The 72,089-nt window shown below is 43.6% G+C and overlaps 1 protein-coding gene across 2 annotated transcripts; it reads left to right on the top strand.

The window, feature by feature from the left end:
• The first annotated feature begins 42,556 nt into the window (after window positions 1-42,556).
• SHH (sonic hedgehog signaling molecule) lies at window positions 42,557-56,045 on the top strand. Of its 2 annotated transcripts, none has more exons than XM_061349255.1 (3): window positions 42,557-43,330; window positions 48,078-48,339; window positions 51,737-56,045. In XM_061349255.1, exons 1-3 carry the CDS (start codon window positions 43,022-43,024, stop codon window positions 52,441-52,443), a joined length of 1,278 nt encoding a protein of 425 aa, XP_061205239.1. In that variant the 5' UTR covers window positions 42,557-43,021; the 3' UTR covers window positions 52,444-56,045. The 2 variants fall into 2 exon arrangements, with proteins under 2 accessions (XP_061205239.1, XP_061205246.1); XM_061349262.1 differs by lacking the exon at window positions 42,557-43,330 and adding an exon at window positions 46,284-46,513.
• Window positions 56,046-72,089: the final 16,044 nt, after the last annotated feature.

Below are 72,089 nucleotides of genomic sequence, written 5' to 3'. Positions count from 1 at the left end.
ATTTTTTTACCCCTCTTTGACCCCTCATCACCTCTTTATTCAGCCTCCCCCAAGCAGAGCACGATGTCTGAGTCAAGCTTTTGAACTCTCTATGTTTAAGTAGGTTTCAAAGTAAGCAAACAAGCTCATACATCCCTTGTCTGTGTAGGTGTGTTCACATATTTGTATTTATTAAAAACAAAAACATAATCTGATACAATTAAAGATGTATTTCAGAGAGTGGTCTGTGCTGAGAAATGTTTGCACCTGGTATCATAATTTATAATGTTTAAGAAACAAGCTGGCATTTAAAAGAATCAAATGACAATTCAGAGAATAGGATCCGAAAGTCCCTCCCAAATTACCAAACAGTAGAGAATTGGATCAGATCACTCTGGCTGTTTCTAATATTTTAGAGTAATGGTTGTCTGCTATGCTCAAGCCTTTGATCTCATAACTTTGCCAGCTGACAATGAGATAATAAGTGTTAAGGACAATACGGCAAGAATAAAAATCAGAACATTTTCTAGTGAGCCACTGTGATGTGACATGATCAGAGAAGCAAAGTGCATATGAAGGTCAAATTTTGCTCTCGATTGTCTAATGTCCATGCAGAGTTCTGAATATGGCCTGTTGCAGGAGGATCAGTTCAAAATGTTAATTCAGCAAATAAAGGAAAAAGCAGTATTCAACCTTGTTTTAATTCCCTGAGCTGATGGGACATTTATTATGCACAGCTCTTGCTGCATCTGTTTGTTAATCACATAATATAGTTAACACTGCCAAAGGAGGACGGCAATTATATAACAAAGCGACTGAAAAACTATCCTCACCCAGAAGGAAAAGAAGGAAAACCAAACTCGTATTTTATATCTGTTTTCTGGATTGAGTGAAACATATCAGGTGTGTAAGATACCATCTCAGAGTTTGGGAATGACCATGAGACTTGGGGGTCCTGAGAACTCCAGACCCTTGTGAGACAGTCACAGTTGTGCCCAAAGTGACCAGAGGTCAAAGGTGTATGTGCAGCCATTTCAGCATCCTTTTCAGAAATACTAAGCACCCACAGATGAAGCAAATGGAAGATGGTTTGTAGGAGGTCACAGAGAACAGCTGGATGTTTCATACAAGGGAGTCCTTTGTGGCTGCTGGTGGAACAGGGGCGGTCCCAGAAGCAGGGTAAGAAAGCTCCTGGGTGGTTGCACAGGCAGCACATGCTGTCCCTGCCTGCATCTGCCCTCAGTGCTTATGTATAATGAAGGGGAGAATTTGGATCACAACCTGCAGATATGTCAGAGTGGTGCAGACATGCCACTGGTGAGCTTCCCCCACTGCCTCTGCCTGGCTGTGCCTCTGCATTAAATGCTGTGATGCAGATGTGATTGTGGCTTGGCCAAGATGGGCTCCTGCTTTTTCCCCTTTCAGCTCTAGGTAGTTCATCTGCTGTTCTTTCCCTGGGGCTGTAAGCCTGCCCAGGTATTCTCAAATCCACCAGATTTTTGTAGCAAAAAGGGAGACAGGAATCTGCAAGAGAACAGCTGGTGAAACCACCCCTGCTCTCCTACTTCACTAACTGGTATACTAACTGCAGGCAAGTGGCTAAAATAAAAGGATATTACTGGCTCCTTGACTTGGCCAGTAGAGGAATACATTCTTCTTCTGGCTGACCTGCTCAAACACAGACTCTTCTGTAGGTAGTACTGTAGGCATTAAGGTGAATTAGAATAGGCTGAAAGGAATACACACATACATTTTTAGCAGTATTACAGGAAAACAAACTTTCCTTTTTTGCACACCAATTAAATGCCAGTGACACTCAAAGGCAATATTCAACAGAGTGTGCTCCAAAGACCTAAAACCTCATTTTGTCACCAATATGGGATTTCCCAATGGCATGTGACCAAAGTTCAGCCTAGAACTTGGCTCAGGACCAAAACCAAGGCCAGCAGAGCCTGAGTTTGTTATTTTTTAAGAGATCCAATCCTGCCATATGTTTACCAGCAATATCATAATTGTCTGTGCCATACTTAGTCTGCTATGGATTTTGCAGCAGCTGTCAATAGCACTCATTCATCACGGGCCCAAGATAATTGAAGCGCTCCATCTGCCGCAGGGCCACTATTATCAACAGTGATACTTGTGTCAGTAACTTACTGAAGAAGGGCATCAACTTGCTCCTAGTGACAAATCAATGGGAGAATTCCTGTTGGCAGAAGCAGAGGCAGCCCTAACCCTTTCAGTACTGAAACCTTGAACGGCTGCTCAGCATCTGACTGCACACACCCATTACTCTTCTGTCCCTGGATTGCTGGGAGGAAGCAAACCCAGGCAAACCTCTGCTGTGATCACACAGCCTTTGCAACCCAGCCCCACAAAGTGCTCTGAAGCACAAATCCCAGCTGTAGAAAAGGGCAGGTAGTGAAGAAAAATCGGAAATGGGCTGAAGAAACAGGTGATGTCAGCTCACACGGACAAGAGAGGTAGAATTCAAGCTATGCATTCAATTTCAGGACCCTGACTGTATAAACAGTCAGGCATGTTTACAGGAAAATGCTAAAGGAATTAATCTGTTACTCAGCAACACTAATCAAGACTCCTACCCCATGCAGTTCATAAAGTCCTACATCCATGCATACCTTTATATCCATGTTCACAGTCAGCCTCACTCCATCTTCTGTCAACTGTGCAAAAGAAGTGAAAAAACAAGGTCTGTGCAATAAAACTAGTTATTGTAGTAAAGCATTATTTTTTTCTCAGATAAACCAGTTATTTTCTATCATTTTCAGTTCTCTTTTCTCCTATTTTTACCTACTTGTAAAAACAACACAAAACCTCTTTTCCTTCTTAGATTTTCCTCCAAGAAAAGAACAAACTTTTGAAATCCAAGGCAAGTTATGACCTCTTTAACAAAGAGGGGAAAACAGAAGTTGTTGTCCTGCTGCTGTGAGTGCAGATGAGATCAAACTAGAACTTTAAATCAGAACACCCTTGAACTTTCAAGGTCAGGTTCACGTCTAAACTTTACCGCTAAGGCGAGTCAAAGCCTGTGCTCAGATGGATGTGGATAGCTCCCACTGAGTTCAGTCAGCATTCGTTGATTGTAATGGTAATATTTTTGTTGCATTTGTTTACTCCAGTGCAGATTCTCAAGGATCTGACTTAATTTTCATTCTTTCATGTTCATACCCTGTATAAGAAAGGCCACTTGCTTGAATACATTTAGGCGCTCTTTCTGCTCAGAATGATGTAGTACTAAGAAAATGAGAACTTTAGTGAGGACAGCCATCCCTGCAATGTCATTTTAACAGCAAAAAACAAAGTGCTGAAGGCTCAAAGAAGATATGGTTACAAGGGCTTAAAATACAAAGCAAAACCATGATTTCGCATTCCATCAAAGGAGCACAGAAAGCAAGGTACTCTTCTGATGGGCAATGATCTGAATGGTTTTTGAAATATTTTAGTGTTTGGTACATTCTATACCTATGTTTTAAGGAATAGGCAACATTTTTTATTGGAGGAATGGGAATAGATGGAAAGGGCAGTGTTTAAATTCCTTGCTCGTGAAGGCACTGAGTCCTCCAGATTATTTTACAGCACCACAAGATGGAGGAAGTTCATGTAAGATCTCTGTATGGAGGTGATTGGGAAAACTGAAAAGGAGCTTTCCCATGTTGTTGTCTTTGTCTTCTGTGGATGTCTCCTTACTTCCTCCAATCACAAGGAGTCAAGGTAGGGTTTTTTAAGCAAAATGGGCAGGGGGGAAAGAGGGAAGATTAAAAAAACCCAGTGAGGAATAGACTGATGAGTTTCTGAAGTTAAACTAGAGATGACCCCAAGAAACACATATGCATTCCTTTGCTAAAGAGATTCGTTGCATATCAGAAGGAAGAGATGAGATTTTTTTCATAAAATTTGATTTTTAGAAGAGATGTAAATATTCTGACTAAAAATATACCTTTCTTTTCAATATTTAATGAGCTCTTGTCCATCTACTTTCAGTACATAAAAACAAGCATCTAGCGCAGGAACCCACTCTCCAACTGCAGTGTAACAGATGTGCAAACCATTAGTATCTGCTACCCATTCCAAGTCATTAAATCTGAAACCCTGCAGGAGGAGTCAAAGGTACCATCAGGGGACCTGTGGCATTTATGGTGTTTCTACTTAGCAGATTTCACTGCAAGGGCCAGTGTTTTACCTTGAGGCATAAAGGGCAGTAGGGAACTTAGAGCTGGATCAACAGTGGACAAAATGACTATGAAAATGTACAGCTTGGGTCATCAGATTGATTTCCTGAGCCCTTTACCACAGTGAAAGGGAAATGAATGATGCCTCATTGACATGGGAAGGTATAAATAGGATCCACTGAACTTAAAATTTGGGTGAAAACAGAGAAGACCATAGGCTAAAATGCATTCAGTGTTTGAGGAAAAGGGCAGTGACTTTTGAGATTTTCCTCAAAATCTCAGAAGGCTTTTGATTTGTGAGAGATCAGCTCCAATACTGAAGTGAACAATCCAGGTTGGACACTCCTATGGGTAACAAGAGAAACCAATACAGAATGTGGTTAGTATCCAGGCACGGTCTTCATCAATAGGGTGGTGGGAGTGAAGGTTCAGGATTTGGGAACCAGCCTGTCTTTTGCATTGAGTGCTCTTGAAGAAATCACCTCATCACAAGCTAACCAGCACTGCAAAGGGATAGTCCAAGGACTGAATGAAAAGATGTACCTGCCCATGAAGGCAACAAAACTACAGGCTGGGGAGTTGAAGTGAAAATCCTCCTGGCCCCAGCCCACTGAGAACACAGAGAGCCCTGGTGAGCGCTGAAACTGGACCTTGGCAGAACCTGACTGCTTAAACTAGAGCAGAAACTTCCTGTATCTTCCAGAAACCCAGGCATCCAAATCCCCTCCCCAGTTCAGAAGATGTTGCTCCTCCTGGGGCAGAATTTTCCAGCTTTGGAACACCCCAAATTCACAGCATTTTTGTAGACTGCGTGGCATTCCAGCAGCTGGCTGACTTTCTGATGTTGCACGTGGGTGAGCTTTTGCTCACTCTCTTGCCTTCTCTCTTGCAAGCAGAGGGAGCCGGAGCGAGGCAAGTGTCACAGACAATATTCAGAAGCAATTCCGGAAACCTTATTGCTCAGAAGTGGCACTCAGCCAGCAGAGGAGAAAGAGAAGAGCTCATAGTTGTGTGCTTGCACACACTGACAAAACTGTTACTGATGAATCAGAGAGAGAAATCTGGAGAGGTGACCTTGGGAGGTCACAGAAGGCTCGTTTTTGCCAACAAACATGAACACTTGCAATCAGACTGTGGCCTTGTGCCAGTCACTGTTTTATGTGCTATCTCATCAAAACATATGAATTTTCAGTAGCTGGTTTAGAGGCCTACTTGCTGCAGTATTATATCTCTCCAACTCCTACAGGTTTTGAATTGTACAGATACAAAAGCAGGGTATTGAGGAAAGCTGGCACTCGGATTTACATTGTTCTTGATGAACATTTTCCTGCATTCTGAAAATCGCCAACTGGTCAAGTGCTGGAAGGTCGCTATGCAACGTGGCAAAACTGATGACAGAAGGGAGGCAAAATATCTCTGGAAAATGAAACTCTTGCATTGTCCAGCCTGGAAGGTCAAAAAATGCCATTTTAAGATTGCTTGTGCTAACGGAGGCTCACCCACCCTAGGTGTCAGCCCTTCAGAGAGAACTACTGCAAATATCGCCATCTGTGATGTTCCTGGTGAAGGACTCTGCTGATGTAAAGGTTATTACTCATTTATAAACATATGGCTGTTGTAATCATTCGGCCTTCTATTCATAGTGGGATTTGTGTTTTGATGGAGCTCAGTTTCAAAACAAAGATGTTTTTTCTCTCCTCAGCACTAAGGGGACATTATCAGTTTAATTTATATTAATAAAAACAACAGCAACCCAATGTGGCAGATTTTAAATCAGTAGATGAGATATTAAGAAAAAAAATCCCATCAAAAGCAGTCACTCTGAATGAGCACCACCCAGTGCAGTCTGAAATCAAATATACAGTGACTGTTAAAACAATTGTGAACAAATACACAAAGGATTCTGCTGTTCATCATTGTCCCAGCTAAACAAAATAATAAAAGCTAACAGAGAATATATGCCTTTTTGTCATTATTTCCATTTTGAAAATCTAGAGAGATAAAATACTGAGATTTACAGTAGTTGCACTGACAGCATCTTTTAGTGATACCATGGTAGCAAAAGCTCTGAAAGCATGTGTTCAAACTATGGATTTTATTGCCTGCTTGTGTGATGTGTGAATATTTGAGCATGTGTGTTTGTGCATATACATGCCTTTCAAATGAGCCCTTTAGATCTAAGATCCCATTTCCTCCATATAGTCAACAAAGACCATAAAGCAATTTCTGTAGGAGCAAGAGTTCACGTAGAAGACCTGAAAGCTAAAAATTCCCACCAAACCAGTTCAGACACAATGCATAACTTACCTGTTGTCTATCTGCTTCCAGAAGCAAAGCGACCGGTTCATCTGACTTACTGTAAATGTCTAGCTCAGGCTGAGATTAATTGCTTCCTAAACTCCATTGACTTCGTGGAGAGTTTTTATTAGGCCCTTGATTAAGAGTTTTGATGACAGTAGAGCCTGTGTTTGCATGGCTGTCCCTAATATTATGCATTATGGGAAAAAAGAAATTATTAATTGCTGCATTATCTTTAACCCCCATAGTAAACCCCCACCCCCATCCACAAATAGGCATGGCTGGATTCCACATACCAAGACATCTCTCTCCATACTTTTCACCAGCAGATCAAATAAAGTAAGAATTACCAGTAGATGATCCTGTCTCCTGAGACACATTTTTCCTGATGGGACACTCATCTGACATATTTCAGATAATGTCTAAAAAGCCTCATCACTGATGCTGCCTTGTATTACTCTAACATAAATACTTTAACGCCTAGCCCACAGTTCATCAGTAATAATATTTATGTAATGCAGCTGCAAGGCTAAGCAGCAAGCTACGTCATCTCAGCTGAATGAAAAGCAAGCTGCACTTTCTAGATCACTGCACTGTGATGTTTGCATTACATATGTTGGAATTCAATAATGAAAAAAAGTAAAAAAAAGACAAAAAAAAACACAACTATGCTGGCTTTGGGATGTTTAAAAATAAAATTGGGGAATGAAGATGAAAATGCAATTAAGCATAAGGGAATTTAATTTTTTTACATTTAAATCAACTTAAAAATAGCTTAATTTTTTTTTGAATGATGAGGTAGCTATTTTATATGCAGTTTTAGGTTAGGACTAATACTTGAGCCCCTGAGAGGCAGTGAAAATCCATTGGAATCAATTGGAGAATCTTCACGTACATGAAAAAGCTTAAAGTACAGAGAGCTGGGGTTCTTTTTTAAATGTGACAGTGCACGAATATCTCTGATTTATGGCATCTGAACACCAAACCGCCATGGCTATTCCTGGAGAGCTGTGGGACAGCATTTGCACTACAGCAGAAATCCCTGCACTTTCTTGCAACAGGACTAAACATATTAATGCAGTTAGAAATTTGTTTAGAAATTTGTTTCTAACGGAGTATGTAAAATTTCCAGGATTTGGAATTTTTTGAATGGTAACAGCTACTGTGTTGATAAACTTCACCTGTACATGTCTAAGACTTTCCTCTAATACATGTCATTTATCTCTGAGCAAATGTGATTTCACCCTTGCTACATGGCTTGCAGAGATATATTAATTATGGCTGTTTGAACGGTGAAGAATAGAAGCACAGAGAGGATAAATGACTTGGCAAAGTCAGAAATAGAATCAAGATTTCCTAAAACCCATTCCAGTGCCTCAACCATGAACCCATTCCTGGGAAAAGACCAAGAAGTTTACCGTACTTTTTTCTCCCCAGTTCAGTCCAGCAAATCACTGCAAAAGGTCTGTGGACATTCTTGCTAGTTTAAATAGTAGCTTCATTCAGTTTGTTTGAACCTGCTCCCAATAGGCTTGAGATAAACCAAAACACCTGTGCAATGAAGGTATAAGTTTCATTTTCAGACTTACTGTTCACCTATTGATGATTTCTCACATTTTCATGTCCCGAGACATGGGTGAGAAGTGAATGCTTCTGTGATCTGCTTCTCACACTTTGCAAAATTCAGGCATACTCAGATTTAGGGGCTTCTGTTCAATTAATAATTGCAAGCAGACCATTTATTGCTGTTCTGCTTCTCTGTGAATTTCAGCAACACCCGTGCTCCCCAAAGCTCAGAAAATTGTCCACTGTTTTAAGAAATATCACTCAAACTCATTGTTCAAGAGCTGGTACAAAACAGCTCCAGAGTTTCATCATTTAAAGGCACCGTGACTGGAGAAAATACCTGCAGTACTTCTTTTACTTTTCTCCCCCAAAATTCTATAATAAACAGTAGAAGTGAGTTTGCTGAGTCTGTACTTACAGGCGTAATCTCCTATTGACACATGCATAAATTACAAGGGGAGAAGCACTACCCAGTCACAGTGTAACGCTCTATCGGTGAGATTTCTGGGATTTTTGAGCAGTGTACTCTGCATATGGCAACTGCTGGCTAGTGTTTGCCTATTCTTCACTTGCTTAAAGCCTCTGGTTTTGTCTTGAGGGTCCACGTAAGGTCAACTTCCCACCCCCCAACAGCGGCATAGAAAACTGCACTGAAGGTGGAAGAAAATGCCTCTCCTTACTGAGCAGCCAGTGTTGATAAAACAGCTCTCTGTTAGAATAGCTTTAAGGGCAAACAGTGAGGAGGTTTACCCATTCAAACAAAGTTAAGAGTGAGCAAATTCTCTTAAAGATGTACCTATGTCCGAGATCTTTGTTTCGTTTTCAGTTACTTGATAGAAAATAAGATAAAGCCAAGAGCAGGCTGCATTCAAAAAGTCCTCTGTGCTCCTGAAAATATTTCCTTTGTGTTCAGGAGAGAAACATAAGAGAAGGCCACGTTAGCCAAACTGGTACTAATATTTTTTTCCTTTAAACAACTAACAAACTCTTACAGTGTTTTCCTTTTTGTTGGTGTTTCTTGGAGGCCTTGATTTTGTGTTATTTCTGGAAAAGAGCAAGCATGGGTAATGCACATGTTTTGCCATGTCTGATTTACTCACCTTTATGTGCTCAGGGCTTAAGAGAAAGCGATTAAAGGTGAGGTCTTGAGGTTTGTAAACACAAGAACTGGTTATATCGTAGAGATTTGCATATAATTCTGTCACCTGCTTCCATTTGCTTGTCCTTTCCCAGACCTTCAGGTGGCATCTCCACAAGGACTTCCCTAAAAAACTCATCCACTAATAAAGTAGGACTTTGGGGTTTTCTTTAGGGGTTGTCTGGCTTGGGGATGGGATTTGACTGGTTGGTCCAGTTTCAAATTTAGACAAGGGCCAAACTGGAAATTCGAGATGCTGTCAGGAGAGGACCACAAATGAGGAAGGAGTTGAGCCCGAAATGTGGGGGCAGCCCAGAACCGCCTTTGCCATGCTCAACAGGATCAAATAATGATTCAGAGCTCCCTGAAAGAGATGCAAGTCGGGAGCCTGCCCCACACAAAACACACCTCCTCCCACTTCCAGGGGTACGTCCTTTGAAGTAGATGTCCTGAAATTCATGCATACATTTCCAGAGATGTGGACAATGGGTTCACATGCAGCTCCTGTTTAAAGAAGAGGAAGAGAAATTCCCTGTGTCTCCTCCAGCCTCAGATTCAGCTGGTTTTACATTTTCTGCTCTTTGGAGGTGGGGGGTTTGTCTTTGCTGCCCATAAGCAAACTGCCCTTATGGCCTCTTCTCTAAGGCCAGTCTCAGATCAAGGCTTTGCTTTTCTCCCAGAACAGAATCTACTCTAAGCTAACTCAAGAGGCAAGTGGTGCTCAGCAAAACCATGCTGCAGACGACTCATCCTGAGCCAACCTTCAAATGCACAGAAAGGTTTTATTAAACAGGCTTGTGTGAATGGCTTTGGGGTGATCTCGGGACTGGCAGGACAGCACCCAGCTCCGCACTGTTTCCCAGTGGCTGACCAGCCACATGCAGGGAATGGTCTCTGTGCCTTCGCTCAAACACCAGCAAACCTGTGTTTATAGCCACAGACTAAAAGATGTGTTCTGTATTGTGTGTCTGGGCTCACGCTGACTCTGCAACCCCTCAAAACATTTCCATGGACAGGTCCTGCACCATATGCTGTTCCCCTTGTATGAATCAGTCTTCAATAAAGCCCTCCCATGGGACCAGCATTCCCATGGCAAAAAAGTACATTATTGCCCTTCCTGTGTACATTCATGATTTCACAGGTTGTTATGGGACATGCTTGGTTTTTTATCCCCTCCACCTGTGCTCCTCACCTTCCACGGTGAGAAGCTCAGACCTGTTCAGTGAGGGCATTACAGCAGAAAAGGGAGTTCAGACATAGAATTTCACCTTCTTGAGAGCTATGAGCTCACTCACAGAGATAGAGCACTTAAAATGAATTAGTGTATTCCAACACAGCAAAAGCTATAAATAGAGTGCTTATAAATAAACCAGTTTTGTCCCTCACTCAGGCACCAATTCAGCAGTCTCTCCCTCCTTGCCTAACGCAAGCACATACTTACTGGTTGTGATGGAGTAAGGCACTTGCTTCCAATTAGGCATGTTTTGTTTAGTGTAAGCCATAATGCTTAGTCTATCCAGGTACCAACACTTCTTGCTTGTTAAATCAATAGTGCTTAGGAGCCTAGGTTAGCCCCACCCCTCAAGCTCCCCTCCACCCCTCAAGCCCATGAATCCAGATCTTACATTTTAGGACAACTTCAATGTTTTATGAATGAGAGGTAGATATTTCCTCTTTCAAATGTTTCTGTTTGCTGTTCCTAAGTGACTACTTTTCCTTGCATAAGGGAGCTACTATTTGCATAGGACATCTTTCTTATTCCAACACATAAGCAGCCTCCTTATGTTGTGAAAGGCAAAACATCACAACTGTTACAAACCTTCTAAAACAAGGTTTATTTTGAAAGCAAACACATGCAGTTATTACATGTAAGCAACTCTAAACAGACAGTGCTATCATATCAATTACATTTTGAATGGCCAAGCAAAAAAAAGCCCTGAACCTTTCAGTAACGTACATTTCTGGATTGGCAAGAAGAGCTAGAATATATGGTTCAAACACATCTTGGTCAAACATCCTGAGGACAGTGGTGGCATGCTCCAGGAACTGGTCAAATGTTTGATATTATCACATGCAAACAGGGGTATAGGTTCATGCCACCACTTCACACCAAGTATGCATGGACTGAAAATAGCCACCAGCCGTGATTATGCAGAGATGTTAAGATGCCAAAGTCGATCTCTCTGAGCCTATAAGCAGTTTTTTTAGATAGCTGACAAGAAGACCTCAGTGACTTAAGCAGGGAGCCTTGTGTAACTGGACAGGGTATGCACCACATTTTCTGTTCTAACATACCAGTTCTGCTAGCACTACCTGATTTTGCAGTCCAAGCCTAGCTTGACAGCTCATACTGACACACAGAAATACCTTAGGTAATGAATTAGCTTAAATACAGCCGTTATTTACCTGCAAATTGCAAACATGGTTTTACCCTTGCCACGTTTGCTAACTCAAGAAATGTCATGTGGATATGTGAGATGCCTCTGAGCGCCTGTCGTCAGGTCACCAACCCCTCTGATGAGTCTCACTGCTTCTTTAGCCATTTTCTCCTTGGCTGCTCTTTACATCAGAGTGCAAAGATTTTCCTTGCAGAAGGGGTGTGTGTTCCTGCTTACTGCCCTGTGTGCATTTTAGTTCCTTTAAATTTAGCTGCCAGATCATTTTCTTTGCTTATTTTCACATGCTTTCTCTACATGTACCAAAAATACAGTCATCAGTGCTTTATTTTGTTTTTAAATACAGCAGCTAGTTTCAGAGTAATCTGGCACAAGCAAGTGAAAAATCTACCTCATTTACATCAGCTGAGCAGAAGGCCCAGAGGCTGAAAGCAGAGCAACGTCCAACACCAAGATAAGATACTGGCTTTTGAAATGGTCTTTTTAGCCAGCCTTAAAAGGTAGATGTTCTAATTGAACCACAGCACTAGAAAGAATTTTGTTGCTTCAAAGAATTCTGACATAATTAATGCCATATATTAGCCTTAATGGTGGGGCTGACTTTATATACTATAAAGTCATGCATTTAAAAAAAATTCACTTCCCCTATTGAGATGCCAAAATATGTTGATCTTCAGGCTGCAGAGCAAGACCTTTGCCAGGTCAAGTGAAGCATATTCTTCATTATCTCAGTCTTTTTAAACAGCGGAGTTCCTTGTATTTGTACACAGGGTAGGAATGATTGCAGTATCACATGGGCTGCCAAATGACCACTGTTGGACCCTTCAAACCTGTCTCAGAAACTTCCTGAGCTTGCCACCGAAGCTTTAAGCACAACAATTTTGATCAAACTCTTAGGACTTCTGTAGGGTTTGAAGGAGCCATTAGGTTCAACTGTGCCTCCATCATGCAAAATCAAGTCGCTTTCTTGCAGGTAGTGCTGAAGGTGGTTCCTGTCTCTTATTAAAAAGTGGGTTAGAAAACACTTCTGGGTTGTTCACACCTGTGAGTCATTTCAGAAAAATTCAGTCTGCAACAATGGGAGAAAGTGTTTCACACCCGTAGAGTCCATGCTGATGGTGTCCCAGAATCTTCTTCTGTGCTCATATTCCTTTAAGAATATTGTCTTATTGTTTCTCCTTAAAAGGCAAATAATTTCTTTGTGTAACTTTAATTCCTTTTTTTCCCCTTTATTTCCTTTTTAAAGGAACTATTAAGAACATAGAAAATAGTAGAATGTTTCATTTGGTCTTGGTCAATGCTGGGAAATCTTATGCTTTAGAAAAAATTTATAGTATCTTCCAGCCATGGTGTCTGGAGATGCTAAAATAATCTGTCGGTGTCACCTGGACCTTAAGAACAAACACATTCATCTTGAAAGAAGACAGATTAAAATCAAGGGCCGAACTCTACTCCCACAGAAATTTACCCAGCAGAAACATTTCTAAGGCACCAAACAAACCCTGCAGTGGCTGAGTCCTCAAATATTCTGTATTAAGTACTGTCTCTGGAGAGGTGCTTAAAAATTCATAACACGGTGTATCTATTGATGTATTTAACGGAACTCTGGAGTAAGGAAGTAGAACTCTCCACCACTGTCAAGATAACGCTGCCAAATTTTCCTTTGGATCTGTACACCTCCAGATGAAAACCTGAGTTCCCTTGGGGCCCAGACATTATAGTTGGAGCTGACAGCTTGGATCTCTATTGTAAGAAATTATTCATGATATTAGCAGTTCTTTCCTCTTAAGGTAAGCATGTGAAATATTACATCTTCACTCAGATTTCCTGCAATAACCTGATATATAACTCAATATTAGAAGACATTCATCAGCAAGAGCAAACGTGTAAGCGTTAGCACGGCGGTATAATATAACAAAACTCGATACCAGGATGTCGCTGTTGAAGTGAGCTTGCAAAGAATAGCAACTATATAGACATTACATCAAGTCGAGAGCCTTTTAAGGCAGGCAGCTAGATACATGCACTGTGAGGCTTTCTCACTATATATCAAGCCTTTCCTCTGCATGAGAGGAGCTCAGCTTCACAATAGAGCTGCACTCTATTGCACTGTGAAAATATTTGCCCTTTTTTATCTGTTACCCTAGTTTAACACTGTCAACTATTTGTTGAATATATGGGAGTAAGCTGTGTGTTGCTATTGAAATGCTCCATCTGAAAACTCTGATATCAGACATGTAAGAAACCAGAGGGAGGTTAAGCCCTGCTTTGGAATGGGGCAAAGCTTTTCACTGAGTGCAGCTCCTTGGTGCATGGTTTTCTGCTTATGTGACTCCCAGTTCAGAATTATACCATTTGGGAGTAGTGTGGCACAGGAAGCAGAAACACGCAAGGGATGCACAATACACATACCTAAATGAAAGCAAATTTAAGTCATAAGGGAGTTTCAGCTTAAAAAAAATGTGAATTAATTCAAGTGACATTATTCCCTACATTTGATCAAAACCTGAACATGCATAAAATGCTCTGAATCTTGTGGGGTTTTGCCAATTCCACATTCTTGATGTTAAATCCCACTTTCCAGTGGTCAAATAGACAAGGATGCAGTTAATGATTTGTTTCAGGTTTCACTGTGTAATTATCTTGCAGAGATCAGGCCCTCTACTCACTCAGGCCTAAGATACACAGATTTTGAAATAGAAAGAGCAGTAAAGACTATAAGCAAACCCTTCTAACTTCAGCATCTCAGTGATCCTATTCTCCTGAAAAGATGGTTCAGGTTTAAAAGCAAGTACTATCCTGTGGTCGATACGATTTTAAGTAATTATAGGCACATATAACAAGCAGCTGTAAAATCTGAACAAATGAAGCATCTTTTCCCACCCAAAGCTGAACAGTTCTATAGTGTCATTTAATTTATATTTTTCCAGATGTGCCTGATACAAAAGGTATGAAAGGTATAGTCTCTATCTGGAACACAGCAGTCCCTGAATTACCCAAGCAAGTTTAAAGTCCCAAGAGGTCAACAACAGTTTGACCTGAATTAGCCCAAGACTTCTCAGCACCACCTGTAAAATCAAATATAGTTTGATCAGGGGTGAGGGGCAGGACTGCAATGGAGGAAGGGATGCTTTTGCATAGGAAATAATGGTAGAGAAGTGGTGAATGTATCAGGGATGGGAGAACATCTGTGGGCTTGTTGATCTGCAGTGGTGTAAGGAGGTGGAGTTTTTGTCCCTGCTGCTTCCTGAGAGTGATCTTCCCCTTTCCCAGTAGGAGGACAGCTATGGACAAAGCTTCCATCCTGCCAGCAGCAGCAGAAGCCAGGCTAGCTCTCCAGGACCCTGGCATCAGCAAAGCAGGCAGTGGGGCCCTGAAAGCACTTGGCAGCCCTGCCATGGGAAAGTGGATACTTTGCTGACCCCAGATGAATTCACAATACTGATCTGAAGTGAGTAACATTTTTTCTCTCTTTTTCACAAAATTACAAATGGAAAGATTAAAGAAATTCCTTATGACTTATCTTGTGGCAAGTGGCAAGAATAAAATGTGCACTTCCTGTCTGAAAGCCATGCCTTTACCCATAAGGCCACCCTTGCATCCCACTGACATAGCTGAAGAATTACATTGAATGAGTCACCAGTGACTATTTATATTTGAGGGCTTAGCACAGCACATGCTGTTAGCTAGAACACAGAAGTTACGCTGGGCTGCTGCATAGAACAACTTGCGGATGGATGCCCAGGGAAGGTCTCACTTGCATTTCCAATCCATCCTCCCACTCCGTCTTTGTCATAGGGCAGCAAGTAGCACAGTGTCATTTTTATGCATTGTTTTTTTCCTCACCCACTCTGATTTCCGCCTCCAATTTGACCTTTTGCCTGCCACAGATGTCCACTGGAAAGCCAACTGGGTCGTCAGCATCACTTAAGACTAACCCCCTACCCATTTTGATGGGCAGAAGTTTAGTGGTCTCCATTTGTCTACGTCTTTTCTACTACAGCCCAAAGATGCAGAGGAGAGCGAAAATGTTTTGCATGCTCCATTGTGTACAAAAAAGATCCCGTATAAATTCATGCAACATTATTGTCTACAAAGAATGAATCTGGCAAAATATGTTTGTGTTCTTCATACAACATATAGTGTAACGCAACCTCATTAAGAAGTTCAAACAAGAATATGAGAAGCAGGTACATATACGTATGTATATTTGTATACATTCACATGGACTAGACATTCAAGAGGTGTAAACCTGCATAATATTCTGTATATCCATTCACTGTCAATGCAGACCTCTCCCAATATGGAATTTACCATGGACTATGTATATTAGGTTAAAAAGTCCAGATTCAAATGGGAAAAATAAATAATGGAGCATTATATTTAAAACTATAATAAAGCTGTAATTGATTATTAAGGTTTGTTTAATAAATGGCGATTCAGTTGTTAGAGTCCAACAGGTTTCATGTAACCAGAGCTCACAAACATCTATTACATTTCCTTTTGATGTGCTTATAACCATCTATAATTATTATGCATGTAACACACTCATAAATCCACTGCCTCTATATTAAACCTTTCTGAACCCTTCCTAAATGGCATCTTAATACAAAGTGTGAGGAAGGTCCTCCATTATGGAAATAGGTCCCAAAAACAAGAAACATCTAATGCTAACAATTTCAAGTGCATGTGAGAGAACTACAATATTTTCCATCTGCGTTCAGATAGGTGCACAAAACATATTCTAATCAAAACTAGGGGATGAGAGGGGAAGGAATATATTCTGAAAACAGTGAGTTGTAGAATTGTAGATGACTAAATGCTGCCCAATTATACGCCAAATACATCACTGTATATGCCTATTGATGTGTAACTCTTATTTGTTCTTTCAAAGATATGATCTTTTCTAGATTTCTTTTTATTTCAAATGTAATAATGAAAACATAAATGTAAATGTGTATTTCTAAACATAAGTCAAGAATTAGGCCAAATCTTGCTCTTCACTGCAGCCATGATCCCAAAAGTGAAATCGGAGCACTTTGTAGAAAAAGAACAGTACTATCTTGGAAAGAAGTTTGCATGACAGTAGCCATACTGCTTTAATAAAATGCAAGGTTTGCCTCTCTCACATGTAGATATGTGCCCATAGACTTCAGTGTCCAGAAGGTCCAGCATAATTTGGCTATTTTAAAAAGAAAAAAAAAAAAAGGTGGATTAATGCAAAAGACACTTTTGCGTAGGTTTGCATGCTGGATTGTCTGCAAAAGCATTTCACATTCTTTCTTAGTCCCTAACTAGCAAAAAGAAGGAGGCATTTTCATTTTCCTGAGATGCATTCATACTGTGTAATCCTGTCCAAGGATCACCTACGCTTGACTGTTTAATCATTTCTTTAAAACAATGCAAATGGACGGCAAAGTTATTTTGATCCACCACCACAGGCTGAAAGGCCTTGGCTGAGATTTCATACCAGACAATAGAAGAAAGACTGCAAAGAGATAACAAGGAAAACATGATTAAATCACAGAAGTGACATAAAATCAATAGAAGCAGGCAAGGATCAATAATTCTTTGCTCTGAGTAACAGTCAGTAGCGCTTGTACTCATTTTCAGATTTTTCCAGGATTATTTCCTGTTTGATTTGTGTAGACAGAGGCTTTCTTTACAATATTGCTCTTTTAGCATTTCTATTAAGATTATTCTTTTGTAGGTATTTATTGCCTAATTCATTAGCTATATTGGCTTCATTGCTCTGGCTTAGGCAGGAACCTATGACTAATTACAAAATAGCAATATATAACAATTATTTAAGAAAAGTTGATGGGACTTTATAGCCGTAGTAAAGAGGACTTTTTCAGTTTTTTGTACCTGTACAGAGGGTTTCATCTAGTTCCCTATTTAGTGTGCCAGTTCACAATATTTGTTACTAAAACTCCAGAGGATGGTGACAATTCGTTAAATCAAGACATTCTAAAGCAGAGCATCTGAAAGAGAGTTTCACTGCCATGGAGTCAGAAGGATCTATTGCATTTATGCTGGGGCAAAATAGGAAGAGCATCAGACAAACTGCATTTTGCAAATTGCCTGAGTTGTACAAACACATCACAAATAAATGTTGAAGCCTATTTCTCAAGCTTTCTGAAATATGCTTGTTACAAACCAACCCAAGTTCCAGCAGAAACACCACCGATGCAAACCCATAACACCACCAATTCATCCCATGGTGGATCAAGAAGAGACTATATATGGTGCTAGTCCTGGGTTAACAATTAATGCTACACCTCAGCGCCTGAAAGCTGTTCATGTACCTGACTGTCACTGGGTAGAAGGATGTAACTGCTTCACATGTCCCCTTTACTTTGGTGTTGCTGCAAATTCTGAAGGTGGCTGCCCAAAATTCACAGACCCCAAGCTGCAGTAGCTTGCCCATTGATGTCAGTTTTCATAACTATCCTCTGCAGAGCTACTGTAACAGCAGCTACGAGTGTTTAAAAATTGCCAGTCAGACTACAGAAAAGGTAAGTCTGGCTTTCAATCCTCAGGAGGTCAGGAAAAAAGTTATCTTTCTTTGCAATATGATGCTTGTTCGGGTAGGCTTCATTCCAGTCTAATTTCCCTTTGCATCACCAAAGTTTATTTCTTCCTCGTGAATGAATGAAAAGACAAAGTTCTTACCTAGATTGCTCTCGTAGCTGATGTTTAAGACACCACCAAAACCCAGTGCAGTTGACCTGGATCTCAGTATTTTGATCCCAGTGGGGGCAGGAGTTTGTCCCAAAGACTTGATAAAGACCATGAGAGTTGGCAACATCAAGATTCTTTATGTCTAGGAGGAATTTAGCTCTTACGTTTAAAACCTGTGAAGAGCCCCCAAAAGGAGTGAGGGGTATTACAGAGGTATTACCTCCAGGTATGGCTTACCTGCAATCATCTACTAACTCCTGGTGTTCTTTCCCTCAGGTGCTTCAAACTACTTTTGAATACATCTGATAGTTTAACAATAAACTGATTTAAATTGCAATGTAGTGGAGCTCTTCACAATCTGGCCTTGAGCCTTGATCATGTGGCTAGATGAAACAGAAGGTCACTCAAAAGAGCCCACTCTGAATTTTCTGGAGGCGGTGGTAATTTAGAAAGAAAGATATTGGAAGGATGAGCAAAAAAGAAAAATCCCCACAACTCTGCAGATGGGTATGAGGCTCAGATAACTGTTCATCCTTAAGTATAAGGAATAGGAAGCCTTAACAACATAGTCTACATATGCTTTGGGTAGCTTCTACCTAAGGAGAGCGCAGCGGCTATGGATACTTCCTGGCTCAGGAATCACCAGTAGGGGAAAAAAAGACAAAAATCAGCTGAACTGTTTGATCACCAAAATGCCTTACATTTTGTGAAGAAAACAACCAGAATAAAGCTGAGGTGGTAGGACTGTCAGCTATGTGCTAGTGCTGCCTTTTTTAGGCACTAATGGTGTCCTCAATGAAATTCACCTTACTGGATGACACTGAAAAACCTTAAATAAACTGGTCAATATCCAAGTACACACTAATTGATATGGTTCATTATAGACAAGTATATTATTATCAACCCAAGTTAGTGAGAAACATCTCACTAGATCTTGTAATCATCTCACGACATTTCCTCTGAAGCCTACGTTCAGTGCTAGATACTATCCAGACAAAGTGAGTAGGAGACACAAAGAACTGACAGATTTTGTTCTTTGGAAGCTACCTGAAAAAAAAAGAGCAGACTTTGCCAAGGCCCAGAGGAGCTAAGGAGACATTAACTTCATATATCTTTCCCATTCAAGCCTATTCTTCTAGATATTAAAATGGCCTTTGAGAATGCATGATATAAATGTGCTACAGGGAAGACTTAAAACCACACCTATATTAGAGTCAGAAACACTATTTCTTGTCTTTCATTTGCTTGCACAGTAAATCAAGTGGAATGAATATATTTGGGGGGCATATACAATTTTTCTACTGGTCTAAAAACACAGAGTGGAAACGGTCACAGCTCCACTGTTCAGACAGAACATTAGTATTTGGCAGGAGTATATCAGACTACACCAACCTGTGTGAAATCCCTATTTCAAGAGAAAATGCAGAAGAAATATGAGATTTAAGCAGCAGACTGCTCATGGAAAAGCTCAGCTTCTTTGTGCCTAGTGTTCTTTTCCAGATCAGAAATGTCCACGTGCCCTAGCAATAGCATTTCACCAACTGCTGTAACTGCTAGGACTAAACATTTAGCCCTCTAGATGACAAAGCTAGAATAATGCTGGGCAAACAATACAGGACTGGATAGCAACCGTGCTCATATCAAGACTAATGTGCAAGGATGCACTAGCAAAAGGTTAAGCAAAATTCAAATTCAGCCTGCCTGACTACCCCTCTCACATGTAGCCCTCCCCATCAGTGACAAAAGCCTACAGTGGCTTTGCTTTTTATTGCTGGTTGACGATGGGCTTTCTAAAGACTCAGAAAATTCCGTATTTCATTTGTGAAGTATGTAACAAGCAACATAGAGTTATATAATGAGCTGCATAACAGCTTCTTTTCACTGACAGTGAAACAATTCTGGAACAGTATAGATTCATACACCCTCATATCAGCCACAGTAGTATGACAATGTAACACATACATGCACTTATGCATATATGTACAAATACAAAGGTTTAAATGGCATTCCTGGACTGTCTGCACCTGAGTGCACCGCTTAACCTTGCCAATTCAACCCCAAACTGTTTGCACCTTGGACAATATCATCACATAACAACATATCAGGGAGCCTTTTGGAGGTAATATTCCTCACACATAGACAATAACATTTCAGGATAAGGCCATAGTGAGAAATACTACTAACTGATAGAAATGGAAATACAGTATTTGAGGAAACCAGTTTGGAGAACTGCAAACTGGAAGAAGACTCTTTCATTGTGATACCAAATAAAGTTATTTTCCTCTTCACAAACCTACAGGATTTTCATTACTTCTTCAGCAAGGAGCACTCGGGAGTACCCCAGGCTGTTCTGTTGGTCCACAATTCTTCTGACAAAACAGGAGCAGGAGATTTCTTTCTCTCGGCTAAGCACACATGGGTGTATAAATAATGAAAAAAGAAACCTGTAGTTTTTCAAGAGTGGTAAGGCAGCATATTTCTAAAATTCTCCTCCTGGAAAAAACTGCAAAAAACATGGATTTCTAGAAGTTTCCTTTGCCTTGTAGTATGAAAAGAGAAAAATAAACCCACTGTTTATTGATTTTTTTTCAAAATACCACATTTTAGTCCTTTATATCTTTCTGTGATAAACAGACACTGCCTTCAAGCTGAAAGTTTTCATTTAACTAGTTTTTAATTGCAATTTAGGAGTTTATAGTCCAACTACATATAACCCTGTAAATCATCATTAAAATGCCTCCAGCTATGAAACAATCACCAGAACAATAATCACAAAAGGAGCCATTTACACTCTGACTGAGACACTAGTGCAACAAAGCAAATGTTTGCAGTCTTCAGGAATATCAATGTCATTTATAAAGTATGAGCAATAAAATCAATACTGTTGATATTAATCAGTATCTGGGTGGACCTTGTTCTTGGACTTAAGATAGGCTTTTTGATAAGATAGTTAGCTATGGCTATGCCTTTTTAGTAAATAAAAATATATTTCCTTAAAGATGTAAGTTTCCAGCTATAATAACATGCCAGTATGCTGATGATTTATAAACATATTATAAAATACAGCAATGTAACAGATGTGGAAATAAAATAATCCGCCTTCCACCTCTCTGTTACACTAGGTCAAACCTCTGAATTGCCTGTAATGACAATAAGGAATAAATAAATACCCCGGTACCTAATAAGGGGGTGAGGGTGGCTATTCTCAAGTATGTGCTCTGCATCGCAATCAATGATGTGTACTGAGGGAGCTAAATGACACATTTAGCCACTCACTATTTATAGGACATGTGGAGGATGTCTGTTCCAGAGACTCTTACCTAGGCTGAACTAGAAAGGCACTTATAAAATTGAATCTGCTGCTCAGAGCTTGGACTCTGCTGTAAATTACAATCTATAGTTCTGCCTGACTGCTGAGCCATGATGAGCTCACGGCTAGAATCCTCGCTGAGGCAGAGGTTTCAGTTTGAATTTTATGCAACTATCCTTCTATATCAGATGCATACAAGAAATAATAATCAGGAGGCAGAGAAACACATCACAGGAAGAAAGTATTTTGTAAGAGCACCTTCTAAAAGGATGTATTACTTTGCTTTTACAACACAGTCCTGGTTCAGCAGTCCTGCTGCAGTCTTATGGTAGTGTTGATAGAATTAATCCAAACTTGTACCAGCATTCTGAAGAAAAGAGAGAAACTGGTCCTTTGCAGGCCACAATCTTTTCCTCTGTTTTCCCTCTCATTTGTACCTCTTTTATGGAGCTCCCTCACACTGTGGCATTTGCAGGTCACAGTAGCATTCACTGGGTGTAACACTTATTTAAGCTTATCTGCAGAAAAGAACCTGGCAATGATCTACCTGGAGCTCTTTTACTGCTGGAGATGATCCAGGTTTTCCTTTCCTTCCTTACCCCCAGCTTCTCATCACATGAAGCAAATACTAAACCCACCTTGCTGAGCCTGTATTTTGCAGGAAGGGGACTGAAGGTCCAAGGTCAACAGAACATGACTTCCTTCAAAACAATAGAATTATTTGGGCTTTTACATTGATTACAGAGAGCAGGTTTTGATCCCCCAACCAGCACTGGAAATAAATCAGAGCCATTCAGCTGTACAGTGAGACACACAGCACACCAGGTAATACAGCTGGCTAACAAGCTGCAGCAAATTATACAAGTTTGCATCCAAAATTAAATTTTCATTATTGCTGTTAAAATTGATCAGAGAATGGCTTGTTCAATTCAGTTCTATTCAAAGTCTCATGGTGGTGCTTGCATGCTTCCTACCTTTTGATTAAAGTCACTAAGACTTACCCCCATTGTGCAGGGACTAGCAAAGTAAAACTGAAATATCAAAAAACATTTTGTCTGCCAAACACAAATAAGTGTTAAACTGGCAGAGCTTGGAGCCTGCCAGAACCTCATGATTTCAGTACTTGTATTTGTCCAATAAAAATGATTCTGAACATTTCAGATCTTAACACAGCAACTCACAGCATAAAAATAGAATGCTTTGGGATATCAGTTTTGCAGGCACACATGCACTTTCATGGAAACTAGCTAGATTCAACAGGGCTGGGACTGCTCCTGTAAAAAGTTCATGCTCATCCGAGTTCAGTAATCCAGAACATAGCCTGCTAATGCAGTGGTCTCAGTGCCAAGATTTTTGTCTGGTCTCACCCCACCAAAATGGAAAATACTGTAGATCTGGAGAATCACTGATTTGAAGTGTGAGTCGGTCTGCGTGGTTTAGAAAGAAATGAGACAGGTCAGCCTTTTTTATTGATATACCCTCAGAAGTATACAATCTCTATACAGGGCATGTGTATCTCTGTATACATATGTACACACATATCTCTATAAACATATGTACACACACATCTCTCTACACATATGTACACACACATGCATAATACGTCTTATAACCCCAGAGGTACTTCAGTTCTCATGTGTTCAAAGTCTTTCCAAGACAGAAAGTCTTACAAGCAAATACATTTATTGCCATTGCTGTTGTTTCTCTGAAGACAAATACATGCTTATCTTGTACCACATTTTCCTCTGTACAGAAGTCAAGTATTACGCAGCAAAGGTGATCAAAAGTAGTGATGAAGATCAAAAGGGCAAGAAGTTATAATCCAGCTGGAAAGTTAGGTATGACAAATCTAGCACTATGTCCATGAGCTGTCAGGAAAATGACCTTGGAATACTCTCCACCACATTTACATTCCCTTGAATAATTCTGCAACAGGAACTCCATTATCTGAGTGAGACTAACAGGTTTCTTCTTAGCTCCCCCTAGTGAACCCAGTGACTGGCTACTGCTTTATCTCACTGAGATACCCTCAGCCTAGGCCAAGATTTACATACTGATGTTTCCTGTTAGTGTAGACAATCCCTCCATGTAGACATGGATATTATATCTTTTTTCATGAGTCACTGATTAAAGAAGATGAGGCCTTTGGAAATTAAAGGTCGGATCTCATGTCTAGCTATAGCCTATGCGAAGTGAAACATTTACACTAAACCAGTTGTCTGGGCTCCACCTGTAGTCAGCGTAGAGAGACATAAATACCTCTAGAAGGCCATTCATTGGACTCTATCTCTTTTCACTGACAATAGCGGGACCTTAGACAACCCATTTAGATTAGATAACTAAGTGCTGAGGGGATAAACGTAGGTGAGATGAATCCCTTGTGATCTGACTTCTCAGTCTTGACAGTATAGAATCATAAAATAGTTAGGGTTGGAAAGGACCTTAAGATCATCAAGTTCCAACCCCATTGCCATGGGCAGGGACACTTCACACTAAACCATATCACCCAAGGCCTCGTCCAACCTGGCCTTGAACACTGCCAGGGATGGAGCATTCACAACCTCCCTGGGCAACCTATTCCAGTGCCTCACCACCCTAACAGGAAAGAATTTCCTCCTTATATCCAATCTAAACTTCCCCTGTTTAAGTTTTAACCCATTACCCCTTGTCCTATCACTATAGTCCCTAATGAAGAGTCCCTCCCCAGCATCCCTATAGGCCCTCTAAGACCTCCAAGGTCTCCTAAGGTCTCCAAGACCTCATCATAACTGCCTGTTTGAAAATTTATGTATTTGATTTGGCATGTTGAAATCTGGCCTTTCTGTTACTCTTCTTGTTAAAGCATGTTCTTCTCCAATAAAATTTATTCCTAGCCTCCATCTAGAATCATTAATTATTTGATTGAACAAAGCAGAAGCAGAAAAGCCTTCTGAGAATGATGAACGCGGCACCATCACAAGGCAGGCGGTAAGGAACCCACATCTCTTTCCGATGGAAAATAACTTGTGGATGAAAACACAGATCATTTGAGTCCAGTGCAAGTTCAGACAGCATTTGAACCATTGACGCAGAAGCATAAATCTCCAAGAACTAAGCAAATAGTTGCTGAGATGAGTTCATTCTTTCTTCGTCTGTGAAGTATCCGTAGGAAAACATTTTCTGGAATATCTTCTCACTTTCACAGATTGGATTTCTACACGTACCTAATAGAATATTCATCAAAATCTTTCTCCGAGAATCGAAACAAACTGATTATTAAAGACTGCAATGCAGCAGCACCCAAAGGCACTGACCGAAACTGAGGTGCCATTGAGCGAGGGGGTGTGTAAGTACCTTGGGGCCAGACTCATGTACTTTTGCTCCCATTGGATAGTCCTAAATAGTCTCATGGAAGCCAATGGGATTGCTCAAGGATTATGTTACTCAATGGGAATAGATGTACCAAGATTTGGTTTACCCTGAGGATCTTGCGAGACTAAAGAATATAGGTTAAATATTTGGTCCCATTAAAGACAGAGGCAAAGAAAACAAAACAAAACAATTAATTTCAAAGAGCAATATTTCACCCAAAGAATAGGCAAAGAGAAGCGGACGCATCACTTGCATGATGCAGTCAGAATGGCAGCAAGCACTGCTTGGCTACTTGTTTTTTATTCCCAAGGAAAAAAAAACACAGAAACATAGATTTGTGGAGAGACAAGTGATCAGAATGTCTATAAACATCATTAGTGGCATATATATACATGCACATTTATATCTCCATTGCACACTTCTCCTTTAGTTTGCTTTTTAATTTGAAAATATGAATGAACACTGGTTGGTTAGATCACACAACACGGCATTACTCCTCTTTCCTGATGGCATAAACTTTCTCATAGCCAGAAATGTTCTTGATCAAAATACTTTTCCTGTTGAAAACCTTCAGTTAGCTGAAAACAGTATTTGTAAAACTATCACACTCATTTAGTGATGACACAAGCCCAAAGCAGAAGTTCTGTTCCAAATAAAACATGTGTGTGTGCATATGACAGAGAGAGAATAAGAGTATTATTAACGTAATGGCTAGGGCATAATGGGGGATTATCAAAAAAAAAAAAAAACAACAAAAAACCAAAACCGGGATACTGTCCCCATGGTGCTGAATTATTTATACAAATGACCAAGTTCTCACAGGAAAGACTCACAAAATTCACTCCCCAGACAGCTTGGTGGTTAGAACACACACTGGGAATATGGAAGACCCAACCCGTGGTCTCTGTTCACCAGTAGGCAAAGCAAGGCTTTCCTGCAGTCTTCTGCATTCCAGGTGTAATCAGCGACTGCTGTCAAGTATGATTTTTGGGTGTTTTCTTGTGAAAGGTCTGCTGGCTTTTGCTTTCATCCTGATGTGTCTTTTAAACATGTTTTTTCCCATGCTTTATGATGGGAAAAATTCAGGCCAAGTTCTGCCACTGAGGACTCACATCGTTCAGACTTTTGGGCTGACATCTGTTAGGGTAGCCAGTAGAAAAGTGAAGTTACTGAATTTTGGGAGGAAATCATGCCACTTTTAGTATCATTCCGTTTAGAAAAACCAGCTCTAAATTCAACTATGTAATGACAATTTCCTCATTTAAACCCTCAGCAGGGCAGGTAGGAGCAGGGCCTGGGAGTGAGCATTACACACTCTGGGTCATGGGGTGGGGAAAGGACAGGAGTGCATTACTCCAGGAAATACCTGGAAATGCTGGGGCTCCTTTGCATATGAGCACTGTCTGATTGCACCATCTCACCTGCCAAAAAACACCCTGACTCTCAGACTAAATGATGCAAGTTTCTGTGCGAGTGCTACACAGGTACCTTCTAATCCTTGCTGGGGTTAAGTGCCTTCATGTCAGGATTCTTAAGAGATGTTAGCTGAATATTATCATTCTAAGAGCCTTCTGTCCCATATGAAATATAGCACTCAGAGGGGAAGTAGCCAAGTGTGGGGAAAACACAGCTGCCCACAAGGATTTCTGAATGAAATCTCCTTCACTGAAAATCAACCAAATATTTGTGGGTAAACTTAAAGGAGACACACAGCATATGCCTTACGTAGCTCTTCTTCTATTTTGAATCTTTCTGGGTTTTGCAGCATTCACCCAAAGTTCTGCAGGACATTAAGAAAATAAAGGTATGTGATCTTTCTTTGCCAAGCAGCTGGGGACAAGCTGGGAGGGATTTGCAAATTTTAACTCCATGTATGTATATTTACACCTGCATCTGTTACACAGCAAAATCTTCAGGGGTTTGCAAAGTTTGCCTTTATTATAGAAAAAGAATTTCAGTAAATGGTAGTATAAAAATGATAACAGATTTTGGTTTATAAGTTGGGAAGTTACTGGAAACATTACTCAGGAACACAGTAAGGGAACACCTAGAAAGCTATTGTTTAACTAAAGATAGTCGACATAACTACAGAGAAATCATGTGTAAGCAAATCAGAATTCTTGACTTTTGGATATAGTGCTGTGCAAGAGCATAACATCATATGTAAGTATTGGCTGAAGGGCAAGTCACTTTGCTGATAAAAAACTGGCCTACAGATTAAGTACATGTGAAATCGGGGCAGGATAGAAGTCCAAAACTCAAAAGGGTTGGTATATGGATGAGAGTTGCTCATATAGGTATGCCAGTGACCTTAGAGAATCAACAAACCAAGGGATTGCATTACCCGGACTGTACCTGCTTGGAAAGATGTCATTAAAGAGTGCTCCAAACCTGGGATTAACTTCTTCAATTAACAGCATGAGATGAATGAGGCTGAATGCTACAGAGGATATATGCTAGAAGCTAATACGAAGGACTAGAAAGAATTATTAAATAAAAGTGCATTTTTTCATGTTGGTCTAACTTTTCCTTTTCAGAAAAGGTGAATTCTAGCACTGCCTTCTGCAGCAGCAGCTGTTGCAGCAATGCCGCATTAAAGAAAGGACCAGTTTGCTGTAGTGGTCGGTGGCTCCAGAGTGAAGTTTAGAGACAGAATTCTGCAGGAAACAAGATAATAATGAAATGAAAAATAATGAATAAAAAAAAAAAAATAAATCCACATGGCTTCAAAACCGCAAAGCAAATGAGACAGGTTTCAGACAGAGCAATGATCTACAGTGGAAGTTCCACACATTTAAAGATCTGTCAGACACAGACACAGTAGTAGATAGTAAAGTCCCAAGTCAAAAGGAGTATTGTCACCTCTACCACTGTGCACTTGAGTTACAGTAACAAGCTTTACTTGCTGTGTTTGTTTAAATACAAAGTATAGAGTTGATTGTGATCTCACATTTAAACACAGCTCAAAAAAATGGGACCATGATTTCATTGATGGTTTTCTAGATGTCATTATAAAAGAAATACTAATAAATGTTCAGTTACTTGTAAAAGGATTCAGAGAAAGAGAAGCAATCAAGGGCACTCAGACCAATACTTACATTCAGGAAGTTCATCTGTACTAGAGAAGAGATTCAGACCAGCCCTGCGGAGAAGGACTTGGGGGTACTAGTCGATGAGAAAATGAACATGAGCCGGCAGTGTGAGCTTGCAGCCCAGAAAGCCAACCGTATCCTGGGCTGCATCAAAAGGAGCATGACCAGCAGGTTGAAGGAGGTGATCCTGCCCCTTTATTCTGCTCTCATGAGACCTCACTTGGAGTATTGTGTGCAGTGCTGGTGTTCTCAACATAAGAAGGACATGGAACTGTTGGAACAAGTCCAGAGGAGGGCCACGAGGATGATCAGGGGACTGGAGCACCTCCCATGTGAAGATAGGCTGAGAAAGTTGGGACTGTTCAGCCTGGAGAAGAGAAGGCTGCGTGGATACCTCATAGCAGCCTTCCAGTATCTGAAGGGGGCCTATAGGGACGCTAGGGAGGGACTCTTTATTAGGGACCGTAGTGATAGGACAAGGGGTAATGGGTTAAAACTTAAACAGGGGAAGTTTAGGTTGGATATAAGGAGGAAATTCTTTCCCGTTAGGGTGGTGAGGCACTGGAATAAGTTGCCCAAGGAGGTTGTGAATGCTCCATCCCTGGCAGTGTTCAAGGCCAGGTTGGACAAGGCCTTGGGTGATATGGTTTAGAGCGAGGTGTCCCTGCCCATGGCAGGGGGATTGGAATTTGATGATCTTAAGGTACTTTCCAACCCTAACTATTCTACGATTCTATGATTAACATGATCAGAGACAGTTGTTTACATTCACTATAAAGGAAAGTGCATATATGGAACATGAGGGGGCTGATTCTATGTCTTTTAAACTGGCAAAATTCTTCTGATGTATTTGTTTCTGAGAGTGTTAAAAAGGTCTGAGCATCCTAGGGATGACAGATGCCAAGTTATTGTCTCCATTACTGATAAACCTTTCCTGAGAAAGGAAAATTTGAGAAGGCAAGACTGAAGACGGCTACTGAAGGCATCCTCACCTAGGCTTTGTTTTGCAGAGCAGTTGTAAACAGGAGCTGTAACTCACAATTCAGACAGGACAGAGCCAGATGGGCCCTTTGGCTTCCTTCCATAATAAAATCGTTAATTTTCCTAAAGAAAATAGCAACTTTGTGCACATGCTGCGTACTTCACAGCAAAACTTGGTTTACAAACTAAAGTAGTTTAAGGATTAAAAAGTTTAGTCTATCTCTGCAAATGAACTTTATCAAAGTGCAGGTAAAGTCGAGCCTTCAGGTAAACAGGAGCATTTGCCAAGTGGAAATCCCAGCTCTTTGTATATTTAGTAATGAGTGAAGATAAGATTTCTTTTTTTGACAGCATGATGGATACAATCATAAAAGGAATCATGCTGCTGTAACAGAGTATACTTGAGGAGTGAATTTGATGGCTACAGCTTTATTCCCAAACATGTCTTACTTTTCTTTTATTTAAAGTACATGAAAGCTAGGTTTTCTGGCATGTGAAAATGTTAAAGTTTTGGTGTGTAGTTTTTTCCTCTTTACTTCCCCCACCCCAATATGGATGTGTTATGTTTAATTGTCAAAATCAGATTTGCTTCCCAGTCCAATAATCACTGACTCATTTGAGCATATTTATTTAATATTTTATAGATTGAAAGGTACAGTAAGCAAAGAAACACAAGCTCTTGGGCGAACACAAGATCATAAATCTCTACATGTGATTCTGCTACTGTGGGTTAAAGGAGGGGGCAGCACCAAGAATGTGGTGAAACCAGCTGGTTTGAGGCCTGGCATTTCAGTATAAAAGCCACGCTGAAATCTGCTACAGATTTAAAATGAAATAAGTTTATCGGTCTCAGCCTGTTACTTTTTGGCCGCTTAGTCACATCACAGAACCAATACAATCAGATGTGGCTGACAGTCTCTGCTCAGAGAAAAACCTCGTAGCTGCTAGCCACTCATGACTGAAATGTAATGATCCAGCTCTACTGGAAAGCTCATGCAAAGATAAATTCTCCTGTACTTCACTCAAGAGGTATAGCACCAAGATAACTATCTTTAATTAGTCTTAGCATTCATCCGAAACTTGAAGGTGCTTGAAGCACTCACACAGAGGACATAGCTAAGTACACGTTCTGAAAGTGTGGTGGGTATTCATCAGAAGGGATGCTTTAGTAATTTGTGTGAGATCCTCTTTTCCCTCAAAAAATTACTGAAGAAAACCCAGGGCCCAAAACTTCATAACACTAGGCTCACAGATTGCACAAGTAACAGAGACATCTTGCAGCGCACTTCCTTGGATCCTGGATGCACCAAGAGATCCCCAGCAGAAAGAAGGTAAAAGCATGAAAACAGGCTATCCTGCAGCACATTCTCAGTGATATTGATTGGCCTCAGTCCCATGACTGGCCTCAAAATAAGGTTGTGAAGACGAAATTAAAATTTTAGCTGATGTCAGGAGGCCAAGAGAGTCCAGCTTACCTACTTGGGAAAAGATCCCACAGGTCACTGCCACCTGTGCCTTCTTCTCTGTCCATGGAAGGAAGGGAGCCTCATCTGAGCCAAGCCACATCTTTCCACAGCACTTAGATCATGCAAGAGACATTTGCAAGGTTGAACTTCTCTGTGTTTAGTCTTTGATCAAAAGTACATGTACGACCCCAATCCAAAATAAGATCCACACCTTTGTACCAAATGCAGTCCCAAGTGAGTTCCTTCACAGGCTGGTAGCTGAAGATTTACAAATGATGAAAATATTCTTATACAGGAGGGAAAACGCTCCTTTTCACTCTTCAACTGAGAGATAGTAAATAAAATTTACCATTCTGAGAGAAAAAACAGACATTCTATTTTTTTCTCATACGACTTTTTTAAGCTATCCCTTGCATTCCTCAGCAAGGACAAATGTAACGGAGTTCTCAGGAAAAAAAACCCAACCAGCTGGAAATGTGGATTTCCATTCATAACTACACAACAAATCATCCACAAAGGTACTCGCTGCAAAAGTTGTCTTGTACTTGCAGACCTCTGATGATCCAGGAACAATGGTGAAGAAGGGCAACCACATGGTGATCAGAGCTGGAAGCACTGGCAGCAGCACCACAGGCAGTGGCAAGAAGTTGGTCCCTAGCTGGCACCAGTAGGTGCAAATTTTCTTATCCAAAATGTAGTGGATTGGGAGATTTCAGTCATTCCAATAACAAATTGACAAGGGAAGAACTGGAGATGAACTTAAAAAAAAAAAAAAAGAAACAAACAAACAAAAAACCTCTCAAGAATTTGAAATATTTTTAGGCATTTTTATCAAAACTGGCTATGGCTTTACTGCTTAGAAACAGGTCTTTTGAGCTGAGGTCTGCATTTTGGAAAAATTATATATTTGTTCTGGGAACTCTTTACCAAATGCAAAAATAAATTAAGTTCATTGGAGAGGAAATATTTACGATCTCTCATAAACTATATTAGGCTCTAATAACTCTCATGGGGGTATTCTGTGGGCTGCGCACATAAAGAAAATCTGTTCTAACAGAGTCCTAATCAAACAGATTTGTGCAGAGAGGTGTCCATAAGTTCAGTAGATACCCTTCCCACAAAGTGCTCTCTTCACAGTGTGGTGAGCAGCGTGAAGAAGACACTGTATTTTTCCCAACCTAGAAAGAAACACATTCCCTGGTAGTTTTTATTTCATCCCCTTTGGTCCCAACCCCTAACACTTCGTTGTTTTGTAGGTATTCTATAGAGAATCGAAAGTGGGAATAACATATTTTAAATACTGTTGCATGGATCCTAGAAACTATACATTGTTTTAAGAGGGCGTTTCCAAAGTCATTGTGATGTTTCATGGAAACATATAGTACAGATGCTTTGTCAAGAAGAACTCTGCTTTCCTAGAGCCTGTCAATGCGTTGCACTAACATAATCAGAAGTAAATATTTGAAATGATATAGTAGGTGAATATGCCAGATTAGGACATTACTCTTATAATTATTGACAGTATATGAATTAAACATGACTTCTATGGAATCATTCCAGTGAATACTGCCAATGCAGATCAGCAATAGTGTTCACAATCCTTTCTTTTAAAAAATATGAGTATAAAATCATGACCAGGGAGTTACATTTTTTCCTTAGGGGAAAAAAAAGATTGCATTACAGGTCAAAGAGTTTGAGGATATAGAAGTACACTTTAGGCCTCCTCTAATCAGCAGTTACCTATAAAGTACCCACTGCTGGGGAACCCACAGGAGGGCTGAAAGGGCATACTGCAGTTCTCTTCCAATGAAGCATCACAGAGGATGTACAGTGTTGTATCCAGTGCCTCTAACATGGACTTGTTCCAAAATCTGCATGTTTAGTAGTGAAGCCACCTCTATGTGTAAATAGATGATCCTGGTTCAGTGCAAGAAGCAGATAAACTTTTGGGGATCATTTTGGATTCTATCCCATAATTGTACTAACCAGAATTTAGGGGGAATTAAATAGCAGATTTGAGGGTTCTAATATTTTTTAACCCTAAGGAAAAAAAAAAAAAAAAGAAAAAAAGAAAAGAAAAGAAAGACAGAAAAAAATCTGTCCATAGATTCAGGATTTAAGAGTCATTTAGTATATTAAAAGGGCTACAGTCAGAACTAGCAACACAGGGCTTTCTGGCACCCTAGCCAGCTGGACACGGCTTTGCAGGTTTCGGACTGCATGGATCCCAACAGAAGTACATAGGTATAAACAAAGGCAGAATTTAATTACAAGTGCACATTTTATTGCACAATGATCTCAAAAATGCCTACATAAAGTAGAAACTTGACGCTTAGTTGGATCATTTGTTCAAGGCTCTTTCTTAAACAGAATGAGTGCAGTGTAATATGTGTAATATGCTGACTTCTTATGGGTCTGACATTTACTAAGGTAATAAATTAAAGTAATTATGTTAATGTATAATAAATGCATTCAATGGGAAATAAAAAGTTTATAGTGCAAGAACAAAAAAAGAAATCTTGTTTTTCTAAGTGGCTGTCATGTACAGAAGACTAACATCTTAGCAGAGTTTTCTGAAGGCTGATAATCTCATAAAAACATAGCTTGAAATAATCCTTATTTCTAGAGAAAATATAATTTAACATATGAACTTCAAGACATCTGATTGGAAAATGGCAATACAGATTAAAGATATCTCTTCTCCATGTGGTGTTTATGACTTGAAGAAAGAAAGGTGTGGAGCTCTTTTGCTTCTTTCCTCTGCAGAGGACTTGTCACCCACAGTCTGATTCTTGATAGACTGAACAACTTGGGCAACGTTTTCATACCTAAGTGACATTTTGAAAAGCCACTTATGGATCTGTAAGATTCAAAGAAGTACTGCAGTGACAAAGCTGAGTTAGCTACTATGCTGCAACTCACCTACCATAACTAGCCATGCATGCTCTCCTAGCTTACTGAACTACTACCAAGCAACACTAGCTTGCCTAGACTGCCCCATTAACTTCAAATTGTATATTCTTCATGAGTCAGACAGTCACCATGAAATGACTTGTGAAGCTGTTGCAATTCAACCTTGTGCCAGAGCTTGCAGATGCACAAGTCACTCCTTAAGAAGGGCCTCTACACTACCAAATCACTGGGGGTCATTAAAACCTTCCCCCCTTGCCTCCAGTTAGGCCCAGTGACTACTGCTGGCTGACACTCAAAATGGGTATTTACACGACAAGGTGTTTAAAAGGAGAGCTTCCTCTTGGCTCCAGATACTGAAAGGAACTTTCCATCAAAAATTGCTAAAGCTCACACATCATTTAAAACTGTCTACTCAGCATAGATACTCCAATTATGTAAGTATCCAGTCTCTTTGAAACACTCTGAATATAATTGCCTCAGCAATATCTAGAGATGAGGCTGGCCAGAAAGCTTTAAAATGTATAGACGAGACCTTCAGCCAATGCAAGTGAGATATTTCTCACACTACATCCTATTAACATCAACTGAGGACTATTATAAAGTTTAATTTTGCTGCACCAGACTGGAAATCTTAATATGCCTCATTCTGTAAATTGTTGCACTTACTTCAATGGGTCTTCACACAGATAAGGTGAAGTACAAACTACAAGTAAAAGAGTAGGCTCTTCGAAGAAGAGACTTCTTAGATTTGTTTAGGTAAAGACTGGTAAAATGGTGCCTTACTCTCTCTTGGCTTCTAAGCTTTGCCACAGTAAACAGAAACAAATAAAAACATCAAGCTGCACCAGTATCTGCAGCCTACTTGACTTACCCTGGGATAAAACTGGATGCTAATAGCAAAAAAATACTGATTAAGGCTGAGTAATTTTACCCCAAATTGAATTTGTTTTAACAGCATAGAGGAAGAGGAAATATTATCCTGCTCTTTGCTCAGCATATTTAGATATAATGACATAATATGAACGCATTCCAAAAATTGCCTGTCTTCAGGTAGTGAATTTTGGAGTGATTTCAAAATTCCCTTAGGTTATATCAGAGAAACATTTTCCCCTGCCTCAAAAATCACTAAGCTCTCAGTTTTGCCCAATTGTCTCTATGGCCTTGTTTACATGCTGGGTGTTTTTCTAGCCTATGGTCTGTGCCTTATTTTGTCAGGCTGCCCTTACAGTACTCTGTGACGATCTTGATTTTCAAGCCTCCATGCATAAATTATGATTTATTTTGCTTTCTGAAAGGAAGGCTGAGTGAAGTAATAGTGTGGGGGTTTTTGGTTTGGTTTTTACTATGAATATTTCAAGAGTGTGTTTTTTTTTAATTTGGAAGAAATCTCTGCACTTCCAGCAAATTTTTTTCTTCTATGTAGAAAAATATACACAGAGAAGAGCTGTTCAAACAAAGCTGTTCTGTTGTTCAAACCTTAAGAGATGCTAAATTCTTGTAACTACAGCACTGGAGTGAGATACACATCGTACTCCTCAAAAGTGGCCTTCTTCGGTCATTAATGTTATTTTACATATAGCTGGATACACTGTGCGCTACTGTATTTTCAATGCATTGTTACTCCATGCCTGGAGAGAAGGCAGGTGCGGAAAAAGTGGTTATATAAATAAAATAAGCATCAACATCAACACTGTCTGATTCTGAGCATTACTGAGACATATTACTTTTCAAATCTTACTTAGCTGTTTTCATGATACCAAGAGCCAAAAGATGAGGGCATAATTGAACTATTGCCCAAAGGCAATTAGTGATTGAAATTGATTAATTTTACAAACAAATTTGACCAATAGATTAGTTGTCACATTATGGCAGATTTGGGCAATACTGCCACACTTGTGAAGGAGACACAACTGTCTAGCATGAATAGTTAATACAGTTTGTTACCCAGTAGAGTTGCTCGTTGAGTTACCCAAAGAAATCTCACACGGGAACTGAGCAGGGCATGCTACTTTGATGCTGTAAAACCATTGTGTTACCTCTCTGCTTTTATGTATGAATCTGAGGAATTGTTAACAGCACCAAGAGCAGTTTGCTCTGAGCAACACAAATGTAATGGACTTAACATCAAAGTGATGCAAAATCCACTAAAAACAACAGAAAGGCTCCATATGAATCCAGAGGACTTTGAATCAAGGCCTACGAGGGTCAAGTCTGCCATCCTAATGGGCTTTCTAAGGGGATCCTGTGGGAAATTTGAAAAAGGATTCTATAATTTCTTGAATCCAGGGATTACCGAGGCTTCAAGATACTGCTTTTGCAAAATCATTGGTTCAGCTTCTTTCCCCTTCCAGCTTGGCACAGGAGCTCCAAGTTCATGGTTGCATAAAGGACCCTTTGCACCCAAGAACTTTCCCTCCCTCTGTCCCCCAGTAAAGATGCTCCAGAAAGCCATTTGAGGTAAAAACGATCAGTGTTGCTACTGCATGCCCAGAAAGAAGCTGCAGTAAAGTTTTCTTACACCACAACCTGACAGACGATGGCGGGGTTTGATGCAAATCCTTCTGCAGTTATTCAATCCTTCCACACTTGGAGATTAAGCTGCTGAACTGGGCATTTTATTACATTATTTCTGATACCAATCTGGAAATTGAAATGTGGCAACCTACTCCTAGTTGTGAGTTTACACTCACTTTATAGCTGTTACCAGTGACTTAGTTTGAACGGATTTCTAAACAAAATCCAAGACTTTGATTTTGGTGTAGAAAGCCCCACATGGCATTTGATGAGTGACCTGAAGACTTCCTAAACTTGTCACACAAGCCAGTTGCAGATGTGATCAATGGAAGATGTCCTGAGTTTTTCTGATGTTAATACAAGTAAACTTCATTAGTTGACTGGGCAGAGGATTGGGCCCTTCTCCATTCACAGGGATGTATTAGCTGATGGAGCATCCCACGCGCAATTTCCTGAGCTCTCATATTTGTGCCTTCACTTGGAAAGGACAGGGGTTTGTTAAGCTTTCGGGAACATTTCAGAGCCCTTTTTTTCTGCTATCAAGGTGTTTTAGAGGGAAATAGCATAAATGAGCAATGTGATAGATATGGGGAGCTCTTATTTTGGTTGGGCAAAAGATGAGGCATATGGGTAATTTATTGCACTATAATTGTGTTATGTGATATCGATGCTGCAGTATTAATGACTGCAAAGTGCCCAGATTGATTCAGATGGCCATTTACTGTCATTATTACAAATCTAAATAAATAAATAAGAGGAACTGATATATCTAAGAAGTGTTTCAAAGTCACCCGGTGACATGCATGTAGGCGTTTGTGAACAGAGAGCAACTCAGACAATATCAGGGACATTTTTTATTGGGGTCAGAAAGAAATAGAACAATTAAGTCATTTTCAGTAATATACAATATATTAGGAACTGTTTTAACAAGAAAATTGCTAAACTGACTGGCAGGAACAAAGCATTTAAAAAAGTTGGGGTGTAAATATGCCAGGAAAAAAGAAAGAAAACATGTAAACTATGCTCAAAAATAGTCTGCAAATGTAAGGAAACAAGAAAAACTAAGACAATCATGCACATACCTCTCCTGCTGCCATGGCCCAGTGAATACAGTGGTTACCATGGCTGGATCTGGCTATGAGGTGGACTTTAGAGGGCAAGCTTTGTTTCTGATCTCTGCCCAAACAGAGGGCCTTGATCCAGTCTGTTGGTTTGTGTACTTTGGGCAAGCCAACCTCACACTGCTAGAGCCAGCAAGTTAAGATTGAATTTATCTCATGCCATCAGGTTTCTCTTAGCATCCCCTGTCTGGCTGTCATATCAGACAGACCAGGAGATGTATTATTTCTCGATATTCCAAAATATGACTCTGCACTTTTTCCCTAACATGCAAGAGCAGTACAAGGCAGACAGCTAGCATTACTTGCATTTTACAATCCTATTTATGTATCCTCCTTATTTTTTCACTCTGAATAGAAAACAGTACCTTAAAATGTAGATCTTTCTAAAAGGTAATTCTTCCATTAACTGTTTGCGAATAGAATAAATATAAATCAAACACTGGCTCTTTTTAATCTTAAACGCTTTTATTATCTTCAATAATCATTGGTACTGAAAGCAATGAGAGCAAGCCTGTTAAAATAAATAGCTTCTTCATACTCAGGGGTACATTTGAGAATAGGTGGGACCCCAAGACTGCCAAGTAAGAACCTGCTAGTATTGATCTGCATGGGAAAAAAAATCTATTTTGGCTCTTCATACACCCACAACCTTTAATGATCATTGACTCAGCTGCCCAGATAAATTCCTTAGATAAACAACCAAAACCCAAATTAACATGCTACCCATTAATAATCCAGTTAATTTTTACAACAACAACAACAATGAGACAGAGATATGATTCCTTCTGAAGGTTTATTCTTAGAAATGTTTATGTGGATATAAGTCACCTGCCAATGACCGAGAAAGCAAGTCAGCATTACGACTGGCACTAAACACTGGATATTCTCATACTCATGGCTGGCTTTTAAGCAGCTGCATTTCAATATCTCTCCATTTTATAGGTCATCAGAAATCTAAGAAATGTGTGCCACGGTTACTTCTTGCCTCCACTTGGATAAGCTCACACACACATACACACACATCACAATTCAGCGTACAGAGGGACAAGCCAGCATATTTCAAACACTTGGTTATAAAACTGTAGTTTAAAAAAAAAAGAAGAAATAAAGCTCAAAAACTTTCCTATTTGGTATGTTTCTGCTCTTTTGTTTTAAACTTAACACCCGCTTTCAGACTTCCCCTCCTGGGGACTGCAGAAAGTTGTGTAAACCGTGAGGAAGATGCTCGGAGGTTACTCCCAACATGGAGCTCCCCTAGCGGCTGCTTCCCTCCCTCCTTACCCGCATGGATAGAAACACCTCAGATGGGACTTTCCCCGCCCATGACCAGAAAGAAGTGGCTGGAAAGGAATATAGATCACAATCCAGGAAAGAAAATAGAAAAACCTATTGGTATGGGAAAATGTTGGGTTATCCAAGGAGAAGCAAAAAGACCTAAAAGAGAAATCTAAGGGTTTTTCTATAAATCTGTATTTAGACACAATGTATTGCCCTGCTGAGGATATAAAGAAACCTGCAGGGACCTCTGCCTTAAAATATGTATTAGCAGCAAATATACACACAAACCATAGACAACAAAGTCTTCTGAATCATGCTGCCTACAATATTTTTTTGCATGTGTAATGGAAGGTTCTATTGACCATATTCAAGCCAATGATTAGCATTAATCCACAAAGAGATGGATATGAAAACTGCAAAATCAATGCCTGTAGACACAGTTATTCTGGAAAGCAACCATTCTCTGCATCTTCTTATGCACATAATATTTCTTCCCTGTAGCAGAAATACTCATAGATTATTGCCAAACCAAGGGCATATCGAAGCAGGTACCAGGCTTCAGCTGTGTGGCCCCCTGAATTTTGCTTGTCAAACCAATATGGGTAGAAACCCAGGAGCTTAATTGTTCTTGTTGGTGCCAGGGGTCTGGGTTTTTTGGACGGCAGTTCCAAGGAACAAGACTTGTTCTGCTTGTCACTGTAAAGGTATAGCTGCAGGCTGGCCAGGAATTCTGAACTTAAATTTCTAAGTTGATTTTCACGATAGAAATTGTAATACCATCAGTGCAAAGAGCTATGAGAATGAACCTCTCCAGTTTTCTGAGGGGAACATCCTGTATTTTGGGATTCATCAATCAAAATACATCAGCTCAAGAAAACTCAGCTTAAAATAGCCAAAAAGCAACCTCACTTCTGCAGTCTGAGCCCTCCTCTGGCTTTATGCAGAGCAAACAGCCAACAGCAAGTCCAGATTTAAAAACTAAATAAAAAAATAACAATTAAAAAAAAAAAAAAAGTAGATCAATAATAACTGAGGTTTTCAAATAGCTTGGCCTGGGCTCAGTTGCACACACATCCGCCCCTCTGTAGCCTGGGCTCCATGTGGTCCCAAGGCCCTAGGCATGGGCCCGCAGGGTGCACAGCCCTTAGAGCTGCCATGGTGTTTGGCAAAGCTGCTGGAAGAGCCCATATGCCAGCAAAGAAAGTAGGGCTATGATGGGTGCTTCTACAAAAGCAAGAAAGGTAAGACTATGTGGGGTCAGTGGTTGATGCTCCTGGAACTGTGGTGCTTGCTGCACCCAGGAGGACCAGGGCACCCTCACCACCCCACCAGGGCTCTGGGGCCCAACAGGGAGCCTGATGGCAGCTCCAGATGAAGGGACGGGGCTGTGTGGGAAAGGGGTGGTGGGGCAAGTGAGCGTGCAATTAGGGGCCTTCCCCAGTACCCTCACCCTGTGCAGCCCTGAAGGGACCCCTGGGGGCTTGCCCCAGATGGGAGTCAGCAGTGGCCTTGGTTTGTGGTGGCATGGGCAGAGAGGTGCAGAGCATCAGAAGACTGGGACAGCCCCAGCTTGCCTCCCCAGGGAGCAAAAGAGTAGCCTGCAGATTTGGGGAGCCAACAGGCCACACCATTGATTTTTATGATCCGCAAACAAGGCATTAACCCCTGTAAAGAGAGCACCACTGCCCGATCAGTGGCTGTTGTTGCTGCTTTGGCTGGGGCTTTTGCTGCTGCTGTTGTTGTTGTTACAACCTGAGCGCAGGCAGGGGTGGGTGTGGGTCGGGCCGGGATGGGGCTGGGGCTGGGGCTGATGGGTGTGCACGGCCGGCGGGGCCGGGGCACCAGCCTGGGGCACATGTGCGCCGGGGCCTCTCCCGCCAGCGGGAGGCTGTGTCTGGGGGGTTCTGGGGGTAGTTTTCCCCAGAAGATGTGGCACATAAGGGAGGAAAAAAGAAATAAAAGGAAGAAAAATAAAACCTTATCGTGGGTAGGAGAGGCAGGGCGCATCCCGGAGGCCCGGGGAGCGGCGGGGCGGGAGGGAGCGCGTCCCCCCGGGTCCCCCCGCCCAGGTCCCGGCGGGGCCGCGGCCAGCACCAGCCTGCTCTGAAACTGAGCAGAGCCTCCCTGCACCCCCCAGCTCTGCTTTCTTTCACATCTAATTTGATAGGAGGGTGATTTCAAGCTTCCCACAGTTACTTTTCTTGATTTCTCCCTTTACCCCCCCCCCTTCCCTCGCATTTATTACTTGCATTTAATTAATTCCTTCTTTGCGTTTCCTTTCCTGTTAATCTTTGGGTGACTGCTTTGTACATATGGCAATCTGATAATGAGGGAGTTTATCCTTATTCTCTATACTTCTTCATTGCGATGTCCACCCGTCTAGTGCCTGGGATATCGATCATCTTTCCCTAGGGAGGGGACAAGGTAAGAGGGGTGATAAAAGATTTGCAGTATCCCACACCATTAAGAATAGCTTTTATTCCTTGGCACTGTTTAATCAACTGTTATATCAAGTCATGCTGTTTAAGCAACCACATCAAAAGAACATACCCTCTTTTGTATAAATTATATATTCCTTGTATCTGTCTTCTCACATGCACGCAGACGGGGAGATAAAACTGAAGTTTGTTTTTTAACAGCATGAAGCAGGTATTTAGCTGTTCTACAACTTGTTTCTGCAACTAAGTTGGTTGATAAAAACCTAGAAGCCAAGCTGCTGGCTTTCTAACTTTTCTGCCGTTCCCAAGTCAAAACTCTTCAATAGAAAGAAGAGTGAGTAAGAAATCAATGATTCACTGAAACTCTACAAAGAAACATAAATAGCAGAGGAAAAGTGTAGGCTAAAAAAAGGGGGGGAAGATCATCAGTTGGAGTCGGTGTGAGAGCTTCGTATCACTCCTTTCGGCTCTTTTGTAAAGTTTACGTGAAAAAAAAAGACCACTTTGTCCCTTGAAAAGTCCGTGCTGTCCTGCTTGTTCCAGCTTACGGATATGCAGCTTTTTTACCACTTTAAAGCTAATTTTAAAGTCCATTTTCTCGTGGTTTAAGTTGATTAAGACTCAGCTCGATGTCACGGGCCGGAAAACTCCCATATAACTGCTCACCCCAAACAGCTTTTTTCTTTAGAAAAGGGGAAAAAAAAAAAAAAGAAAAGAAAAAGTTATTTGGGAGGGGGTTGTCAGAGAGTGGACTTTGAATTACTCCAGCGTGTCCTCCTGGCATTTTTAAGAACTCCTAAAAAAACTCCTGAAACTTTCTAGGTCCTTGGACAAACTGTATTTTCTTAAGGAGCAAAAGTAAATGAGCTCTTCACAGGCAGAGAAGTGTTTGTTCATATGGGACTCTGCTTCTCTGTCTAACCTGCTCTATCAGCCCCATCTCTGCGATTTTGCTCGTCTCTCAACACCTTTGTCTGATTAGTAGCTTTTGGAGATCGGGATAAAGACATCACTTGCCATGCTGCATGAGATAACAATTAATTTAACATTAAACTTATCCCCTTTCCATTCACTTCGCTTGGATCGATCTCTGTTAATTGTGTTTGCGGATGCTTTCAACACGATGCTTTTCTTAAAAACTTAATGACACCCCGCAAGGAGGTGTAAGAGTCTAAAACGCTCCTCTTCGCCTTGGACCCAAGAAACAAAGAATGCAGCCCCAGCGTGCTCAGGAGAGCATCTATTTTTAATCAGATGACTTTTCATGCACTTCTGAAGGTACAGAATTATTTTAAAGTGGGTGATGGTCCCGGGTTTATTATTTAAAAAGGAAAAGAGAAGTGGCATTTAGATCTCTCCCCAGTGCAGCTGTGTGATACACAAGTCAGACGCGCTAACTTCATATAACTGCCGCCTCGCATCAGGCTTGTTTCTGCCTTTAAAGTAGTCATTTATCAGCTAAAAGGCGAGTGTGGTTAAAAACGTATGTCTCCAGGAGGGAGAGCAATCTCCCTTTTCAGGAGGAAGAAACCTGTTATAAAGCCCTTTAGCTGGGTGCGCTCTTAAGTGGCATTACCTATACCCCCTCCCCCCCCTCCTCCCCGGGCGTTAATATTTCCCCAATGCGTTTTTTATTTGCACGGCTCCCCGATAATTCGGCATTTTATTTAACCGCAACTGCCCTCAGAAACTTGACTTGCACTGAGGCAGGCTGCTAATCTTATTCCCCCCCCACCCCTTTCTTCCACAGAGGCATCTGTTCCTCTTGCTGACAAATGTACCATTCTGCCAAGAAAGTTTTTGAAAAAAAGGAAGAAAAAAGAAGAAGAAAAAAAAAAAAAAAAAGAAAGAAAACCCAGCGTGTAATTGATGTTATCCCAAGAAAGCGCGATCTCCACCCCGCTCAGCTCCAAGCCCTTCAGGTATAAGGAGGTAAAAAAAAATCTTTCAAGAATTTGTTGCCTTTTTGAGGGTTAAAACATCAGAAGACAAGCTTGTCTCGCCTTGGCCAATCAGCTCGCGGCCCTGGCAGCTATAATATAGAACTAAAGGCAGACTCCTCTCACAAGCGTCTTGCTTTGCTACCATTAAAATCAGACCCTTTTTTTGTCTCTCGATTGCTGTCTCCCGACCAAACTCCGATGTGTTCCGTTATCAGCGACCTAAAGCCTGCCATTCCAGCACCTGTCTTGCTAGGGATCGGTGGATAGTATACGATTCAGAAAGCAGACAAGGACATAGAGGAGGCGAGAGAGCTCTAGAGAGACAGCCAGGGATAGGCACAGAGAGCTTTGAAGTAATTGGATTCAATGGACGAAATGCTGCTGTTGACAAGAATTCTCTTGGTGGGCTTCATCTGCGCTCTTTTAGTCTCCTCTGGGCTGACTTGTGGACCAGGCAGGGGCATTGGAAAAAGGAGACACCCCAAAAAGCTGACCCCTTTAGCCTATAAGCAGTTTATTCCCAATGTGGCAGAGAAGACCCTAGGGGCCAGTGGAAGATATGAAGGGAAGATCACAAGAAACTCCGAGAGATTTAAAGAACTAACCCCAAATTACAACCCTGACATTATTTTTAAGGATGAAGAGAACACGGGAGCTGACAGACTGATGACTCAGGTAGAGCCACAGAGATACCTGTATTTGTGTTTGTTAACCTCTCTGAGCAATCCTAAAGGACGCATCTGTCTTAGTATTTTTGAAAGCCCCCCCTTTCCCTCTCCCCCTCCTCCCCCCGCCCCTCCAAACTCGGCTAGTTCCCCCCATTGAATGTAAATACCATCTCTCCAGACAAGTTAGCAGGGGCTGGAGCTATCTGGCTGTTCGGTGGGGGAATCTGTGTGATACTTACAGTCATTACCGTGCCATGGCGTTCCCTGTAACTTGGTTAGAGATTGCTGTTTGTATTTGTCCCCAAGGATGCACTTTGATCAAACGAATTGCGAACAGCACAGAGGACCCCAAGTGTATAGTGACCGCCAGGCCACCCACTCATTATTACAAACGTACTCCTCGGTTGCTACGCCTGCTGACTTGATCTTATATATATATAGATAGATATATCTTATTTTATTTCTTTTCCCTTTTTTTCTCTCATTTCATTTTATCCTTCATTATTACTATTATTTTCCCCTCGCGAGCATATTCTAAATATAGTAGGCATGCAGTTGTGCACTCACAAAAGGCAGCTGAAGCCGGATCGACCATTCCTCTCCTGATTCCGTATTATTACAGCTCGTATTGCAATACCATCATTTGTTATTGTGCCCATCAGAGCGTAAATATATTGATATTTCTTTAAGGATGCTCGCAACCAATGCTCTGGTACTTCCACAGGGGAGGGACTTGCAACTTATCGGCATTGCATCACCTTCTGTTTTAAAAAATCTGATGGCACAAGGTTTACAACTGGGTAAATATTGGATCTCGGGTGGAATCGGATTGCGGAACCATTTTATACAAAAAGAGGAAAAAAAAAAATAGAGAGAGAAAGAGAAAGGGAGAGGGAGCGAGAACCTCTCCGAGAGTCACCTCATAATTATTATTCATGCTCAACAGAGAGCTTGGTGAAGTCAATTGCTCTGCCAATCCCGGAGTTTCTGAAACTAAATGCAATCTAGGCACTGGAAATGGGTTTCCTCCAAATATAGGTCAACAGCGCTTTTTTAATATTAATACACTTAAGCCCCACCTTCAGTGCTAGAACAGGACTCGCCGGGAAGGACTAGGCGGGGAGTGGACGCGGGGAAGAGGGGGTGGGGGGGCGGAATTTCCCAAACTCTCCCCGTTCCTCGGCCTGATTTTCCGCACGTTTCTCGGGTCTCCCGGGGCGAGGGACCGGCGGCCGCCACCATCTATCTCCTCCCGACCACCTTAAATCGCACCGCACCTCGCAGAGCGGCGGCGCGTCCCTCCTCGCGCTCCACTGCCCCGCGCAGGGGTGCGGAGCGGAGCTGGTGCCGGTGCCCCGCTCGGGCGCAGCGCTGTCCGCGCCCCTCTGCGCACCCGCGGTCCTCCCTCCGCCCTCGCTGCCTCCGGTGAGAGGCGTGCGGCGCGCCAGCAGCATCTCTCGCATTTTCAGCTCCACTTACTCCCCTCGCGTATCGATCGCGCCGGCTCGGGTTTCGCCCTTTCCTCCGCAGCCCGGCGGCGGCGGCTCCGCGGGAGCCGAGCTCCCGCCGGGGCACGGCGCATCCCTCCCTGCGCGGCTGCGCCGATGCGTGTGCGCGGCGGAGCGGGGCGGAGGGGAAGGGGGGAGCCGGGAGCCGGCCGGGAGAGGTGGGCTGCGGGCCGGGGCGGCGGGCGGGCTGACCCCGGCCCGGCGGCTCTCCCGGGGCACGCCGCGCCGGCTCCGCGGCTGGCCGCTCTCGCTGCATTAGCTGGCAGCGTCTGAACTCCTGACCTTCTGTCAACTTCCCTCAGACGAACGAAACGAAAACAAATACTTTTTTTTTCTCCCCCCTCCTTCAGTGCTTATTCCAGTGCCTTAGACACAAAGGGGGGAGGTGGGCTGAAGGCAGCGGGGACGGGGAGGCCGTAACGCCTGGAAGCCAGTGGCAAAGAGGGGAAGGGAGGGGTGTGTGTGTGGGGAACCGAGCCAGTCTCTGTCTCCCCCCGGCGAGGCGGGGAGCGCGGCTGGGGAGCGGGCGGAAGGGTCGCCCTGGACCCCCACTTCTTCCCCGGGCAGGGTCGGGCCGGCAGCTCCCCGAGGTGCCGCCGCCGGTATCCCTGCCCTGCTTCTCTCTCTTTCCCTCTCTCCCCCGGCCAGCGACCTCTTGTTAAATCCCAGCCTTCAAACGCCTGCTTCGCGAGCCCTTCAACCATGGAGAGACCTTTCTTGAATAGAATCTTTAAACTTGCAGAATAGTTGCCGAATGCATTAGCCGCCAGTTAATATTAACTCCAGAAGGAAGGGGGGAGAAAACGCAAACAGAGGTAGGTAAGTCAGGTTCTCAACTTCGCAGGTGACAACAGGAGTTTGCTGAAGGTTCCCCCCTTCCTCCCTTCCCTCCCCCCCACCCCAGCCATTGGCTGGATTCTGGGGAGAGATAAGGAGGCCAGGTCAGTATGATAAAGCTGGAATTTGTATGAAATAAAATAGCAATCTCGTGTAATGCAGGCACACAACCGGTGCGTGATGTGAGGAATTTAGAGATCAACTTGGCATTTAGGAAGCCCACCAGGTTGTTTACACTGACAGGTACCTGTTAAGTGTTTCCTTCAAGCAATTCATTTGTGAAGAGATTAGGAGCTGGCAGGAGAGGGCTTGTTGAACAACTTTGCCTCCACACAAAGCGTTAGTGAAGGCAGCCCTGCTGAGCTTCACGGTGGCTGAACAGAATTGGGCTTGATTTGTGGCACACGACCCAATGAATTAATAAATAGTCTGTGCTTCACGGCTTTTGACTCTGACAATCCAGCTCAGGCAGTATAAAAGGGAGGAAAGTCCTTTTAGGAGATCGTTTCTCCTTCATTTCGCCTGAAGCCGGGAGCTGATGCTGGCAGGCCTGGAGCTGGAAGAACCCCGCAGAACCCCGCACCGCTGCCCGCTGCTTTCCCTGCGCAGCAGCAGCAGGCCAAGACATCACCTTGAGGCGCAGGTCTGTTGCCTTATCAGTAGCTGAGACGTTTGATCCTTCGCTCCCTTCCCCCTGTAACTCGGTGGAGGAACATGTCCATCCTCTCAGGTGTGTGAGGGGGAGAAAGAGGGGAAAACAAATTAATCTCAACTTCCTTGTGCTGATGCGCTTTGCTGCCGGGAACAGTGCGGTAGCCCAAACACCCTGCTGTTTCCATAAAACGGTAGGCCAGAGAGTCCAAAGTGAGCTCACGATTGCATTTTATATCTCTTGGGAACTTGTGTATTGCTGGAATTGCTTTTTATGGCAGTTAATAGACACCCGGGAACTTTCTTGTTGAACAACCTTGTCACGTCCCTAAAAGTAGCGTCGTCGGGGTGATGGAGGGGCTTTGCCTTGCTGGGGCCTTTGCGGTGTGTTAGTATGTGTGCTGGGAGCACACGTGAGGGAATGGTCCTGCAGACGGCCGAACATCCCGGTCAGGCCAGGAAAAGCAAGGGAAGAGCAGCTTGCTGCATCCCGTCGGGGCTGTAATCCACATTGGTATCTGCACCAAGCGAACTACCACCCGTGTATCAGCGAGTTATTTTCCTCTCAAAAGAGGGAAGGGGGGGGGGAAGTTGGCAACGTGTGAATTTCTAACTGTACCTTTAGCCAAACGGTTTCTATGCTTTTGGTGCTGATTTCCTATTTCCGGGGAGCTACGAGCTCTTTTTCCCTACCCACTGGTATGTCTATTTCTGCTCCCCCCCCCCCATTGGCTAAGATAAGATACCCCCCCGCCCCAAACTTTCAGGGTTTGATTTAGCGCTCAGCCCCCTCCACCGCTGTAGACACTTCCCTTTCCTTTCCCCCACCTTTGCTCTGTCACTTCAGGAGCCCCGTGCTGCAGGCCCCGGGGAAGGCCAGTGGCTCCGGAGGGGCGACGGCAAACCCTGTAGTGCTTCTCTACGGAGTTGGAAACGTTTCACTCCACACAAAGAGTCTCCTGGCTTGCATAGCATCCCTGCTTTGCTTAACTTCCCTCCTTGGCCCTCCCTTGCTTTTCATCTTCCCACTAAGAGCTATATTATTGTATGGATTTGCTCGGCTTTGTAGGCGAGCACCGATGTATGTTTGAAGCGGAGTGAATGCTCCCAGCCCATGCTGCTTTGAGGGCTCTAATGAGTGATGGGCGAAGGGAGAGAAAAAAAACCCCACCCCTCCCTCCAGCACATAAAGGCTGTTAACATGTATTGAGACCCCTTTCAACACAGAATTAAGCTGAAAAGACCCGGAGAGACATTCCGGGAGGGAATCCGTGACTCCGAGATATATGGCGAGTGTTTGTTCTCGGCAGAAACTTTGCTCTCGGAAAGGGGACAGGGCACTTAGCGGCAGGAATTTGCTCGGTGCAGGTGGCTTTGAGCCGACACAGGGTCGGCGGTGGCTCTGGGGGTCTCCCTGTCCCTGCGGCAGGTGCCGGGGAAAGGGGCGACTCCGTCCCGCTTGGTCTTTGCGGTGTTTCAACCCCTCTTCCTCCAGTGTCCCTAAATTTCACCCCCCCTCCTCCTCCTCACCTGCCTCCCTGTTTCTCCCCGGCAGCGGGAAAGATGCTCAGCCTGGCCAAGTCAGGGCTGAGCATCGTGCGGCACGTTTGAAGGGGAGGGATAGAAGGGGGACGACTAGGCCCATTTGGCTGGGGAGGGGGAGCAGGTTGCTACCCTGAGGGGGAATAGATGGTGAAGGGGGTGCCTGCCCTGGCTGCAGCAGCCCCCGCCATGCCCCCTTCCCCGTGTGCCCTGCAGCGCTGCAAGGACAAGCTGAACGCCCTGGCGATCTCGGTGATGAATCAGTGGCCCGGGGTAAAGCTGCGGGTGACAGAGGGCTGGGACGAGGACGGCCACCACTCCGAAGAGTCCCTGCACTACGAGGGCCGCGCCGTGGACATCACCACCTCGGACCGGGACCGCAGCAAGTACGGCATGCTGGCCCGCCTGGCCGTCGAAGCCGGCTTCGATTGGGTCTACTACGAGTCCAAGGCGCACATCCACTGCTCCGTCAAAGCAGGTAAGGCGGGCAGCCTGCCCAGGGGCACGTCGGGGTTGGGGGGGGGGGGGGGGGGGGAGGCCACCTCCGGGCCACGGCTCAGCCCCCCAGAGCTTTCTCCGCCCTTTCCGATGCCGCCCGGGCTCCCCCCTCGCCGTCCCTGCACGGTCCCTATCAGTCCTGCCCGACCCGTCTGGAACGCCCTCGAGGATACGGAGCGGGACCGCCGACGGCGCAGCCTCTTAGGGAAGGAAGGAAGGGGGGGGGGGGGGGGGGGGGCAGGGAAAAGGCGAAAAAAGGAAAAAAAAAAAGAAAAGAAAAAAGGCCAGCCAGCTGCAGCACTTTTGGACAGCATTTTTATTTGGGTGATTTGCCTGCCCAGCCTTCCCCCGAGCGCTGCGCCGCAGCCACACACCCTTCTCCTCCCCCCGTGGGATCTGATGCTTTCCCCATCCAAAGAGCATGTTCAACACAAACACTAGTGGCCGTCTCCAGCCGCCCCGCTGGCTGCACGCCCTTACTCGCGATCGCTAATCTCCAGGAAAATAAATAACTAACGTGGTCCCCTGCGTTCTTCAGCGGTAGTCGCTAGGAAATTCCCAGATAGGGATACACATACATATAATTTTTTTCCCTCCGCTCCCCTGTGCTTACAACGCCACACGCTGTCTCAACCTGGGAACAGCTCTCAAGAAATCCCCGGCTCGCAGAGTTCATTTTCTTGATACTGAACACTTTTTTGGGGGGGAAGCAAAACGTCTGGCAAGTGCCAGTCCGAGCCCCCCCCCGCCTCCCACCACCCGCCTGCATGTCAGCTAAAGCGCTTTATACAACATCCTCTAGCCCAGCAGCCCGCCGGAAGTGTCAGGAAACACTGGGTTGCAAAACAAAATAATGGGCTTTCTTTAAATGTAGCCGTTTGCTTCAAAACCAGCAGCCCCACGATGGGGAAACAGGCATGGCAAGGCTGCAAGAGGGGTCTGCAAGAGGGGTTTATCCCCCCTGATCCAGCCCAAACCTCCTCGGGGCTGAGCCGAGGTAGCACCTTTCCCAGCCCATGTGGGCTTTGTCCTGAGAGCCTGCTACGGCTTTTGTTCAGCTCCCTGGTCCTTTCTAGGCAAAAGGAGGCCCTGCAAAGCTGTCAGCCCTGCGGTGATATGAAACACCCCTTTCAATAGCAAAGATGAGCTTTATAGAGCAAGGTGTCGATTGTGGTGCGTGATGACCCCAGGCCAAGCGCACTCCCTAATCCACCCCAGTGGGTGTTTCATAGGGCAGGAGTAACCCCGAGCTGCTCATTGAGATTCGGAACACACGGACTTGGGGGCAATATTTAGAGGGTGTCAGGCAGGGTCGTGTGACTATACCATGCGGGCTGCAAGGGAGCAGGCTTGAATTCCACCCACTCAGCCTGATTTCAAACTGTCCAAACCTCGCTTCATGACAGAGCATCTTATGAGAAGATTAAACCCCATAATGCCAGGCAGGAAGATTCTTTATCTAGATCTCTGTTTGCAAAAAGTATGATCCTGGAGACTGGAATGCAAAGAAGAGTTCCCCCAAGGCCTGAATTATTGTCACCAGGACAGAGGAGGGAGAGGCAGGGGTGGTAAAAGGGACATTGATAATGCGCTACAGCAAGTATTTAGAGCAAGCTTCTACATTTAAAATTCAAATACAGATCTTGAGTGCTTTGGAAAAGTGGCTCTGCTGTGCAAATAGTGCTTGGAAGGTCCTGGGTTTTTTGGAGAGTATGTGTGTGAATTGGCACATAGGGTTTCTGCACCTGAACAAATAGGGAGGGGGAGGAAAGGGGGGAAGAAGCTGGGAAAAAAATGGAAGTGTCCTCTCTTCCAAGAGTGGCTGCATTTATTACATGAATCAGAATGACAATGCTGATCCTTTATTGGATTTTAATTAGAGAACCCAAACAAGCACTGCTCAAAGAAGCAGATTTTCACACCTCTGCCCGTTCACTGGTATGTTTGTAGAGCTGCTACACTACTAGATCTATTCATCAAGTCCCTGAATATGCAAACAAAGCTCTAGCCAGACCTTTACCGCCGGCTTGTAGGAAGGTGTAGTTTGCTGGCGGAGGGCTCCACATAAAGCACATAGCTTGTTTGTTGCCATGTCCTCCCTGAAGAGGCCTTAGAGATCTCGCTGCTTCATTCTGAAGGAGAAGTGATAAAGTCGTTAGCAAATCAATAACGGTCTAATTTTCACCCTTCCTGTCCTTCCTGAGAAAGTCATTAGGAGACCTTCCAAGGATTTATTTAAATCATAAGAGCTTTAGTACCAACCACAGAGGCAAAATATAAAATCTAACCACCTTTAGGAGATAAATCACCAGGACTCTAAACTGGCTTAGCGAGTAACTGGGAGAAACCAGGAGAAAGCAAGGGAGGGGTAAGGAATGTCAACAGCTGTAGCAAAGATGCTTCCTACTGTGACATACTGTGTGATATTACCCAGTATACAGAAAAACAGAGCTTTTAGGAGCACTGCAGAGTTCCTTGTTAAAGTCAGAGATCAGCCTGGAACAGGGCAGAGGTCCTCTCCCACTGCTCCTCATGTGGCTCAGCTTCCAGAAGGGGGTTTGCAAGAGAGATGATATTTGTTTTCTGTGATTGTGATTGTTTGTCTCCGTACCACTGGAAAGCAGCAGTAGCTGGCGGCAGCATTTTGTATCTAAACTGAGTAGCTTCAAGAGCTGGAGGAGGTGAAGGAGGGCTGTTCTTGGGTCTGGAACAGGCATGGAGCTGGCCAGGGACACCTTGGGGCAGGGAACAGCATTCTTCTTCCAGTTGGGTGGGAAAGGCAAGGAAGATGCTATCTAGGGAGATGCTTTCCACTAAGGCAATGAGCAAATTCTTGTGCTCCTCGTGGCAAAGCCTCCTCCTGCTCTCTGCTGTTTGCTGCCCAAGATGGGGTCCTTCAGTAACAGCTGAGTGGGGATCCTGAACATTGTGAGCATGAACAGTCACCGAGAGGAGAAAACTTATGCCAGGAAAACCACCCTGCTTTAAAAGCCTGTGAGTTATCTGCCATCAAGTGTTGATGCAGGGCAAACAGTAGCCAAGTGGGAAGCTCTTCCAGAACAGATTTGTTCTGGAACAGCTTTCTCAGCAGGAATATTTCCTTAATGAAACAAGCCACCCTTGTAAATCCTAACCCACAGGGAGATGCATCGGCTCAAATCTGTCAGGAAGGGTACTCTCACTTGACCTACTGAGTCCAAACGGGGCATGTTTGTAGATGAGGATGGAGGAATTTTGGAGAAGAGAAAGGCTGAGTCCTGCACCTGTGCCTCTCAGGCAGAATGGGGTGTCCAGGGAAGTGGGGTGTTCCCTCATGCCCCAAGCCCTGACCTTGTGGATGCCCCCTCTAACCCTGCTGTACCTCTCTCCTTGCACAGAAAACTCGGTGGCAGCCAAATCTGGGGGCTGCTTCCCTGGTTCGGCCACGGTGCACCTGGAGCAAGGCGGCACCAAGCTGGTGAAGGACCTGAGCCCTGGGGACCGTGTGCTTGTTGCTGATGCAGAGGGACGGCTGCTCTACAGCGACTTCCTCGCCTTCCTCGACCGGGAGGACGGGTCTCACAAGCTCTTCTATGTCATTGAGACAAGGCAGCCCCGGGCCCGGCTGCTGCTGACGGCTGCCCACCTCCTCTTCGTGGCCCCCCAACATAACCAGTCGCAGGCAGGGACCCTCAGCAGCCAGGCGCTCTTTGCCAGCCGTGTACGACCTGGCCAACGAGTCTATGTGTTGGGAGAGGGAGGGCAGCACCTCCTGCCAGCGGCCGTGCACAGCGTCTCACTGCGAGAGGAAGCTTCGGGAGCATATGCCCCGCTCACTGCCCAGGGCACCATCCTCATCAACCGGGTGCTGGCCTCCTGCTATGCCGTCATTGAGGAGCACAGCTGGGCACACTGGGCCTTCGCTCCCTTCCGTCTGCTCCAGGGGATGCTGGCCACCCTCTGCCCTTCCAGCGGGGGGCCCCCCACGGATGCCCCGACCTCCCCTGGCATCCACTGGTACTCTCGCCTCCTCTACCGCATTGGCAGCTGGGTGCTGGATAGTGACTCTCTGCACCCGCTGGGCATGGTGGTGCCGTCCAGCTGAGAGCATCCTGTGCTGCCCCGGCCGCCAGTCAGCCTCCGAGGGAGAGACAGAGACACACAGGGAGAGAGAGAGAGAAAGAAAAAGGAGGAAAAAAGGAAAAAAAAAAAAAAGGAAAAAAAAAGAAAAGAAAAACCTAAAAAAAAAAAGAAAAAAGAAAAAATTACATATTTTTAAAAGAGCACGGATTAAGACTTAAAAATAATAATAATAAAATAATAATAATTAAGTAGGACAGTCCAAAGTAGACTTTAAGGGAAACAAAGACCCCAGGAAGTTCTGTTCTGTTTAGTTTATAAATATATATATATTTTTATTTGTTCTTTTGTTTTGTTGTTTTGTTTGTTGGTTTTTTTTGTTGTTGTTGGTTTTGTTTATTATTTTTTTTTCCTCCTCTCCTGGATATTTATTTCTTTGGTATTTTGAATAGATGTTTTAAATGATATGAACCGGACCTTCAAGAGCCTTAAATAGTTTCTTTGATAATTTATTATCATGTGAACTGTACTCATAGGGGAAAAGATTATTTTGTGAGGCCAAGCAAAACTGCGCAGAGTCTATTTTTCTACATGTCATGTGTGTCCTGACTTTCAGAAAGCAAAGTTCTGTACGTTCCCATCTCTCCATTCCATTGCTCCTTCATTTCAGCAAGCCTAAAAAACAAGCAAGCAAAGAAACAAACACACCGAAAAAGACAAACTTCATGGGGGTCCGTAAATTATATTTTTATACACAGAATTGTAAATTAGATTTTTTTGAGAGATCAATACTTAACTGAATCACATTTCATTTTTTGAAATAGTGTAAAATATTGAGAATATATTATTTTAATTTAAATAGCTTCAAATGTAACGTCATTACCTGTATTGTTTTCCATGTTTTGCTTTGTAAAAAAAACACCATTTGGCCACGTTCATGGAAGTCAAGACTGTTACACCAACGTTTTATTTGCATAAAAAAAAAAAAACCATAAGAAACTTTGTTATTTTTAACTTCAAAAGAAAAAAAAAAAGTTTATTAGAAAATAATATTTTTTAAAAAGCGCACATGGCGGCAATTCCGTGACGATGGAGACGATAGTTTGTACAGAGGGGAGAAAAGGATGTTTTGCATTAATAAATTGAGAAATAACTGCTGTAAATTTACTAAAATGTATTTTTTGAATATTTTGTAATAGTTTTAATAGTTTTATAGAAATAAAATGTGCCATGCACAGTCTGGTTAGTATATAATAACTAAGAGTTCCTGGTGCATCCCATTTTTTCCCCCCTTTTTGCTTATTGGTTTAGGAAACTTTGCCTAAAGGAGTGCCCATTATTTTATTTAGATGTGTTTCTTATAACTTTTAATTTTGGTACTTTAATTAAGGAAATGAATCCATCACATCTGCACGTAACCTGGAATCTCTTGTACTAATAGTAGAACCTCACTCATTTGCACGAGCTACTGGGAGACGTGGTTTCCCTTCACTGGAGCCCTGGCTCCTTGTCCATGCTTAGGGGATGTTTCCCTCTTTCAGCTCCAGTTCCAGCTCTGTGTCCATCTCCTGATCTGGTCTGGAGACCACAGACAGCTCTGAAAAGTGATTTATGAGGGTGTTCTATCACATTCACCGTTTGAAGCGTGTTAATCTGAAGTCAGGCTGCTGCCTTCAATCTAAGGCAGCACCAGGATTTTAATCAGCTTTAATTTGGGTGCTCAGAAGATGGAAATCTGGGGGAGAGACACTGCCTTTGATGAATTAACAAGGATTCACGTGGCTGATGCTGGAAGAAGGAGATGGCCACTTGATTTTACTGGCCATATTGCCTGAGTAATGTTGCCAGGCTTGGAGCCACCAAGAAAAGAACAAACACCTTTTGCTAAACAAGAAAAAAAAGGGATAAAAATTGGTTCATTTCTCATGAGAGATGTTCCTTAGTTGTGACACATCAAAGTCCATCCCGAGCCATCGATGGGTGAAGTATTGGAGATGTGTTCTAGGATCCAAGTGGTGGGGCCAATGATGCATCCCCTGGCTGGTCCCAGCCCCAAGCCCTACCAAGGGGCTCGTTCTCAATGGGTGCCAATGAGTGAGGTTCTGCTGCACCGTGTGCTCCTCCCCAGAGGGTTTCCAGGATCCCTTTAACAATTCTGCAAAACATTGTGTGTGCGTGTGTGTGTGCATCTGCGACAGGACCGTGCCGGAAGGGAGCTTTCCTTGAATGTCTTCTCACCTTTTCTTCAGTTTCCATTACTCGCTGGTGGAGGATGTTCATCCATCGGGCAGCATTTTGCGCCAGAGATGCAGCCGTGTCCTCCGACACGATAGACAGCAGCTCCACTGACCTCCTGGGATGTCCCTGCCTGGGGCCTCCTCCAGAGAGCGTAGAGCATGCTCTTCCATGCTGAAAGCCTGGTAGCTTCTGGAGCAGTGCCTGGAGCTGGTGGCAGAGCCCCAGGCATGAGCATCCCCCGTGTCAAGCCCTAACAGATGGATGTGGTCTCTCCTTCCCAGCAGCTTCTAGTCCAGAGCCACTTCCATCTCTGAAGCTCGGACATGGCCAGGGTGGTGAGACTTCGGTGCAACCCCACCATCATGCAGCCGGGATAGGAACCAAGCCACCCTAATGCCCTCATGGTATAGGGCATCATGGGGGACTGTGTACTGCCTGGTGGGTGCTGGGGACCTGCTGCCTACCCCGGCTTGGACTCTTGACACCTCTGTGTTGTTGGGGTCTGCCTGTGTAACAGGGGCTGCAAACATAGCTGGTTTGGGGCATGTAAAATTGTGATTGTGGAACAAATGAGTCTCTGCTGTAAGAGTATGGTCTTCATATGGCAGTGTCTGAGCATCTGAGCTCTTTTAGCTCTGTCTCTGAATGGTGGCTGACATTTTGTAAATCCTTTACACTCAAAAACAAGTGTTCTGGAGCCTACTTTCTCCAGAGGTCAGGTGGTGGAGGTGTTCAGGGATATCAGTGATCAAACTTCAAGTCCTTGGCTTGGGGTCTTTGGTGTGAATTGTAACTGAGATGAAAAAGACCATTAGACCAGAGACCACACTTGTCTCAGGGTAGAGTGCATGCCTTGGTAGGGAACTGTGTCAGACACTGCTGTATTTAATCTTCACTGAATGGCCAAGATGAGCTCAGAGCTTTCTGGTGTGAGAGAAACTAAGATGCTGTTTAATACTAGGATCGATCTGTTTTACCAAGCAAAGAAATGCTGTGCCGTGTTCTCCATCACACGTATTTCAAGTGACTGTATGCCTGCCTCTCACCATATATTTATTACATCTCTTCCCTCAGCGCCTCACATCCAAATCACCCCTCCGTGATATGCATTAGAAGTGCTTCGTTAGATGGACCAATCCAGCTTATAGTTACAGCTCTCATATGAAGGATGTACTGTCATGACATTGTGCAAAACATCTAGGAGATGTCACTGTCCATTTTCAGGGTCCAAGTATGGCAATAGTTTGTATAAAATGTACACATAGTGGTGGCTACAGAATAGTTTATGACTAAATACATATCTATTACTGTTAAAATAATGTATAAGAATGTACTTGAAGCTATTATCCTTGTGCTCTGTTGTCTGAATAATTAAAGAAATTACAGAGACTTCCTGAAATGTCTGTTATGTGGCAGCATTCCTATCACATCTGCATTTTGTACCCTGGTGACATTGAAATGGGGTGTGGTCCTGTGGGATTTGGCATGGGACCCTTCAAGTATGGCAGGAATTGTGCCCGTGCCACTTCACGCGATGGTGACAACCTCCGTTTTATCCCACCTAGAGCTGTGTAGACAGTCTATCGTTTACCTGTGAAATACTGGGTAGCTCTGCAAAGCCAACTCATTTGGAAGGGTTTTGTAGGGAGACAAAGCTGCCTTGAAGGTTAGCCCATCAGCAGATGCCTGTCCTCCCCAGCCTCCTCCACCCAAACCAACGTGAGAAGTGACCCTAATGAGACTGGGGCCCATTTGTGTTTATCTGACTGGTCTTTCACAAAATGACTTAGTGCTCAGATGCCAAGTAAACCAACTGAAGGGAAGCTTGGGTGAGCCAGTAAAAGAGGATCACATCCACAGTGCAGTTAAAACCCGGGTCTTTTACAGCCAGGTAACCATGCCATGCCACAGCCTCAGATACGAAAGTTTGCTTAGCTATACCCCTTTATGTGTATACAGGCATACATATGCATACATATATAATATTATCCCTGTATCCTCAGCATATCCTCCCAGGCTATAAATAAGTTTACATTGGGCATCCTGGGCATTTTACATCATGCCGAGGTTGAGCAGGCAATGTAAATCGGCTCAGTTGGGTGGTAACTTGGCAGCAGTTTCGCAGCTCCAGTACGACATCTATTTCAATTACAGGGGGAAGGAAATCAGCAAGAACATTTTATTTTACTCATTACTCCAAACCTGAAGGGACCACTAGATTTCCTAAGCTTTTTAAATTCTCTCTTAGGCAGTTTCTTCCTTGAAAGTAGTGCAAACTTTACCCCAGAAAAGGTCAATTTTCCATGTGCAAAGCATTTCAGAGCTTTCAGTGGAGCAGTGCTAATGCAATCCTTGGCCTACACAGGATGAAAGGGAGAAAATAATCTTTGAAAGGTGCATCTTTACAAACAATGGGATTGTTTTAGATTTTCATGAGGCCTGCAGGCACTGTTTATGCTGAGATTGTTAAATATAATTTTTAATACTTAGCATTTGGAGTGTTTAAATAATTTTGGTTTTCAGGCCTGAAAAGAAGTGAGCGAATCCAGGAAATATGAATTTAATAATCCTGTCCTGGTTCCAGTAAAATTAGGAGCAGCATCCAGAGCATATCCGGGTGCACAGGGAGTTGAGCTGTTGCCTTAAAGACCAGTGCAGGATCCTATGTAGCTTATTTTAATTCCAGTTTAAGTGAAAGCAAATATTGCTGCGCATCAGGAGTGAAGCCACAAGGTCAGGGAATGTGTTTGGGGTAAAAATATTTGTTTTGTTGTTCTGTGACCTAAATGTGAAATAAATATTAGATTTGCTCAGTTTGGTGTAAACAAATGTCCGTTTGTATTACCGAGGAGGGGAGGTGACAAGGGATGATGTGTGTGACATGACTGCAGAGGGTCTCTTGACCACCAAACTCGCATCTGGCTGCTGCCCAAGGGCAAGAGGACTCGGACATGGGATGTAGTGGGAGCACCATGTGCTTTGTGCAGCTCTGCCCAGCTCACTCAGCCCTAGGGACAGATGGGGACCCCTTAATCACCCCATGCTTATCTGGACCAGCTCTCTGGGACACCATGATGTCTCCCTTGAAAAGGGGATGTGCTCACAGGAAAAATATACTTGGGAATGCTGTATCATTCCAAGTCTTGAGTCTTTTGATGACATTTGCTGCAAAGGAATGGATTATAAATCTGTATGCAATTACAGCGACATCCTTTTGATACGACACACAGGCGCTATGTCACAGACCCGTCATAGGGCTTTGCTGGGTGGAGGAAAAATATTTTACAAGAATGGTAGTTTTGGTTTGGTTAGTTTGAGGCACTAAAATATTTCATTGCTTTTCTCAAACAGAAGGGGCCTCCAGTGGTCCCAGGTCCAACCCTGGCCCAAACAGGGCCAGTTGAGAGCAGGCTGCTGGAAGCCGCCTTTTGTCAGGTCCTACGTGTCTCCAAGGATGAAAAGCCACCCTCCCTCTGAGTAACTGGTATTGTTAAACACGCTAACATTTTGCCTAAGTATTGCAGAATCATGTTGCATCTACCATATTCTTTTCATATCCTTTTCTGGAGGGAAAACAGACCCTAGAGTTAAAGCAAGATTAGCCTTAAGAAATCCCAGATTCAAAATCTGGGACATTCAGAGTTCTGCCGAGCTCTGCTTCTGCTCCTGCAGCCTGCACCAAGCAGAGACAGCTGAAACATTACTTGCCCATCTAGCCTTTTCTCTGTAAGTCATCCCCGTCCTGTTTTCTACAGCAGTAAGCGCTGGTTTTAATTATTGGACTGTGATGAATGCAAGTAAGTATTAGTCTAAGGATTGCTCATGAGCAATTCCTTCGCAATAGTCACTGTTTTGGTGTAAGCTTTGTTGGCTTTGCCAAATAGTGCCCTTTCTACTTGCAGAGTTTTTCTAGAAACAGGAGGGTAATAAGTGTACAGTATCAAACAAGTCTGTTCTGGCACAGTAGTTTGTATGAATAACCATTTTGTGCTAACACAGTGGAAGCTACATTCTGATGTTCACAGGCATCAGAATGTCCAATTGGCATTCAAAGATTCGCAAATCATGAATCATGTGATCCCACAAATAACAACAAACCAACCTGGTTGCTTTCATTGAGGAAAATGATTGTGAATCACTGTGTACTGTGGGCTCAATCCAACAACCACCAGCGTCAAAAGGAGTCTTTCCACAACTTCAAACAGGCGGGGAGCTGAGCTGTGTTTGCTCAGCTTTACTTGCTGTATCCCTCACCTGCATATGGCATGATCAAATAATAGAATTTATCAGGCAAGCAGGAATTTCCTAGAGCAGCCAAGAGTGGGCAAATGTCATCTCCTGACTGCATATGTGCAGCTCCCACTGATGTCAGTAGGGTTATGTATGGGCAAAATCAGGTCAGGCTGTGTTGTCCTACTTTATGTGCCCTGTGGTATTGCACTCAATTAAGTTTTGTCTCCCAGGACGCAGCCTCCCTCCCACTTAAGTCACCAGGAACTTTGTCACTGCACAATAGTGCAGGAGAAGGCGTGAAATACTCGTCTTTGATCTAGAGCGCAGTAATGTTTAACTCACATATTTAGGAGCATGCAGCTGCACTTTGAAAAGCAAGGGTTAAAACCAGCAGAAAAACAAAAAGGTCCATGAAATCCCAATGTGGGACATCTTCAGGAGAAGGTGACAGCTTTGCAAGCCCATGCACAGCCTTGCAGAGCATGGTGGTCTGAGCAAAGCCTTCTTCCCAAGGCAGCAGGACATCTTCCCTACCCTCTGCCAACAGCTCCCCACAGCCCCTTGCAGAAAGATCCTAAGTATTATGGCAACAAACTTTAGGCAGCACAGGAGAAACAGCCACATCTTCGGTGTGGGTGACCACACACTACACTACCTTGAAAGTATTAACCACTGGTTATGAAGTGAAACTATAAATAGCTGTAGGAATGCCAGCTGAGGAGAAAGCAGTAAAAGAAATCCCTTATTACAGAGAAACAAGTTGCTAGAATGATGCTGTGCTTTGAGTGAACTGGGTTTGGTTCTTGCCCCTTTGATGGGGTTTCTTCTGATTTTGAGCATATAGCTTGTTGTCTCTCTGCCTTCATCAGAGAGATGCAGAAAAACATCTCTAAGGGTATTTTTCTCTGGTCTATGTGGTCTGTATAATGAGAAACACAGTGATTCAGATATCATCTACTGCCTGAGTGTCAATCTGGGGAATCTCCTCTATGCATATATGGTAAAACCCAAGGACTCTCCAGAACCTTTACACAACAGCCTATTTGAAAGCCCTCCTCCTTATATATATTTTGGCTAACAAATTGCATTTAATTTTTAAATCTCACAACTGCCAGCATTAGGCATTTTTATATATAAAATAAGCATGTTTCCTACACATTTTTAAGGCCATTCTAAATACCTTTGGAAAAGAAAATATTTGGCTTTTTACACAATATTAATCTTTGCACCACACACATAAGACACAAGGAGGATACCTAAGGTAATAGCCAGCTCAAGGCTAAGACACGATTTTGGCTTCTGACTGTATCTTCATGTGTCTCTTAGTGCAGTCTGTGGGGCCTCGAGGGCAGTGTGGTTCCCCATGAAGTAGGTACCCACTGTCAGGATGGAGGGGTCTTGGTGGACAAGATCCCTGTGGACTAATGAGGGAGCTGAGACACCAAGAGCTCACATAGACATCTGCAACTATGTCTCTGAATGTAGGTGTCCTAACGTAGATCTGAATCCTGCCCAAAACGTCACTTCAACCTCCGATTTCTGTGGAGGATCTCCATGGAGTGCTAGGTTACATTTGTGTTTCCCTGGACTCACACAGTGGCTCTGGTGTGGGCTGCATATAGAATTGCCTTAGCTCTGCAGAGTGCCGATGCTCTGGGTATTGATATATTCACTCCCTCTCTGTGTCTGCACTGGGGTAAGCCCAGTGTAGTCCAAAGCCAGAGCTTTCTCTGGGGCTGGTTCTCTGCTGTGGGATGAGCTCAAGACTTCAGAGTAGCCACAAACCTCAGCACCTCTCTTTCCAAGTGTAAGGCACACTTGTTCAGCCTTGTCTGCATCGGTATAAACACTGTGCACGTACAGTGTAGTTAATTAAAACTATTCCCACTCAATTTTCCCCTTGGGGAAGGAAGGGAGAAGAGATAGATGCTCATGGGAGAGGTGCTCATCACATTGCTTAATGTGATCTGGAGGGAGACATACAGTGCTCTGGGGATAAAAGCTGCAAAGGCAGAGGGAACATCATGGAGGGCATGGAGAGCTGTCCCTGGAGAGAAATTTCCCTTAATCTGTGTGCTGTGTTTGCAGGAGAGAAAACAAGAGACTAAGACCATCCCTCTCCAAGGCAAAGAGGCGTGGATGGAGGCTTGCCCTGACACCCATCCCATGCAGACTTCTTGCTTGGAACCTTTTGGAATCTTGGGAACCTCCTGTCTCCTAAAGCCCAGGTTTTGGGCAGCTCATAGAAAGGACAGGAGAAGTCACAAGTAGCTGGGTGTGGGCATGACGCAGCTGGGTCTGTGCTCTGGCACACCGTGCCGGTGACTCAGCCCTGATGCCAGGAGCTGTCCTTGGCGTCAGACACAGAACAGCCTCCAGCTCTCCCACCTGCTGCTCCTGAGTTACTCATAGAGACACCAAGGAGTAATTTGGGCCTTTATTTTGTGGTGAGTGGATGTGAAAGGGCTCATTCACAGACAGTGAATGCCCTTATCCATGCAGCCACCACTGTGGTATGCAGGGCTGTTTTCCACCTCTAGGAATTACTTGGTTCTCAAGCACAAGGGCAGTTGTCCTCTGTGTTAAACACAGGACATGGGACAAGCCCTTCTAAAGCATTTTAATTTCAAATCAGCTCAGGTGTCTTGCTTTTGTCGGTGTGAGCAGCTTGGCACTGCGCTGGTGATGCCACTATGGGAGGGATGCAGCTGGTACCCACCAGTGCATGGCTTTGTGCTGCTCCACCAGGTACACTGGTGCCTTCCAGAAGGTGTTGAACAATAATGAGTGCAGAAGGAAAGGTGGAGCTTTGTGGGACGTCACCAGTGGTCCCTGGCAGATGCTGTAGCTGTCTGCAGCAAAAGCTGATGTATGCGTAGTAAGAAGGACCTAAGCACCACCAGGGGATTTCCATCTCCCTGGAAAAGATCCTGGAGGTGCAAGGGGATTTTGCTTTTCCCAAAACAGGAATAAACCAACTGCACTTCATGATGGCCAGGCTGCTGCTGGTGATTAGGGTAGGGGGATTGTCTCTGTGCAGCCCGTGTCTAATCAAGGTCTGAGTGGTTGGCGGCTAGACGGCAGTGATGCTATTTTGGAGGGAGCTGTGGCACGGGTTCCTCATCTAGGGCTCTATAGCTTCTACCCCACAACAAGAGGAGCCATGGAGACAGGGTCCAAATGAGCCCAGATGTCCAAAATGAAAAAAAAAAGTTGGATTTAATGCTATAGGCTCCCAAGGAGGCAAATTGTCTTTTAAAAATGTAAAATAAGTAAAGTTTGGGCTTCCCATGGAGTTGCTCTTTGCAGCAAGAAAGTGTTTTGCCTGATCACAAGATGCTCAGGTTTAGGGTGTTTTTTGTCTAATCAAGGAAACGTCTGCACTTTGTTTATCAACTGAAGCTGAGAATGAAATACATCTAAATACTATTTCACCTTTGGGTGTAACAGAATAAGCAGCAAAATTTGAATATAACCTTGCAGATGTATACATCAGAGCTATTCTTTTCCTATTTATGGGGATCCTGACAGGACAGAACTATTTACTGAGAGTTAAATAATGACATATGTTATCATGACTATCAAACCCAGTGGAAGCTGTTACATATTAAAAATGAAACTCAGGGCCAAGTTTCCTCTTGATGAGCATAGGCACAGCTTTATAAACTTCTTTAAAGTTTCGCTCTTTAGACCAGAATGAAATTCAGCACAAGGAGCTTCTACAAACAAGTATTATTTATGCACATGTGCAAAGAGAGCTGTTCCTTACAAGATGTGTCACTGAGAAAAAGAAGCAGAAACAAATAGCCAGACCTTTCAGGACTCGTTCCTTTAGGTGGAATCAAAGTGACCTCTAGTGATTCCCCGTTAATCGTGCAGCTCGGCAGCCTCCTGCGCAGAGTGTGAGTGGTGCCGTGGTAACGCTGCTCTCTCATCTGGTATAAATGCAATCGATACCTGATTAAAGCTAAATTATAGCAATTAATGACTGTCACAGTAACCATTCCTACAATCCAAGTATGAAATATTTTCCCCAACTCTACCGTATCTTTTCATGCAAGTCGCACACTGTTAAAAGAAGATTGTTTTTATTAAGCCCATTAAAAATGAGCAACACAATGAATTTATTAGTAACTTATCATCCATGTGTCTTCTGGCACTGCTGACGTGCTATTCTTTGGGAATAGGCAGGATAGGAAGTGCGCTAGATTTGTGATATAACTCGTTTGTTCCTACTTTTTGGAACAGTCACAGGCTGATCACAAAATTATTACCAGTTGTGTATTGAGCGTGAAGTGTTCCTGAAGGGCTGAGCCATGCACATCTCCAGGTTCAACCAGACTGGACATCAGGAAAGAGAGTTTCACCTCTATAAGGTCATTTTTCCCCTCCCAAAATATCAAGTATTAAAAATAAAATAAATAAAAAAAGAGCATAGAAAGAGGATTCATCAGCAGTGGAGGAAACTAAATATATGAATCAGCCGAATTATATTGGTTTACCATGAAAATCAATAGAAAAGGGGGTTAGAAATGGGATGTAATCATTCAAAGGCAATACAGGGGAAGCTCAGTCAGCAGCGAAGACAGTTGTGTCCTCTGGTCTAATATGCCCCAGGGATATTTCAGGGTTGGGGAAGGCAGCAAAATTCATTGATTCCTTTGGTATAGGAGACAGGGATGGGCACAAAGGAGCTGCTGAGCTCTGCTGAGGTTTACAGTGCAGATACTAATTCTTTATTTTTAATATCTTCCATAGATTAAATGTGTCAATCTCTGAACCAGAACTGGGTGAAAACCAGGACACTGATCCTGCCAAGAGAAAACCACCCAATTGTTTTAGTTTCTATGTTTTTTGGGGAAGTTCATATCTGACCTCTGATTCTTTCCAGCTCCATAACAGCTCCATTCTTTCCATGTTCATAAAGGACCACGAGATTTGGCATCTGTGGGAAGAAGGACAAGAACATTGCTTCCCTCTTGCTTTCTTTCCCTATTGCCAGCTTTCCACGATGGTCATGCTGGGAGCAACTTGCTGTTTGAATCCTTTCCAGGGCTGCTTTAGCATTCCCTGTAATTTTCACGGAGGCTCTGCCTCAGTCCCTGTAATGAAACGTGCTCCCTTGTTGTGGTCAGTTCTACTTTCATCACCCACTTGCAATAAAGCTCCTTTTTCTTTTTCTTTTTTTTTTTTGTTTGCCTGGATTTGTCAGCACCTTCCACTCCCACCAGTGAGTATTATCCAGGACATTCCTAAGATGTGTTTCAGAACGGTTTCTCATGGAAATGAGAAGTTTTGCAACGGATGCCATTTGACTTGCTGGCTTGCCCTGACCCCCTGCTTGCCTCACTAGCCCTGTGAAGTGATTCTGGAGGACCATCCTGCCTCTCCGAGGGATACAAACTGGGCTGTATTCCTCATAACTGCTGCTCTCTACACCCAAAATGCCCAGGTCAGATCTGGATGCTGGGCTGTTATTGTCAGCCTATGATTTCACTTGTCACTGCTCAGGAGCATCTCCTGAATTCAGCTTCCTCCACCCTGGTGCATGAAGAAACTTGAATGACTAAAATTAAGCACATGTTTGTCCAGGGCTTAGAAATTAGCCAGAGAAGATGGATTTGTCATCAAATAATGAATCCAGCTACCAGAAAAACCCAGCCCAGTCCCTCTGCCCTGCCTGGGTAAGCCTTCTTCAGAGCCATGACTACACGAGCCAAGTGAGAGGTCCTGTCCATGATTCTGTGTTAAATCAAATATGACTCGACCTGTGTGTGCTTTTAAAGCTTAGGAACTGAAGGAAAACACGTTTATATGTTGTGAGAAGCAAAGCCAATAAAAACAGGTAGGCAAAAAAAAGCGGGGTGCTCAGTGCAGGATGATCTAGTGCTAACTGAATTATCCTCTAGACGTGGATCTCTTTCTTGGTGTTAAACCAGACCAGCTTCTTTCTGTACTTTCTTTAAGTTCTTTCACAAAAAAACTTGCACATTTTATTAAGTGCCTTGTAAATTTTATTTTCATTTTGGATAAATTGATATGATTTTAATGAAAGGCAGCAGCCGCAAAAATGCATTTTATCTTGAAATAGTCACTTTCTCGTAAAGAACCATTTCCTTATTTTTAAAGCCAGGGCTGCAATAATCTGAAATACTTGCACAGCCTTTCAGTCCCAAACCTGAAAGCTGTAAAAACATAATTTATTTTATACATGCATGCTGTGGGTTTATTTTTCCAGCTAAGGAATGGGAATACAGAAGCTGGTTTCACTTTTGTGGTCTAATAGGTCAGTGCACATTTACTATTTTAAACACGTGCAGCCATAAATACACAACAAAACAAATTGTTGCTACTGCTGTGATCCAAACCTCAAATTAAAACCAAATACAAATTAGAAATCCCCTTTAGAAATATCATCTGTCTAAAGCTGCTGAACTATCAGCTTGATGACAGAACTTCTCAGACAACAACAGTGCATAATAGTTGGACTTTTTACAGTAATTTTATTAAACCTCTTTTTTGTTTGTTTTGACTATCTTAATACTTAGAGGCATTTTTAAGTATCTGACTCTGTGAGCCATGTGATTGCACGCAAATCTCAGGTTATGTTGGTTCTTTTTCAAGTTAGCTTCCAGCTGTCATCATTTGCAGCAGAGATGTTAAAAAGCTGAACCTGCAATCGTGGAGACATGGAGGTCAAAATAAAAACGATAATAAAAAAAGGAAATTAAAATACAACTTGAGTTTAAAATGGCCTTGTATTTATGTCATGGTAACATTTGCACAGCTTAAATTGGCATCAGGAGATGAGTCAAAAGTAGCACAATGGGACATCTGAACAACTCGATGCTAGGAGCTACAGAGAAGTATAAGCCAGCCAGCCCACCCAGCTCAACTGTCTTCGAAAGAGCAGGTCACCCTGGTCATGCATGGGTACTTGTCTGAAGGAGGTGAAACGTGATGGTGATGCATATTTTATAAAAGGTCCACTGCTGTCCAAAGGAAAATTTCCCTAAGGAAAGTGGCTTTGACAACCTGCTCCTTAGGAAATGTCTCACTGGATTTATTGGGAGTGAAAGCAATGGTGGGGTGCAGAAACAAAGACTACTTAAATAGCCCGGAGAAATAAGGAGTGCTTAATACACTCCTGCAGACCCTTCACAACTATACATCTGTGGAGTTTTTGTTTTCCTGCCCTGGCACCCAAGAATGATGGAGGAGGGGGAGAGGGAGTGAACGGGTTAACACTAGGGCTGGGGAGCTCCCTTCTGCTCCCATCTCCCCAACATCTCCTGGAACGGGTTTCCAAATGGAGCCAACCTCCCTGACTTCCCTTGTACCAGAGGGGAGGGAGTCACCGAATGGTAACAGCACAGCACCAGGCTCCCTGGCTCTGGGGGAGCTGCCAGACACAATTTGGGGCCAAATACAAACAAAAAACCATAGAGAGTTTGACAATAAAACCTTGTGTTAATTGAAATGACAATGTCCTCACTGACTGCCCGAATGCAGTGTGAAGCCCTCTGGGGGTACTGAAACTAATGCCTGCTCTCCCTGCATCTTCCTGGGCTGTGTCCGTGCTTTATCCAATTTTGTGATACCAGTAAAGTTGCAAATGCATTTCTACTCCTCTTTTGGCACTATTGCACAAGGTAGAATCAGGCGTTAACACAACTGCAAGCAGATTGTACTCCTGGAGACAAGCTGGCAAGCCACCGAGCATCAGAGAAACCAATCTTTTTGAAGTTTGACAAGGAAAATTGCCAAAATGCGGGTTTTGTAGCTCAGCTGTGCTTAGGAAAAGGCTAAAGTTTCTGAAAGATCCAGATAAAGATGAAGCTGAGCAAGGATAACTTCATTCACCCTTCAGAGAAGGAGGAAGTCAAAGATATCTGGCTTAAAAAGTACTGCACCATGCTTTGCAGGAGGATGCTGATCTTGAGCATGGAAGGAACAGAAAAATGGCTCATGCTAACAAGGATATGTACAGAAAAATGACTGGAACTATCACGGAAATTAAACTTGTTCTTTTATGTCCTTAAAACACACCTTGGTACTCTCCTTCCAAGAACAGGAGGGAACCAGCATGTGAGATGACACATTCAGGAAGGGTGATGTTAACCATATCCATCAAATTGGCTGTGCTGGCAGGTGAGTGGACAACTGCAGAGGCAGAAACTGTAATCTGTAGTACACAGCAAGTGGCCTGAACAAGCACAGTGCAAACTTCTTCTTCCCAGCATTGCACAAGAAAACAGAAAAGGTTTTAGATGAAAGAAAGATCAAAGATAGAGAGCCAAAGAGAAAATGGGATATATAGTACTGGATTGATTGGGTCAGTTAATGTAGAATGATGCTTTGATAAAGTCAGCAATCTTATTTTTAGACAGAACAATTGATCTAAGAAGAATTTGCAATGATTCTACATTAGTATATGCTAACTAAGCCCAAGAAGATAGAAACAAGTGTACGAGCTGAAGGCTTGGCAATGAGAGGCTGTGGAAGGCTCACTGTTAAAATGGAAGGAAGACACAAATGGATTTTCTCAAGCATGGATCTTTTCCCTCCTCTATTCTAATACCCCTGGCAGAAATTTAGGAGTATGCTGTGACAGGTCACAGGACAAGAGCTGCCATGGTCAATAAAGGTGACCAAAATGCTGGTCAGGAAGCATGAGATGACCTTGACTGCATAAGAGAAATTATGTGAAAATGAGTAATCAAAAGTGCTCCTTGTGTACATAAGGAGTAAAACCAGTGATTTCTATTGGGAACTGCTGGTAAGAGAAGAGAAATGAGTCCTACAGGCATTAGCCACCTCCATGTAATCTTAATGAATGTAGCATGCTCATGCAAAAAGCTAATATGATGCTAAGAGATATCAGGAGAGGTATTTCCACCAGAGTTAGGGGAAAAGCTTTGGGAAGCAGCACATATGGGTTTGAAGATGAAGTTTTTGCTTAGGGTTAAAATGAGTCTGATGGTGGCAGAGATGTAGGAAGAAACTGAGGGGTTATGAACTTTGAAAGACGAAGGCTTAGAGATGGGTCCTCTGCTGAAAGGTTGCCCATTCTTCATGCACATTAACGCTGGCCAGCCACACCAGTTATGGAAAGATAGGCAATCAGCAATACCTCGCGACTCTCCAGGCATTTCATCAGTTATCTCTATCATATCTCTATAGCTAATTATTTGTTATTTAAAGCAGCATTTAGCTTGCACTTACATGTCAGAACAGATTTTCAGGGCTGACAAGCCTAACCTATAGGTGTAGGGGCAACAGTTGAGATGGATAGATGCACAGGTCACACTGAAGATACCCATTCTGATTCAAGCACCAGTAAAACAGACATGTCAAACCTAGAGGTTAGGTGTTTGTCAGGAGAGAGCTCCAGACAGCCATGGGACACTTATGCAGAGCCACAGCCCTGGATGCCCAGAGAGGCTTGCTTATGGCTGCAGTTATTCTTGGTGGCTGCAGTGAAAGGGCTAGTGTGACGTGGGTTGGGAAGTGATGACCTGTGTGGTGTGGATGGTGTGAGCACAGGACAGCAGTGTTCCTGTCCAGGAGTATGACCCCACCACAGAAGGGTGCAGAGAGCAGCACCCGATGGAGGGTCCAATTTCAGGCTGTTCCTGCATAGAGAAAGGGAGTGCCCTGGTCAGAGCAGAGCCCGGTTTCTCCCCAGTGCAATGAAGCGATCTTTGCCTCGACAAATTCAAGCACAAATATCTGCCCCCAGCCCCAAGCTCTCAGCAGCAACCTTGCCTGCCCGTGCCGCAGCCTGTTGCAGGACCTGCCGAGCCTGGGCAATGCTCCGAACAGCTGATGGGGAGAGCTGAGACTGCAAACCCGTAATTATAGAAGATGAATTTGCATGTCATGCTGGCACATCGTTTTCTGTTAGATTTGCTGGATGAGTGCTTTGATCAGAGGGCAGGGTGCTTCCAGGGCGAGCATAAGCTCTGTATCTGAGCACACAGAGCCACGCTCCCTGCTAGCTTTTCTCCCATTCTGCATCTTTCCAAGAACTGGCAGTGAGTCCAAGCCCCGTGTTAATGGGTGCTCCAACCCCTGCCTGAGAGACACTGGGAGCTTCCCATTCAATTTCACAACAGATGTCCGTTTAAAGGCAGCCAAGAGGAAATGGGGAAGACAGAGGAGCGGCTGGGGCCCTTCCTTCATCAGGAATGTGAGTGTCTGAGCACAGCCTCATTGCCTCCCTGGGATGCCAGGTCCATCCCCCCAAGACTGAAGCCCGTGCTGCTGCTCAACGCTGCTCATGTCCACCCCAGTTCCCAATTCACTGTTTCTCACAGTGAGTTTCCTTCTGTTCAAGAACCTGGTTTCCTTTAATATATCCACAGTTATTATTGAATCAAAACCTTCTGCTTTTCAACTCCAGGTAAAGAAAATTACAATTAACCTGATTTGGTTGTGAGTTAATTCATTTAATCTCCAGGTGCCCTTAGTCTTGAAATTAACGCCCCTAAAACACTGCTAGATAGCGTTCAAATCTCTTTCTTTAATTATATGTGTAATGAAGCTCATTTAGAAGGCAGCCAGCAGGATGGAGACCGCACTGCAGGCTTTACTCTTTGCCACCACCATCCAAATCACTTTTTCCAGGCTAGGCTGACACTCAGGACTTTGGTCGCCTGCCCTGGATGCGGCAGCTGAGGGATGCTCTGTCACCGTGGCCAGCCTTCCAGCACCACCCGCTGGCTCAGGTCCTGGAAACAGCATCCCACAACAGCAGAGCCTACGGATTTTGAGCCCTGTCAAATACAGAGCAGAAATAGCCTTGGTGGGTTCAGTTTGTGGCATGTCACGGCTTTCCCTGCCATTCCCAGCAGGTAAAGGGGTTTCACTGGCAGCAATCGCTTCTTATTCCTCCCACCTCTCCCTGCATTAACCTTCCCCTCTGCTGCACATCAGCCAGGCTCCTGCAGCCCTCAGATGCTGTACCTGAGCAACAACGTTGACTTAAACTATTGTTTTCTACCTGACCTCCTCTGTAAGGCTGCAGAAAAGGAGGCTCAGGGGAGACCTTATCTCTCTCTACAGCTACCTGAAAGGAGGATGGGTCAGTCTGTTCTCCAAAGCAACAAGAGGTAGGACAAGAGGAAATGGCCCCAAGCTGCACCAGGGGAGCTTTAGATTTGACATTAAGAAAAGTGGCAACTGAAGGGTTGTCAAGCATTGGAACAGGCTGCCCAGGTAAGTGGGGGAAAGTACAAGATGTGTGTGTGGCACCTAGGGACATGGTTTAGTGGTGGACTTGGCAGTGCTAGGTTAATGGTTGGGGTTGATGACCATAGAAGCCTTTTCCAACCTGACCGATCCTATGATACTTTGGTTTCCTACCTGGAGGAGGGCTGTGAGCTGTGCAGCATTTCTACTGAGTCCTCCAGCAAACTTCTTGCTTCCATCAGCAAGGATGGTACTACAGCTTGGGGAACCTTCTCCCCTGATGCTAAAACCCAGTCAAAAGACTGAGGACGTACAAATCTTGCCATGGCCTCCTTCAGCTGGAGCAATGATGGTGACTGAGAGGGCCAAACACCTGGATTGGGCTGTAGGCCCACAGTGGTAGGCAGTGAGGACAGCACAGCAGGCAAGACTAAGTCTGGATGCCCCCATGCTAGGGGATTTGAACTCCTCTGCCACTGCGAGGTGTCATGCATAGGGTACCTGGGCTTACATGCCCTGGTGCAATACTCAGCTTTTTACTCACTTATGTTTTTGGCAAATTGAATGTTTTCTTTGGATGGGCACCTCCATCTGACCACCCCCATGACAGGTCACCAGGCGCCAGCCCACTGCATCCCCTGCTCCCGGAGCTGAGTGCCCATCTTCCCTGTGTGTTCTGTTTGGTCACAGGTTGCAGCTGCCTGGCTCCTGGCATGGAGTATGAGCATGGCTGGCTCATGGGCAACCCATGCTATGGAGATGTGTGTCCTGCAAGGAGCATCCTCCCTGCCACCCCACAGTGCAGCAGGCTGTGTTGTCAGAGCTGTTTGCTTCCTTGCCTGTTCATAATGTTTCTGTCTGAAGACTTTGCTGGGGATGCCAGGGAAAGAGAAAATAAAAACCAAACCAACCACCCAAGCCCCTTGTAATTAGTTCCTGTAACTGGGTTTTGAGCCTGGTTACGTCTCTGGATCAGTCTGACCTAAGGTTTTTCACACCCTTTCCAAAATCACATGCTAAAACTGGTTCTCTGAGAATACCCTGGGGCATTTGGCATAAACAATGCTGGTCTGAAATGGCAACAAGTAGTCCTTTGGGTTTCTTTGTGTTTCCTCAGGCCTTTGTAATAATGCCACAAGGACCATATCCCTGTGGGAAATGAAGACTTGCTCTCCCTGCCCACTGCTAGCTCCAGCCCCTGGGTAGCTTGGCAGGTCCCAGCTGGGCAGCCCATCCACCCATTGCACACCTTTCTGCACACCAGCCCTTGCCCAGACCTCTATCCTGGCTCCTCTGGGCTTGGCATAAGCAGGAAAAACTGGCATGACCAGCACCATATTCACCATCACTCATCCCCACTGGCATGGCACTGCTTCTGCCCATCCCATTGCTTCATGTGCGTCCCTCCATCATGGAATCTTATTGTAGACAGGAGGAGGAAGGGGAAGATAAGCACATAAAATGGATCTTTAATCAATAAAATGGATTAAAGACGGGCTCAGGCTCTTCTTAGGGTGGAGGGACCCCTTCCCAGGTGGGCCAGGACTCTATCCAACCCATAGCGTGTGGGCAGCATGAACAGGGTAAAGGATTTGGGAGGGTACTGGGGGGTGCTGTCCTGGGGGAAGAATTCCTCCCCATGCCTGTGGTAACTGCATCATGGATTGCTGGCCTGGGGACGAGCAAAGGTGTGGTTGGAGGACATGTACCAGACTTGACCATTTAACTTTATGAGGCAGAGGAAGAAGAAAAGCCTTTGTACCATCATGCCCAGTGTAAGTCCTTGCATCCCGGGCAAGAAATCACCTTTCCAATACCTTCTAGAGAGCTGGCAGCTGTTGTTTGCTCTGTCTTTTCCTTCACTGCTGAGGCTCCCCCAAGCCCTGTTTGCACCATGGTGGCTCATGGCAGCCATCTGGTGACCACGTTGTCATCCTCTGAAGAAACTAGGTAAGTGATGGTGACAGAGCACTGCCAGGCTGCAGCCAGAGTATCCCCCCGCCCTCC

This window comes from Neopsephotus bourkii, unplaced genomic scaffold, assembly GCF_033783945.1.
Source record: "Neopsephotus bourkii isolate Nb327-2 ecotype Australia unplaced genomic scaffold, CSIRO-AGI_Nbou_v1 NB_53, whole genome shotgun sequence".
Classification (NCBI taxonomy): Eukaryota; Metazoa; Chordata; class Aves; order Psittaciformes; family Psittacidae; genus Neopsephotus; species Neopsephotus bourkii.
Note: the sequence above shows the minus strand (reverse complement) of the source record. Positions and strands in the feature narration are given on the sequence as shown.

Coding starts and splice junctions, on each gene's coding strand:
- SHH (XM_061349255.1), top strand. CDS start 43,022: ATGGACGAAATGCTGCTGTTGACAAGAATTCTCTTGGTGGGCTTCATC. Junction 43,331..48,077: donor CTGACAGACTGATGACTCAG/GTAGAGCCACAG, acceptor TGTGCCCTGCAG/CGCTGCAAGGACAAGCTGAA. Junction 48,340..51,736: donor CCACTGCTCCGTCAAAGCAG/GTAAGGCGGGCA, acceptor CTCCTTGCACAG/AAAACTCGGTGGCAGCCAAA.